This window comes from Onychomys torridus, chromosome 1, assembly GCF_903995425.1.
Source record: "Onychomys torridus chromosome 1, mOncTor1.1, whole genome shotgun sequence".
In the NCBI taxonomy this organism is placed as follows: Eukaryota; Metazoa; Chordata; class Mammalia; order Rodentia; family Cricetidae; genus Onychomys; species Onychomys torridus.
The window spans coordinates 9,436,327-9,497,274 of record NC_050443.1 but is presented as its reverse complement, the minus strand read 5'-3'; the positions used below and the strand labels follow the sequence as shown (position 1 = coordinate 9,497,274).

The window sequence follows — 60,948 nt, the reverse complement described above, 5'->3', positions numbered from 1 at the left end:
ACTTTTCATACCATCGACGCAGGATTCCCCGCGAGAACTCGATACACCCAAGTACAGCTTCATAAATGACCACGTGGACATCCCCGCGGAGCCAAAACTCCCGCCACTTTTTTTCCCCTCTCCGCGATTGAGCGGCGTCTCCCTCACGTGACCCGCGGCAGCGAGCGGGCCTGGGAGCCCCGGGAACCCACGTGGTTCCTCGGAACGCACGGAGGCGGCCACTGCGCACACTGCGCAGACGCGGCTCTCTGCGCAGGCGCAGACGCAGGCGCGGCCCCGGCGCACGGCTCGGCTGGCGGTTGGCGAGAGCGGGAGCGGGCGAGCTGAAAGCCGGCGCCATGGTGGAGAAGGAAGAGGCCGGCGGCGGCGGCGGCGGCGGCATCAGCGAGGAGGAGGCGGCGCAGTATGACCGGCAGATCCGCCTGTGGGGACTGGAGGCCCAGAAGCGGTGAGGGGCGCGGCCGGCCCGAGCCGGCCTGTGGGTCCTGGGGGAGCGGGTGGGGCCTGTTGGGAAAGCCGCGTGGTGATTGATGCCCCTGGGTTCCCTAGCGACCCGGAAAGGACGCAAGGAGGATGTTTCGGGGAAGTGTGGGGGTGCCGACGTCCCCCGGGTGAGGGGGCGGGTGTCCTCGGAGGAGGCGGGGAAGAGGGAGGATTCGAACTGGAGGAGGCTCCGCCGGTGTCGGCCACGGGTGATGGTGGAGTTGAGGGCGTGAGAGAGGCGGGCTGAGCTCATTAGCTTCCATTCAGTGGGAACCTGTGTCGGACGCCCCGGGGACCCGGCAAGCCCCGCCGGCTCCTCTGGGGAGGATTTGGGAGCGAGTCCTGACAAAGGGACGCCTGGAGAGGCTCGGGGTGGCCGGATTTATTGAGCACCCTGTCATGGTCCCCCCTAGCCCAGGCTGCCCTGGAACTCAGAGCCGCCTGCCTGCCTCTGCCTCCCGAGTGAGTGCTGGGATTAGAGGCGTGTGCCTCTTTCCCTCTTTCAAATGGTTGTTGTTGTTATTATTGTTGTTATTATTATTTTTGCTGGGCGTGATTTTGCACATCTTTAATTCCGGCACTCTGGAAACTGAGGCTGGTGGTTCTCTGTGAGTTCGAGGCCAGGCTGGGCTCTCTTTCCGGGACAGCCAGAGCTACACCGTGAGACCCGTCTCAAAACAAACTAACTTGCAGAGATCCTCTTACTTACCTTCCCAAGTGCTAGGGGTTACGTGCATTCGTCACCACACCTTAGCTCCTTAAGCATTTTTTGGGGAAGAGTTTTAGAATTTGATGTATTTGTCTATGTGTTCCATGGTGTAGATGTGGATGCCAAAGGATAACTTTGTGCAGTCGGTTCTGTTTCACTTTTATGTGGATTCTGAGGTTTGAATTCAGGTTGCCAGGTTTCCCCAGGCCTTCAAGACAAGCACTTGACTTGGTGAGGCATCATGCTTGGGCTACCTGAACATTTTTCATTGAAGCTTATGTTCTGATGGGGACTGAGGACAATATTCATAAATAATAAGGTTTCGAAATTGTGGGAGCCCGTTTTCAGGTTCCTCGTGGCTTTACCCAGCAGGTCCAGATAGAGGATGATTAGGGCCATGGGCCTGAGTGCAGGTATCTGAAATGGTCTGCACTTGGCTGTGCTGTGGGGACGTCTTTTGCTCCACCCCCTGGCGTCTCTATAAATACCCTGGGGAAGAGACAGTCAGGGCTGGTTGGAATAGGTTCCAGGCCCTCTCGAGGCTATCCTTTATTTTCTGTTTATCTCCGTAATATAAATCCTAATATCTAATATTTCCTGCTGCTCACACTCAAGAAAACTCTGGGGAACTGTGGGGTTGGTGGGTAAACGCACCACACAAAATAATAAGGCTCCAAAGTAGTGGCACACACCCCAAATCCCAGCACCTAGGAGGCTGAGGATGGAGGAGTGGGCTCAAGGCTAGCCTGCAGTACATAATGAGTTTGATGCCATTCTGAGCCATAGTGACACCTTACCCCAAAAAATCAAAAATACTGCCAGGCATGGTGGGTGGTCCAAGCCTTCAATCATGTCAGAGGCAGGCCAGGGCTACATAAATACACTCCAGTCAAACTAGAAAACTATGCATTGATGAGGTGGCTCACACTTGTAACCCCACTGCTCAGGAGGTTGAGGAGGGAGGTAGATGCCATATAAACTAGATGTGTGGGTAAATGCCTCTCATTTTAGCACTCAGTAGGTAGATGCAAAAAGATCAGAAGTTCAAGACCAGTCTTGGCATGGTGGCGCACACCTTTCTTCCCAGTGAGTTCGAGGCCAGCTGATCTACATTGTGAGTGCCAGGCCAGCCAGGGCTACATAGTGAGACCCTCACTTTAAAAACAAGGGCGTGTGTTGGGAGCTAGAGAGGTAGATGATGGGTTAAGAGCACTGGCGACTCTTGCAGTAGCCCTTGATGTGGTTCCTTCCATCCACATGATGATTCACAACCAGATGCAACTAATTCCAGGGACTCTGACATCCTCTTCTGGTCTCTGTGGGAACTGCACACATGTGTTCCACGTGCATACACTCAGATGTTAACACACAGACGTGTAAAATCTCTGAAGAAAAAAGGAATGACTCTACTTGATGAGATTGAAGTAAATGAGGTCGCATAACAACAACTACACACTCAGTGATGGTGAGGGCGGCGGTGGCGCATGCCTTTAACCCCAGCACTCGAGAGGCGGATCTCTGTGAATTTGAGGCCAGCCTGGTCTACAAAGCAAGTTCCAGGACAGCCAGGGCTACACAGTGAAACCCTATCTCAAAAAAAACAAACAAACAAATAAAAAGACCAACTACACTCAGAAGACATTAGTAAATTCTCTACATTATTAGATAAGTCTGAGTAACCAGCAACAAAAGAAGGGAAATATTTAGAGTATTGAACCATTGACATCCCCGAGAGGTTTTAAGAACAGTAACAGTTTCAGTGCTAGGGGTGGAATCACATGCTAGGCTTTTGTGTTTCATCTGGGGTATAAACACCCCAGCCTCCAGCCTATCCCAGCAAATTGTTTATTTTTCTCCTTTGAGACAGGGTTTCTTTCTAGCCCAGGCTGGCATGGAACTTGGAAAAGTTCTCCTGCCCATTGTTAGGAGTGCTGGTTCACGGGTTCAGTGGGCGTACTTACAATCCTAGTGCTTCCAAGGGTGGCTATAGGGGGCCAGGAGTCCAAGGTCAGCCTGGGACTATCTCATGATATGAAGCATGAGACTATCTCAAAAACAAAACAAGTAATTTCTAGTTTATTAAGCTTTTCCTCTCTGAGGATTTTAGTAATGTAGCACAGTTATGAAGCATAGAGCTTTATGTCTTGTCACTGAAGTTTGATCTGAATTTAGTCTTCAGGCAAGTCACTTAAGCATAGTGTTTCAGGCTTCCTCATGGGTAGATGAAGCAACCTGTGTTAGCTGGGCGTGTAGCTTAGTTGATAGAGTGCTTGCTTAGCATATACAAAGCTCAGGTTCCCTCTCTAGCACTGCATAAAAAAGGGCTCAGTAGCTCATGTCCATAATCTCAATCTCATCTACCCTTCCTAAAAAAAGAAAAACACTCCACAAAGATTAGAAAGTCATTATGGGCTTCTAGGAAAGTAGCACTTTGTCTGATACCTGATGAATGGGTCATTTGTTTAAACTTGGAGGGGGACAAATAGGGTCCTTTGATGCCAGGGTCCTTTGTTGGAAGTAGCCTTAGTTCCTGTGAAGGGAAGCTGGTTTGGCTTTAGCAGGTCAGCAGGGGAAAGAGTGTGGAATGAACTGAAGTGAGAGAATCCACAGGACTGAGTTTCCAGTAAGGAGCTCACAGAGAGACCATTCAAATCTTTGAACAGTGTGTTAAGATGTAGTTCACATTGTAAGAGCTCTGTTTGGGCTGATCAGTGGTTGCAGAAGGGGCCGAGCATATGAAGCCCTGAGTTCTACCCCCAGTAGGGCAAAGAAAACATGTCTTTGAAATGTGGGCAGTAGATTGTAAGGGAAAAATGTATTTCAACAGTGTCTCATGTAACCCAGCTTGGTCTTCCATTCAGTTTGATCACTGTGAACTTGTGATTACAAGTGTGAGCCACGTGCTGGAGATGGAATCCAGTGTTTGTGCACACTAGACAAGTACTCTGCCAACTGAGCTATAGCCACAGCTCCCTTGTTTTGGTGGTGCACGCCTTTTAGTCCTAGCACAGAAGGCAGAGGCAGGTGGATCTCTCTGAGTTCCAGGACAGACAGGGCTACACAGAAACTCTGTCTAAAAATCCAAAGAAAGAGAGAAAAAAAGAAACAGGATCTTGGGCTGTTGAGATGGTTCAGTTAAGAGCACTTACTATGTCAGGAGCCTGAAATTCAGTTCTTGGTACCCATATGGCAGCTCACAACTTCCTGCAACTCCACTTCCAGGGGATCCAGCTTTCTGTGGTTCCTGCACACATGTGGTACACAAGAAAAAAACAAAAAATCACCCAAGGGGAGGAAAATGACATGCAAGCAAATACAGCAAAATAATTAATAAATCTTTTTATTTTTAGAGAAAGAAACAGGTCTTGCTTTGTTCTTCCTGGGTTCAAGTAATTACTTGAACCCAGCTTTCTTACTCCTGGGTCCTGTTCAATTTTGTGGGTGAGAACTGATGATTGCATAGGTCAGGGTTAGTTTGGGCAGGTGGAAGAAGGTACACTTCTGTGTATGATGTGCATATTTTTCCAACTCAATTTTGCCTTGAACAAACTCATTGGCCACAGTATTGCCACTGAAAGCTTGTATATAATTTTTATGCTCACGTACTTCTGTAGGGTTGATTCCTAGATAGAGAATTGCTACTTCAGAGATTATGAATAATAGCTACTTCATTAAGTGCTGACTGTATGCCAGGTAGTGTTTTAAGCCCTTTTCATGTAATTGAGCTATAAGTAAGCTGTAGTCTCTGGGGCCCTGGCGTGTGTGGTTAAGATTAAAAATATGATATTCATTTTTGATTGCTGTTGAATAAAGTGAACAATTCCAGACCACTTGTTCTGAAGAGCTATGTTGTAATGGTTGCGGGGTGGGGAGCAGGAGAAGCCCTTCAGTTACCCGAGACTGGTCAGAACTCTTTTTTTCTTTTTGTAAATATGTACACACAACAGCCTCTTTTTAGTGTTTTCAGTTCTCTGTGTGTTTTGAGACTGGGTCTCACACTCTGTCCCATTACAGGTATGAGCCATCTCTCCCAGCTAGCTACACTCAGTACTTTTGATCCTCCTGCCTCAGCCTCCTGAGCAGCTGGGATGACAAGCCTGCTCTATTAGACCTGTTGGAGACCTTTAATGTTGCTGCTGAAAGGAAAGTTCTGGAGAGGTCATTTTCCCTTGAGTGTACCATGGTGGGAAAGCCCCGGGACTGGCTCAGCAGGTGAAGGCATTGGCTGCACAACTTGACAGCATGGTTTCAGTCTCTGGGACCCACGTGGTGGAAGGACAGAAGGGACTCCTGAGTTTCATGTGGTCTCCACATATGGGCATGGCACACATGCACACAAAATAATGGCAGTTTGAAAAGGAAGGCCTGTGTGCTAATACTCTTCTCAGTCCACCATGGCGAGAGAGCGAGGCAGCGGGCCGTGACACCCAGCTGACGGTGGCTCTGCAGCTAGTCAGGAACGAAGGGTGAGCAATCTCTGTCCCCGCCTTTTTCTTTCCTTTCCTTCCTTCCTCCCCCCCCCCCCCCCTTTCTGTCTTCTTTCAACAGGGTTTCTCTGTTGTAGCTTTGGAGCCTATCCTGGAACTCACAGAGATCCAGCTGCCTCTGCCTCTCCAGTGCTGGGACTAAAGACGTGCACCACCGCTGCCTGCCCACCCACCCCCTCCTTTTTAAACTTATTATTTTGTTTGTTGTTTTGAGACAGGGTCTAGGAATTAGCTAGGTAGGCCCAGGCTAATCTTGAACTCACAGAGATCCTACTTACTGCTGCCTCCAGAGTGCTGGGAATTTTATTAGCAGGGTTTGTTTTTTTTGGAGCTAAGGATCGAACCCAGGGCCTTGAGCTTGCTAGGCAAGCGCTCTACCACTGAGCTAAATCCCCAACCCGGGAATTTTATTTATTATTGAATGTCTGTGGGAGGTTACATATCTTGGCATGTATGTGTGGAGGTTAGAGGGCAACTTTGTGGACTTGGTTCTCTTCTCACTTTTTGGGGCTTCTGAGAATAGCACTCAGGTCCTCAGGCTTACATCCTCAGGCAGAAAGCACTTTTGCTTGTAGAACCAGAGCCTCTGTCTTTTTTAATTGAATGGGGATCTACTCCATTGATGGTGTCGCAGTCAGGGTAGGTCTGCCATCTTCTATTGAACTTCTCTTTTTTTTTTTTTTTTTTTTTTTGAGACAGGGTTTCTTTTGTGTAGTCCTGGCTGTTGTAGAACTATTTCTGTAAACCAGGCTGGCCTCAACACACAGAGATCCACTTGCCTCTGCCTCTTGAGTGCTCGGATTAAAGGTGTATGCCACCATCATTGCCCGTCCCATCGGACCTTCCTGTAAATGTCATGGGCCAGGCTGTGGTGGTGCACGCCTTTAATCCCAGCACTCAGGAGGCAGAGCCAGGCAGATCTCTGAGTTTGAGGCCAGCCTGGTCTACAAAGTTAAATCAGGACAGACTCCAAAGCTACACAGAGAAACCCTGTCTCGAGAAAAAACAAACAAACAAACAACCTGTCTTAGAATATACCCAGAGCTGTGTGTACATGGTGATTCTAAATCTAAGTTGTCAGTGAATATTAACTACCATGGGCACTGAGGAAATAGCACTGGGGTGAGGGAGCTTGAGTAGGCTAGTGAGGAAGAGGTTGTGTGTTTAAGGGAGTGTAAAATGTGATTTTGAAGTCTGGAGATGGAAAGCTGAGGGCATGTTTGGGGTAAGTAATCTGATAATAGGAGATAAAACTAGTAAAGTAGTGTGTAGATAAGTTCTGAACAACCTAAATGTGAGCTGTAGATTTTATCAGCTGGCAGTGAACTCAGTTGCTTGCCATCCTTGTGTGCATGAAACCCTGGGTTTGATCCTAGTACCACATATGCTGAGCAAGAAGGTGCACACTTATTACTGTGCTAGAGATAGAGGCAGGAGGGTCAGAGTTCAAGGCTGTCCTCTGCTACATAGTTTTAGGGCAACCTCGGATGAATGAGACCAAGTCTCAGTTCTTTCTGAGAGTGGGTGCTGAAAATACAGATTGAAGTTATGGCTAGCCAGGCTTGTATAATGAAGGTGGTGGGGGTTGAAGAGTTCAGTAAGTCTGTATTAACACCTGTGGAACATTTGTTACATGCCAGGTATTGCTCTAGAATCTAGATGATGCTTTTGTTTATGATCCTGACAAGCTTGAAACTCAGTTTGATGACCAAGATGGCTTTACATATGCAGTTATGTGCCTGCATTTATCTGCCCTCTTTTTTTGAGATAGGATTTCTCTGTTTAGCCCTGACTGTCTTGGAACTCACTCTGTAGACTGGACTGGGCCTCGAACTCACATAGATTTGCCTGCCTCTTGAGTGTAGTTAGTAAACAATAAGTGCTTGTTTGGAAACCATGGGGGAAAGGAGAGAGCCAATCTACTTCTAAAAGTTTACTGTGATCTCACTCGCACATGTACACACCACACAAACTTCATTCATTCATTCATTTTTGGCAGGGTCTTACTATGTAGCTCTGGCTGTACTAGAACTTGCTATGTAGACCAGACTGACCTCAAACTCACAGAGATCCACCTGCCTCTGCCTCCTCAGTGCTGGAATTAAAGCTAAGTACCACCAAGCCTGCCTAAATGATAACTTAGAGTTTCCTTTTGAGAGTATTCCTTTTCTACTACATAGTCATAATGTTGACTGTCATATGAGCTAGTGTGGTGTGCATCATCATGTCTTGCTGATTCTTTTTTTGTTAGAAAGACTCTCAAAGCTCAGGCTGACCTCAAGCAAAGGATAACCTTAAGTTCCAAGTACCTGGGATTATAGGGTGCTCCCCCACCATGTCCAGCTTTGGTTTTGTTTGTAGCTTTAGAATTATATAGTGCCATAATCCAGGCTGGCCTCACACTCCCAGTCCTTCTGCCTTAGACTCTAGAGTGTTGGGACTGTAGGGATGTACCCCAGCACCTGATGGCTGCTGCACTTTTTAAAGGCTCCTGAATGTAATTCTGTGTAAGCAAGCACTGGTGACCATCAGAGTAATTTGGGAAAGGGCCTGGTGTTGTCCAGGTGCTGGCACTTGGACAGAGCTGGTCTACATTGGGGTTGCTAGAAGCCTTGAATCGCCACATCCCCAGTGTGGCTGTGATGGACTGCACTACCTGGTCCTTAGGGCCTTGTCCAACAGTGCAGAAGCAAGGTCTGAATTGCCCTCTCAGACTTGATAAATTCTGACTTTAGATACTTGTGGATAAAGACTTTCAGGATACTATGAAACAATCCTGCCTCTCACAACTGGGTTACCTTTTTTTTTTTTTCCTTTTCTTTTTTTGTCTCATTTTCTTTCTCTTGACAGAGATCAAAACAGTTCCCCTACCCGATGTTTTTGTTACGCTCAGGTTGGCCTCAAATTTACTGTGTAGCCAGGCATGACTCTGAACCCACCCCCTTACCCTGTTTCCACCTTCCCAGTGCTGGAATCACAGGTGTGCACTGACACCTTCTCATTCTTAAACACACTTTCGTGCTGTCATGTGTTTTGCTTGTGTGCTCCAGATTAAATAATGTTCCTCTTGCCAAGCTGGGGTTATACTTCATTCTTGCCTACTTCTATACTTGCCTTCTGTGCAAGAGCCCCTGAGTTCAGTCCCCAGTTCATAGTAAATATACTTGCCCTTTTCAGTACTTCTTTGGTTATCATACTAGTCTGAGAGGGTACGCATATATAACTACCCCAATCTTCTGTTAACTGTGACATTATCTTCTCACCACATGCCTTAGAATTGAGTCCAGAACCCTTCTAGTGCCCACCAAGCCCTCAGACCATGCCCCTCATTCTCATACCTGGCATGTGTCCCTTGTGCACTGCTTTGCAGCCTCTGTTCTTCTATATCTGAAACATGTTGAGCCAAGCATCTTTTTCCTGAGCTTGTGTGTTCACAGGTTTAGTTTTCTATAGTTGAAATGGTTTCTTTTCAACTATCTGTATGTTGATTGTCTATTTCCTTTTGATTAAAAAGCACCTCCTCCAGGTTTCTTTTTGTTGAGACAAGGTCTCTGTTTAGTTTTGTTTTGTTTTTGCTTTTCCAGAGCTGAAGACTGAACCCAGGGCCTTGAGCTTGCTAGGCAAGCGCTCTACCACTGAGCTAAATCCCCAACCCCGAGACAAGGTCTCTGTTATTGAATCTGGACTTGAGCTTCTGGAGATCCTTCCTACCTCAGCTGCTTGATCTGAAAGGTTTTCATCATTATCACTGTTCTGTTTAAAATTTGAATCTTCCTTTGTCCTTTTAAAAATTGTATTTCCTTGTGGTTCTTGGGATTCATGTAGGAGCTCATGAAAGGCCAAATTCTACCACCCCAGCCCCATAAGACTTCACGTCTCATGCTTGAAGAGCTACCTTATAAACTACTGTTTGCACACTCTAGAGAAGGTGCATGTTATGGTAGGTGCTCAGTAAAGAAGTAATGTTCTAGGCTGGGCAGTGGTGGTGCACACCTTTAATCCCAGCACTCGGGAGACAGAGGCAGGTGGATCTTTGAGTTCAAGGCCAGCTGGTCTACAGAGCAAGTTCCAGGACAGGCTCCAAAGCTATGTAGAGAAACCCTGGGGGGGGGGGGGGAGTAATGTTCTGTGCAGGATTGTTTGGAACCCATTTTCTAGATGTGAAGGTTCAGTGGTGCTTCGGTGCCTATAGTGAAAATAAACTTTTTTTTATTGTCCTGTGATTGAACACATCCCACTGTTTGGAGTCATCAAGTTAACATAGCCTGTGTCTACAGGCTTCGAGCTTCCCGGGTGCTGATTGTTGGCATGAAAGGACTTGGGGCTGAAATTGCCAAGAATCTTATCCTGGCAGGAGTGAAAGGACTGACCATGCTGGATCACGAACAGGTATGTATCTATCCCTCTGCTTGCCCCGTCTTCCCTCAAGATGCAGTGCTGTGAGTGCTGCACTGTAAATCCAGGTTCAGTGGCACTGTGCTGGGAGACTAAAGCCTCGAGCTTATGTATGGCCTTCACTCCTGAGCTGCTGATTCAGAAGTTCTGGGGTGGTTCAAGAATGGGTACATTTAAAAGATGTCTCAGCTGGGTGGTGGCGGCCCATGTCTTTAATGCCAGCACTCAGAAGGCAAGGCCCGGAAAGGCACAAAGCTACACAGAGAACCCTGTCTCAAACCTCTCCCCCCCCCAAAAAAAAGATGTCTCAGTTTAAACTCAGGAAATTGAGGCAGGGTTGTAAGTTCAAGCTTGGTGTTTGCTACATAAGTGCAACTCTCAAAAAAAAAAAAAAAAAGGACATAATCTTAGTGTAGATGGTTCACTACTTTGAAAAATACTGAATCAGAGAGAAGGTGTACAGACTGCTTACACTGAGGAGCACAGTGAGCATCCAGTATTAACTGAGCAGAGCAGGGTGTGGAGATACTACAGCAGCACCTGGTTCTGGTGCAGCTGTCTCCAGCCTGTCTTTCCTTCAGGATGGAGGCGCTTCTTTACACATCTTCATGCTTCAGTGACATGTAGGTTTTCTAACAGTTTTTGTTTCTTTGCTTGCTTCTTGGTCTTTTGAGGCAGGGACTCACTGTGTAGTTCAGGCTGCCTTGGAACTTTCAGTGTAGCCTCAGAGATACATGAGACTGTGTCAAAAATCTAGAACTTTCTACTGCAATATAAAAGGAACATGGACTTCACTTAGTGTTAGAGCCACAACTTCTTTTGTTTGTTTGTTTGTTTTGAGGCACCTTCTCTCTATGTAGACCAGCCTGCCTCTGCCTCCTGAGTGCTGAGATTAAAGGCATGCTTCACCATGCCAGGCAGCTACAACTCTTTTTAAGACTAGCTCTCAACTATGTAAGGGCTGGCTTGGAACTTTGTATGTAGACCAGGTTGACTTCAAACTTAAAGTGGTCAGCCTGCCTTTGCCTCCATAGTGCTGAGATTAAAGAAATGCACCATTGCGCCTGGCATTTTTATTGTTACTAAGGTAGGATTTCAGTGAGCCAAAGCTGACCTCAAACTTCAGCTGAAGGTGACCTTGAACTTCTGATCTTGCCTCCATTTCTCCAGTACTATTATTACAGGCATGAGCCACCCTACTCTATTTGTGAAGCATTGGCAGTCAAACCCAGAGCTTTATGCTTGCTAGGCAAATACTATGCCAACTGGGCTATATCCCCAACTAATAATTGATTTTAAAGTTAAACCTAAGGGGAGAGTGGCATGGTGGTACATATTTGTAATCCCAGCACTTGAAGAAGCATCAGGAGGATCGCTGCAGGTTTGAAGTCATCCTTGGCTACATATCAAAACTCTCAGATGACAAGCATTTAAAAGTGAAAGAAGGGCTGGAGAGATGGCTCAGAGGTTAAGAGCACTGACTGCTTTTCCAGAGGTCCTGAGTTCAATTCCCAGCAACCACGTGGTGGCTTACAAACATCTGTAATGAGATCTGGCGGCCTCTTCTGTATACATAACAAATAAATAAATAAATAAGAAAGGAAGGAAGGAAGGAAGAAAACCTAAGGAAATACATTTCTGTGAGCAGGCAATCAGGACAGAGGACATGTCTGAGACTACAGTGCCCTCTACAGGCAGGAGCACATACAGAGGATTAGTACACCTGCCCAGACACTTTGTACCAGGCAGCTCTGGGTATCGAAAATATAAATGGGATTTCCCAAACCATCATCTGGCTGTGGGACTCCAGTGGGTCCATCCTATTCCAGGAGTTGAGTGATGTGGTTCTGATGCCATGTCAGAAGAATACCAAGGGCTGTCCAGTGTTGGGAGACACAGGTGGATTTTCTTCCCCTACTTGGAGGACCACAGTGCCTTCTCTTTTCTTAAAGTAGTGGTCCTCGACCCCAGCTACATTGTAGAAATCCTGCACAGTGATAATATAAAAGCACTCCAGGGTTAGAGTTAGGCATGGTTTCTAATGGACTTCCTGTAGTCTAGTGCTGGTCAGCTTAACTAGCTCAACTTCCATCAGATAAATTTAACAGTCCATATATACACCATGCTTTTCCTCCTGTAATTTCCCTAAGAACACCCCTGGGAGGCAGTGGTGCAAAATGATTTAGAAGACTGGAATCGTGTGGACTTGGCTATTGGGTCAGTGAATTGTTCTATGGAATTTTGCCTACTAAAGTGAATAGCCCTGATATAGACTCTTACACAGCTGTATCTCAGAGGGCCTTATGGAGACTAGAATGGCAGAACATTATGTGGTAGGTGTTATCTGTTGAATGATAAGCATCTATAACACATATTTCTGAACATGTAGATAATAACAGTGGTTGAACCAAGATTGGAATTGAGGATTTGAATCTAACCTGAATGGTCCAGAACCCTTGTTCTTTTTTAATTTTTTTATTTTATTTTTATTTTTATCTTTTTTGAATGCCGAATGCCGTTTATTGAAGGAGGGAGGAGGTCCTAAATATAGGCTTACAGCACAGTGGGAGAACCCCAGAAGGCAGAATTTCCCTTCTGATGTTTTACGATCTTGCATCTAAACTGTTAATGCCCAATATACAGGATACACAGACAAGGAACTTACCTTAAGCATTCAGGAGGGTGGAATCTCGAAGGGAATTAGCATAGGGAGGATGTCAAGGTCAGCAAGCAAGGCAACAGTTACCCAAAAAGGGGGGGGGACGACGACACCACACGACAGAGACCTACAGGTCCCCCCTTTTACTAAAAAATGAGCTTCAGACTTAGGTTGCATAGGACGCCAGCAGGTCACCGTCATGGAGACACCTGTCCAGGCCACACGGGCGCTCTGTCTTAAGGACTCTTGGTTTTTTGTTTTGTTTTTTGTTTTTTGAGCTGAGGATCAAACCTGGGGCCTGGCTAGGCAAGCGCACTACCCCTGAGCTAAATCTCCAATCCAGGACCCTTGTTCTTAATCATAGATTTCAGCCTTGCAGTAGGGAGTGATCCCTGAAGAACAGGATGTGGTAACTTAAAAACATGACACTGGTAGAGGGTTGGTCTGAAAAATGGGTCCATTTTCTTTCTTTCTTTTTTTTTTTTTTTTTCTCTCGAGACAGCGTTTCTCTGTATAGCTTTGCGCCTTTCCTGGAGCTGGCTTTGGAGACCAGGCTGGCCTTGAACTCACAGAGATCTGTTAGCAATTAAAAATCTGAACAAATTTAAGCCAGGTATTGTGGCACATGCCTTTAATCCTAGAACTAGGGAGGCAGAGGCAGGCAGATCTCTGTGAGTTCAAGGCCAGCCTGGTCCACAAAGTGAGTTCCAGGACAGCCAGGACTGTTACACAGAGAAACCCTGTCTTGGAAAAAAAAAAACAAAAACAAAAAAACCCACCCACACACACAAAATCAACAAATTTAAGTAAAGGAGACATTAGACTTCAGAGAGAGTTTCTCTTGTAAACACAAGAGGGTGCTATTTAACCATCAATAGCCAGTTTTGAAGTTCCTCAGAAGGAAGAAGAGCAGGAGTCTGTCTTAGAATTTCTATTGCTGTGTAAACACTGACCAAAAGCAACTTGGGAAGAAAACACTGTATTTCAGCTTGCAACTCTCAGGTCAGACCCCATGACTGAGGGAAGTCAGTGCAGGAACTCCGAGGCAGAAACTGAGACATGAAACAGCTCATAGGGAACACTGCTTACTGGCTTGCTCAGCTTACTTTTTGATACAATCTAGGACCACCTGCCCAGTAAGCTGGGCCCTTCTACATCAATCATTAATCAAGAAAATGCCCCCACAGACTTGGCTGTAAGCATTCTGATAAAGGCATTTTCTCATTTTGAAGTTCCTCTTCCCAAATAATTCTAGCTTGGGTCAAATTGACAAAAAACAAAGCAAAAACTAAACTAGCATCACTATTGAACTATATAACTTTTCTAATTTGTCTCTAATATGGTGTTAATATTAATACTACAACATAAAACATCCCAACTTGTAAAAGTCCCATGGTAGTTAAAAATTCAAACACTTGCTGGGCGGTGGTGGCGCACGCCTGTAATCCCAGCACTCTGGAGGCAGAGGCAGGCGGATCTCTGAGTTCGAGGCTAGCCTGGTCTACAGAGCAAGTTCCAGGACAGGCTTCAAAGCTACAGAGAAACCCTGTCTCGAAAAAAAAAATTTATTATTATTTATTTATTAATTATGTACATAGCATGTATGACTGCAGGCCAGAAGAGGGCACCAGATCTCATTACAGATGGTTGTGAGCCACCATGTGGTTGCTGGGAATTGAACTCAGGACCTCTGGAAGAGCAGTCAGTGCTCTTAACCTCTGAGCCATCTCTCCAGCGCTCCCCCCCCCAAAAAAAAATTTCAAACACTTTGAAAGTTTAGTTTCTTTAAACTTGGAAAAAAATAAAATAAAAAATTAAATGCTTCCCTGCTCTAAGAGGGAAAAACCTGAGTACAGTTAGAACAAAGTCAAAATCCAATAACAGTGTAAAGCTCAGCGCCAGACTTGTTTGACTCAAGATCTGGGCTTCAAAGATCTTGAGGTGCTCCATTCCATAGCTACTACAGTCCTCGTTCCTGTCATCTCTATGGCAGCTGGGCTGCACCTTCACCCTGTCATCTCTATGGCAGCTGGGCTGCACCTTCACCACAAGCCCCTCCTCTGACCCTGTTGTACCTCAGCTGCTCTGCTCTCTGTGACTCCTTCATGTCTTCAAAAGCAGTACCTCTGGGGGACTCTTATACATTGTCGAGTTTGGCTGCTAGCACAGGTGTGGTCTTGGCCACTTCCTGACCACAGCTTCTCTGTGTGCTGACCCCAAACAAATACTTCCTAGATTTTGCCTCAGTGATGCTGGCTGATCTCTGTTTTTGTTTTGTTTCGAGACAGGGTTTCTCTGTGTAGCCCTGGCTGTCCTGGAACTAAGCAGACCAGGCGGGCTTCGAACTCAGAAGTCTGTCTGCTTCTGCCTCTGGAGCACCAGTATTAAGGGCATGCATGGCTGTGTGCCTCCCCCCCACCCTCCTCAGTTTCTTGAGACAGGGTTTCTCTGGGTAACAGCCCTGGCTGTCCTGGGCTTTTATAGATCAGGCTTGCCTTGATCTCACAGAGATCCACCTGCCTCTGCCTCCTCAGTGCTAAAATTAAAGGTGTGCATCAGCATACCCAACTTAGACAGATTTCTGTAGGAACAATAATAGTAGTTGGTTGTGGGCATTTTAGCATCCTTACAGGCTCGGTGTCTTTGAGGTTTATATTCCAGAGACTCAAGAATTAAGGAGAAGATTTTTTTTCTTAGGTATCTCCAGAAGACCCGGGTGCTCAGTTCTTGATTCGTACCGGGTCTGTGGGCCAAAATAGGGCTGAGGCCTCTTTGGAACGTGCCCAGAATCTCAACCCCATGGTGGATGTAAAGGTGGACACTGAAGATATAGAGAAGAAGCCAGAGGCATTCTTCACTCAGTTTGATGCGGTGAGTCTCTTAGTGTACACCTGCTGGAAGAATCAGCAAGTTCAAGTAGTAGTGGAAGCCCATGGTGGGCTCACACCTGTAACTCCAGTGCTTGTGAACAGAGGCAGGAAGGAGGATTGCTCCAAGCTGGAGGCCAGCCATGACTACATAGCAAAATTAACTGTAGGTGTGCTAGAATTTCCTCTCATGTACATTTATAGATTTCTGTTCTTTAGGCTTGATACATTAAATATGCTTCTGTGTAGATCCAGTCTGTTGGACCTATTGTGGTTGTTTGTGAGAGGTGCCTGCTGTCTACTGGCTGCTTCTCTGGACTTCTGTTCCTCCAGACTAGATTTCAGCATTAGTATTTTATCTTCCTTCAGAATCTTTGCTCATGTGTTCTACTGAAAACTGAAGTCGTTGATTAGTTTTGTTGCCAACTGCACTTACTTGTTAGAAATATCAAGCTGCAGCTTGTGTTTTGTGTTAAGAAAGAGCATACCTAGCCAAATTTGGTGGTACATGCCCATAATCCCAATATTTGTCAGATAGAATAGATGAAGACTGACTTTGAGGCCAGCCTGGACTACATGAGACTGTCTTTTGCGGGGCAGGTTCTGAGCAGGATTTCTCTATGCAGTCCTGATTGTCCTACAGCTTGCTCTGTAGACCAGGCTGGTCTTGAACACAGAGATCCACCTGCCTCTGCCTCCCAAGTGCTGGGATTAAAGGTGTGCGACACCATGCCTGGCTGACTTTGTCTTAAAAAAGTAAAGATAACCAGCAACCAACATCTATCTAATCTTGGTGTGTCTGTGTCCTTTTTAACACCACATCACTTTGGCCATGAACTTGACAGTAACTACAATAAAAAGCCAAATGAGGCATAGCCAACCTCATCTCCTCTCAGTGCCAAGGCTATGCAGAGGTGAAAGGAAAAGCTAAATTCTATGTCAGTTCATGTGACTTTTCCTGTTTGTTTTTGAGACAAGCTCTCTAACAAAGCCCTGGCTATCCTGGAACTCACTCTGTAGACCAGGCTGGCCTCACAGAGATCTTTCTGTCTCTGCCTCCGGTGTGCCGAGATTACAGTCTGCGTCACCACATCTGATCACACACATAATTAATAAATTAAATAGCCAGTTGTGTTTGTGTGTACCTTTAGTCCTGGTGCTTGGGAAGTAGAGACAGGCCTGGTCTACAAGAATGAGTTCCAGGCCAGTAAGGCTACATTGAGAGAACTTTGTTATAAAAAATAACCTAAATGAAATAATTTTTTAAAAAAAAGATTACATGTATGTTGGGGAGGTTTTCCACAAACATGACCTTTACGGCTGTTAAAAAACTGGTTTTACTTGCCGCCAGAATTTTCTTGATTTTAACAGATTAGCTAATAGTTTAGATTACTAGATAATAGTTTAGATTACCTTGATATTACTGTCTTTGTGAGAACTGTGAAGTATAGTTTATGTGTTCTTGGATTAAGGGAACAGATTCTCGAGTGGTTTACTTTCTAGCTAAATCCTCTTAGTTGTCAAAAGTGGCCATCATATCATTTACACTTTCTACACCCTGAAACGAGCAACTTCTCTTTTGTCTTATAATTATAGCACCCAAAGAACCTGTTGTACCTGTTGAAACTGGTCTTAAGCTTGCCAGAGAGACAGTTAATTTAAGATTTATGTAGACAGCAGGGCAGTGATTCATAGTTTTCAGCTCTTAACAGTCAGTTCCTGTTTCTCTGCAGGTGTGCCTGACTTGCTGTTCCAGGGATGTCATTGTTAAAGTTGACCAGATCTGTCACAGAAACAGCATCAAGTTTTTCACAGGAGATGTCTTTGGGTACCATGGGTACACCTTTGCAAATCTTGGAGAGCATGAGTTTGTAGAGTAAGTGCTGGGAGAAGAGGGTAGTAGAGTAGTATTTCCACAGTTGGAATAGTATTTATGGAAGAAAATGAATTGCCCTAATGAAATAGCTTACTTTGCTATAATACTTAGAACATTCTGAAATAAGCGATTAGCAAATTACTAAGTAGAGTACTTTGTGGATTCACATTTTTGGTTTTTTTGTTGTTGTTGTTTTGGTTTTTTTCCAAGACAGGGTTTCTCTGGCTGTCTTGGAACTCACTCTGTAGATCAGGCTGGCTTCCAACTCAGAGATCCACCTAACTCTGCTTCCTGAGTGCTAAGATCAAAGGTGTGCACTACCACGCCTATCTCACGGGTTCAGAATTTTAGGATATGTGGACCCCACACTTAAACGATGATGTCATCTGAAGCCCAAAGCAGTGAGAGTTCTGGACAAAGAACATATGAGAATCCCAGCCTCATGAAATTAAGGCTGCAATCCACATGCTGTCCTTGGAAGGCAAGCTTGGTTTAAAAACACTTGTTCCCTAGTTTGTGCTTGCATGTGGAGAGATGGTGGAGAGAGTACCTGCTGGTTAAATGGGGGGCTCTTTGGGCACATTCAGCCTGCCTTGGAAAAGCTCCAAGGAGGAGCCTACTGTGGTGGGGCAGACAGACAGACCTTATCCCTCATTTTGAACATGAAGCTGAAGAGCTTAATTCTCACATGACAAGACCTTCAGTGGTTTTTATTTACAGCCTTTAAGTGAATGATAGCAGACGATAGAGTATTACAAAACTATATAAACTGGGTATTTATTTGGCCACTATTTACATTCTCTCTCGCTGACAGACACAGAGCATCTGAAGCCTACCTTGCCAGGGAGCAGTACAGAGAGGCCTAGGCCTGATTGAGCAGAGCTTCCTACTAAGCAGTGCTCTCATTGTTCAGCCTCACCAGCAAGTCATTGGTATTTTTATGGCCCACAAGTTTGTTGCCTGTGAAATGAACGGTAGTAGCACAGGCCTTCAGTTCCGGCACTTGGGAGGCAGAGACAGATGATCTCTGAGTTCAAGGCTAGCCTGGTCTACAGAGTGAGTTCCAGGACTACACGGAGAAACTCAGTCTCGAGGTGGTGGGGGTGATGGGGACACGGATGGGGACTTTCAAAGGGGTAAACATTTTCCCCCCATTTTCTCCCCTAGTCACACAAAAGCTTTAGAAAGATCTGGTTCTAGGAGTATTATACAATGAACAGTTATAACAAAAGCAGGCTTAATTATTCGAGCATATTCGAGATTCTCATAGCAGAAGGAGGAATTAGGTTTGGCTCTTTATTTTGTTTGTTTTTGTTGTGGGTTTTTTGTTTGTTTGTTTTGGGGGGGGGTTGAGACAAACTTTCTCTGTGTAGCCCTGCTGTCTTGGAATTCACTCTGTAGATCAGGCTGGCTTTGAACTCACAGAGATCCACCTGCCTCTGCCTCCCAAGTGCTGGGGTTAAAGGTGTGTGCCACCATACTTGAGCAGGTTTGGTTCTTTAGGTCATGATGCCTCGAGAATGTTTGCAAAACAGTCTCTTTGGTTTATGGGAGTTTGTTTATGCTAGGGAGTTTGTGTACACCCTTCTTTCCCCCTAATCACATCAGGGACAGCTATTCCCAGAGTGCTTGACTGACTTACCAGGTTTTTAGTGGCTGAGGTGAGATTTGAATCCATGCCTCATTGACCCCAAAGCTGTTTTGCACTTTTTTTTTCCTAGATAGGGTTTCTCTGTTTATCCCTGGCTGTCCTGGAACTCACTCTGTAGACCAGGCTGGCCTTGAACTCAGCTTTTTTGCCCTTGCACATACATATCCTGTGAGCTGATAGCATTTTTAAAATTCGTTTTCCAGTCATGTGACTTATGGTTCAAACTTGATTTCCTTCCCTTGTCACTGTCTTAGAGAGAAAACCAAAGTTGCCAAAGTTGGTCAAGGAGTAGAAGATGGACCTGATACCAAGAGAGCAAAACTTGATTCATCTGAGACAACCATGGTCAAAAAGGTAAAGAACTGAGGTCAGACCCTCTGGGGCACAAATGAGGTAAACCTTGAGGGGAGGCCCAAGACTGGACTCCGCCCATCTAGTGGGGTATAGCTGGTGCTCTTTCCAAGGAAAATGGGTTTATATTCCAAATGAGATTTTTCTAGAAAGTTAGAAATCTCTTATAATTCTGGCAGCCTATTCACATTGCTTTAGGTACTGTTCTGGTGTAGCACCATGGTGGCCAGACATAGCAAGCTTGTTTAACTTATTTAGCATAGACGACATCAGTTTTGACCTCTGGTGTCTGGAGCAGAAGTCATTATGTTTTCCCTCCTTTGACACCCACTCCCTCCCAATCATTTTCTTTTTTTAGATTGGTGTACAGGTCCTAACTTGGTAGGAGCCAGTTTAACTTGAATTTTTTCTCCCTTTTCATTCCCTGGTAACTGTATTTGTACATAATGTGCGCTAGTGTGTCTGGCCTATACCTGGTGTTCATGTTTAAAGTCTTGCTCAGTCTTTTTTTTTTTTTTTAGCCTTTATATGTTTGGGTGTTCTACTTTTTGTTTTGTTTTATTTTTGTTTTTTGAGACAGGGTTTCTCTGTGTAGCTTTGTGCCTTTCTTGGACCTCACTCTGTAGACCAGGTTGGCCTCGAACTCACAAAGATCCACCTGCCTCTGCCTCCCAAGTGCTGGGATTAAAGGCATGCACCACCACCGCCCTGCGGGTGTTGTGTGTGTGTGTGTGTGTGTGCGCGCGCGCAAGAGAGTAGTGAGAGTGTGTGGGTGCCATGTGTGACAGTACCCTCAGAGACTAGAAGTCAGACCCCCTTTGGACTGGAATTACAGAGAGTTGTGAGCCACCATGTGACCTGGGGAGGTGCTCAGTCAATAGTGTTTGCTATATAAGCTTGATGACCAAGTTTGTCCCCAGATCTCGGGAGGTGGCGGGGAAAGCTGAGCATGGCATCTCATTAAACCCAGTGCTGGGATGTTGGAGACAAGAGGATTCCTGGGGCTTGCTGGCCAGTCAGTGTAGTGAGTTCTAGGTTCAGTGATAGATCCTGTCTCATAAAGATAAGAGTGGGGCTGGAGCTCACCCTTGTTGGGACCTGGGTTTAATTAACCCTGTGGTACATAAACCCAGCACGGCAGTTCATCCCTGTAATCCCAACATTTAGGAGATAGAGACTAGGGATCAGAAATTCAAAGCCATTTGCCCCAGTTCCATGTTAGCCTGGGCTACATCATGCGACTTTTTTCCAAACAAACAGAAAGGTCTTCTTTGATATGTGTGTAGTGATCACTGGTGCTGTGTGTGCCTTGTCACTGTCCCCTATCCTCCCCTCCCAGGATTGGGTATAGAACCTAGGGGTTTACACATGCTGGGTTAGCAAGTACTCTACAGCTGAGTCTCAGGGCCACTGTGTACTTTTTTTTGGTTTTCTGAGACAGGGTTTCTCTGTGTAGCTTTGCGCCTTTTCCTGGAACTCACTTGGTAGCCCAGGCTGGCCTCAAACTCAGAGATCCGCCTGCCTCTGCCTCCCGAGTGCTGGGAATAAAGGCGTGAGCCACACCGCCCGGTTTACACTGTGTACTTTTTAATGAAGTTTACATTAGGGGTTTAGGCAGTATTTGGATCTGATGCAGTGTTTAATCTCATTTTGGAGAAAACAGGAAAGGGATCAGAAGGCAATGGTGTCTCCAGCCGGTGTTAGAAAAGGGAATCTTGTACTGGAGAAAACAATTTAAAGTGCCTGGTGTTGATTTGTTAAACTGAAATGATGGGACCAAGCTCATATTTAACTTGTAGATGCAAATGTTGAAAGGGAACCAGCTGATTGGAGTGTCCAGTTAAAGTTGCATTGGGGGTTGAGGGCCCATAGAATTCAGGATCCTCAGAAGTGGGACTAAGGCCTCCGGCAAGACGGAGCTGTGCATTTTCTTTCCCTTACTTTTTGTGTTTGTGTTTTAGCTTTATCTGTGAGCCTGATGCAGAGGAATTATTAAGCTCTAATTTTAGTGTCTATTCACAGGACTGTAATTACCCAGAGTGAACATTAGAGTTTGGGCCAAACCTGGGGTCCTTTCTTTTTGAGGCCCAGTCAGTCTTTCTCTGCATGTCTGCCTGAGTTTGGTGGGGAGAGACATTGTTAACAAATGGAGGGGCACAAAAGGAGCTTTGTGGGCGGCTCTGTCAGTTTATAAATCACACCCTCTTACAAGTGTGACACTTGGCCCTGGTGTGAAGGGGTTTTATGGCTTAAGGGCCTTCTCTGATTGAGGCCTGCTTTTTGCATTCAAATGGAAAAAGCCCTTGCTTTGTTAGCCATTCACAGCTGGAAGTTTCTCTGGAGTCATTTCTGATAGTGCCCTCTAGGGTGGATGTGGAAGCCTCTTTTGAGCCACTTTATCTCACTATGAGGAGAATGTGGGGAGTCCAGGCCAGTACTTGGCAGCCTTGGTGTGCCATTCCTGAGGGCTCTGCCGGCACTCTGCCTTTTGTGCAGTGTCTTCCTTGTGCAGGGGGCAGAAATTGAAGATATCAAAATATTCCCCAGCTGACATTGTTAGTCAGCTGTTACAATGGGACTGTTCAGCTGGGATTCCGATCCTGAGCCCTTGAGGGTGCAGGGCATGCAGCACATTCCTTCTGACAATCCCCTGGATTCCAGACCTTGTCTTTGTGTGTCTCACCAATAACACAGTGCAAGCGCAGGGTGTGGCAGCGTTTGGGCCTGTGGCTTCGCCACCTGGTAGTAACAGCTTCTCCGTTTGGGCAGAGAGGGCCTTGGGATTTTTTTTTTTTTTTTGAGACAGGTTCTCATTGTGCAGTCCTGGCTGACCTGGAACTCAGAATGTTGACCATGCTCACCCAGATCTTTCTGCCTGTCTCTGAGTGCTGGCCTTAAAGGTGAATCCCACCAGGCCAGGCTACCCCAGGATTTTGAAGTTTATTCCATTTTAGTTCCTCCACTCAGATTTTAAGATTTCCTAAATTGTACAGAATAACTAGTTGGGCTCTACCCAGAGATTGCAGGATGGGGTGGGGGGAAGCAGCTACTTCCTGTTTCCTGTGAAAGGTGTCTGTCAGAGTCCCTCTCTCCTCCCACTTGTCCTAGGTTCAATCAAATGTTGTAAAACCACTTTGGGGTTCAAGGTACATGGTGTGCTCCTAAATTAGAAACTTCAAAAAACAAAGAGGAAAAACATAGCTTGTGGTTTTCACACATCTAGGAAGCTCAGGCCTTTCTAGCACACATGTGCCTGTGATAAATAGGGCAGTAGGAAAGGAAGGCCTGACTAGAGGCAGTTGGCAATCAGGAGTTTGTTAGCATCTTTTTTGATATTTTGGTTTTTAAAATACATTGGTTTACTTTGTGTGCATGCATGTCTGTGTCCTCTTAAGTTCCTTTACCACTGAGCTACAGCCCTAATCCTCCCTTTAGATTTTGGTCTCTGGACTGATTGAGATGGCAGTGCAGTGGGTAAAGGGACTTGTCACCAAACCAGATGACCTAAGTTGGATCTCCAGGACACACATGGTAGAAGGAGAATATCAACTCCTACAAATTGGCCTCTGACTTCCATGTGCACACACAATAAATAAACAAATGAACAAATAAATTAGATTTTAGTCCCTAAGGGCAGGGAAGTTTTTGTTTATTGCCATATTCCTATGCCAGTGCTTAGCACAGTCGTAGTCAAGAAATACAGATCGGTGTAGTGTCACTTCTATAGCAGAAAATGACTACCCTGAAGGAGGTCTTTGTCATTTTAAACCTAGATTATGGAATGGACTGTGTTCAATACTTTAGTTTTTTGTACTTTATCAGAGAACAGAATTCCAAAGATAAGGAATTTGCCCAAAAACACTTAGAAGTGACTCACTGAATTGTCAAGCAGTAACCTCCAGGCCAGTGAGGGGTATGGCCCTTCGAGGTGTCAAGATCTTCTTGGTCAGAGCAAAGATTCTCAATCTGTGGGGGGCTGAATGACCCTTTCACAGGGGTCACCTAAGACCATCAGAAAACACAGATATTTACATTAGGATTCATAGCAGTGGCCAAATTACGGTAGTGAAGTAGCAGTGAAAATTTTTATGGTTGAGTGGTCATGGTGCAAACCTTTAATCCCAGCACATGGAGGCAGAGACAGGTGGATCTCTGAGTTTAAGGCCAGCCTGGTCTACAGAGCCAGTTTCTCTAGGATGGCCAAGGCCACATAGAGACACCATGTCTTAAAAAACAAAAACAGAACAAAAAAAAGAAAGAAAGAAAATCGTTTTATGGTTGGGGTCACCACAACATGAGAAACTGTATTAAAGGGTTGCAGCATTAGGAAGGTTGAGAACCACTGGTATAGAGGCATGCAATATACTGGTATCTGCAGAGTTTGGTGGGATACTGGTACCAGATTTTCTAAGGAGGACAGTTAGCTGAGATGGGGCATGGTGTCTTACCTTGTGGGGAAAAATTTCTTAGTTCCAATGAACACAGAAAGGCTTAGCCCTCATCATCTTAGCAATCATGGAAGGTGGGGTCTGTCCGGTTGTTGATCCCTCCCCTCCATTTCTTTTTCCTTCCTCTCTCCCAGTGAATCACAAAGGATATCCCAGCTGGATTTGAACTCAGTCTGTAGCCCAAAGAGGCCTTGTCCTTTCAGCCTTTCTGCTTCAGAATTCTGAGCATAGAGGGTGCACCATTGTAACTGTTGCCACTGCATCCGACACACGTGTAAATATGTATGTTACTGTGTATTTATTATGAAATAATACAGATAGATGCCACATCCTTGTAGATTATCAGTCATAATAGAACAACCACTGTCTTCTTTAGACACATTCTCAGTGTTAGCATACTGATCTGTCGCCCTTTTCTGTATTCTTGACTTTATTCTACTACTAAACAGGTGACTCTGAGGTTGCTAGGGAGTGTGAATGGATTAAAAAGTCACCTGAAGGGGGCAGGTTCCCATTCCTCCTTACTTGCCTTTGAATTTAATCATATGTTTGTAGATATAAAGAACTCAGCTTTGGGGCTGAGAGATGGCTCAACATTTAAGAGTACATGTAGCTCTTACAGAGGGCCCCAGTTCCAGAGGATCCATCAGGCATGCATGTGGTGCACAACATTCATACATCTGAAGTAAATAAGTAAATGGTTTGTTTTTAAAGTTACTCTTTAAAAAAAAAGAAGAAAGCAACTTTCTATACAGGAGTTTAAGTGTGAACTAAAACTGTTAGTTAGCACTATATATACTACCAAGTTAAAGTAGCAAACATCTCTGATATGGCTGAGCCTTTCTCTCTCAGTGTAAGTAATCTTCACGTCTCTTCACTGTTTTCAAACTAGTTTCATGTGTGCTGTCACCTGCTTTGTAAGAGCGACATTATGTTGGTGAGGCCATCTATTTTTGTGTCTTTGTGGAGCTTTGCTGTCCTTTATGGTAGTTACTAGCCACATACGGCTATATAATATTAAATACAGCATAGAAACGGACGCTGTATTTAGTGCTGAATAAGCACCTGGAGCTGCTGGCATGGGAGTTACACAGCATGTATACATGACCTGCCACGTCAGAACAAGTCCTCTTGGACAGCACTGAAGGGCTTCTGTTGTGTGAATACATTAATGTTTATGTACTGTTGATGGCATTCAGGAATGCAAACTTTTCCTGTTAGAAATTACTGCGGTAAGCATTCTATTTGTGTATGTGAGACTGTATATAATCTACTTGGGCAATTGTGTTATTTTCTGTAGGGTAAAATTAGGGTAAAGGCATCTTAAACATTCTCATATTCTGTTAATTACTCTTGAATATTTTTACCAATTTACATTCCATGGCCAGTAGCATGTAACAGTAACACTTGACAGATAACCTCAGGCTTTGTTTCAACCATGCTGTTGAGTGAAAATTATCCAGCTTGTAGTTGTCATTTGTTAGAATACTTTTGTCTTTTCAGACAGGGTCTTACTATATAGCCCAGGCTGACCTTGAGGTTGGCGAATATTCTGCCTTCTACCTCCCATGTACTGGGATTATACATAGGCCCCACCATGGTGGGTTTTTTGTTTTGTTTTGCTTTTAATTTTTCCAACAGACAGTGGTGGCAACGCCTTTAATCCCAGAGGCAGGTGGCTATTCCAATTTCAGGACATCCTAGTCCTCAGTGAGCTCTATGACAGCCAGGGCTACCCTGTCTTAAAGCCTTCGTTTTATATGTGTTTGGGTGTTATGCCTGCATGACTATAACTGTACCACATGCATGCAGTTTTTATGGAGGCCAGAAGAGGGGTCCGATTCCCTGGGACCGGATTTGTGAACTGTGGATGGTGAGAATCAAACCCCAGTCTGATATAAGAGCATTCAGTGCTCTTTGCTGCTGAGCCAACTCTATCTCATTTCTCACCTACTTCTAATCAGTTTTAAATCTGCATGAGTGGGTACTCCACATTTGTACCATCCATGCTTATTCACATATGAGTTATACATATGTGCAGTTACAAGTTGCACATAGAGGCCACCTAAGGTTAACATCAGGTTGTCTTGATTGCTGTGTTCAAATCATGTAATGAGGTAGAATGTCTTGCTTGAACCCAGAGCTCACCAATTTAGCTAGTCTATCTAGCCAGGCACTATAAGCCTACAAGATGCCTAACCAGTAACCGGCTATATTTATTTCTCTATCTATTGCCAATGAGTTCACACCAATACCTCTCAGCACAATGTTCATTCCAGTTCCTTACTGTTCTCTGTGTTAATTCTCTTCTAATAGGCAAGCGTGGCTTCCCAGATTCCAATATTTGCTTGTGTCAGCCACTGGATGGAACCAGTGTCCTGTTACTATTTCTATGGGGATGGCCTTCTTATACTGTCTGCTTAGACTTTTCACCCAGGACAGCCATCTCCTGCATTCTTGCTTAGAAATTCCTTTCCCAGAAAATGTCTTGGTGTGAGGGTGGAAAGGTTCAGTTTTTGGACTGTATTACTCAAGGAAAAGTAAGTGATATTTGGGTTTTTAAAAAATGTTTGTTTTAGCTGGGTGGTAGTGGCCTTTAATCTCAGCACTGGGGAGGCAGAGGCAGATGGATCTCTGAGTTTGAGGACAGCCTTGTCTACAGAGTGAGTTCCAGGACAGCCAGGGTTACACAGAGAACCCCTGTCTCAGGGCGGGGTGGGGTGGGGAGTGGGGATCCAGTTTATTTTATTTTACTTATTTACTTATTTATCTATTGGTTTTTCGAGACAGGGTTTCTCGGTAGCTTTGGAGCCTATCCTAGACTAGCTCTGTAGACCAGGCTGGCCTCAAACTCACAGAGATCCACCTGCCTCTGCCTCCCGAGTGCTGGGATTACAGGTGTGTGCCACCACCGCCCAGCTTTATTTTTAATTATATGTGTGTTTTTATGCCTGTGTAGGTGCAGGCCAGAGACTTCAGATCTCTTGGAATGAGAATTATAGAACTACAGGAACTGGACATGGGTATTAGGAATTGAAGTTAGTTCCCCTGCAAAGAACAGTATATGCAATTATCTGCTATGCTATCTCTCAAGCCCATATAGGCTCTTTCTTGTTTTTTTCTAGTCAGAGTTTCTCTGTGTAACAGCCCTGGCTATCCTAAAACTCACTTTGCACACTAGGTTGGCCTTGAACTCAAGAGATCCTCAGTGCTGGGAATAAAGACGATTGCCTCCACCACCTGGCTAAATTTTAGTTTTCTTGATCATAATTATAAAGAATGCTTTTTTTTTTCCTTAATTTTTAAGATTGAGTCTTGCTGTGTAGTAGCTCAAGCTGTCTAGCCTCAAACTTGCCATTCTCTTGCTCAGTCCCCAGGGTCCTGGAATTAAGTCCTGTATACCACCTCATCCAGGTTGTGTCTGGTTCTTTGGAGGCTGAAACAGGATCTCTGCAAGTTTGAGGCCAGCCTGCTCTACATAGTTTCAGCCTGAGCTACATAGTGAGACCCAAGGTCTTAGGAAATTGGCTTTGTCATCTTCCCACATGTCCCTACTTCTGTCACTATAGTATGCAGGAAGTATTTCCTGAGTTTTAGTGGGGACTGGCTTCATAGACTTTGAATATTGAAATTTGTCTGAGCTGGAAAAAAAGAGCTTCAGCTCTGATTCAAACCAGTATGCTTGTTCCTGAGCACTCTGCCTTTTCCCACAGAAAGTGCTTTTCTGCCCTGTAAAAGAGGCGCTGGAAGTGGATTGGAGTGGAGAGAAAGCCAAAGCCGCCTTGAAGCGCACATCCCCGGACTACTTTCTGCTGCAAGGTGAGGCCTGCAGATGGAGCCACGCCAGGCAGGCTCCGGCTTTGACTTCTGCACCGTTGCCCAGTACTGAAGCTGTGTGGGTTTGTGTTTCAACCCAGAGAGGGATGCAGCCTCACTGAGCCATCTCTCAGTGTATCCTTTCTAGTATTCACGGATTTGTTGCCAAAATACTGATTATCTTTTCAGTATTGTTTCTGTCTGACAATTTCAGTTTATTTTTCATTTTTTATTTTAGTATATATCGTTATTGAGACAGTTTCACTATAGAGCTTTGTCCTAGAACTGGCTGTGTAGACCAGGCTGGCCTTGAACTCACAGAGATCCACCTGCCTCTGCCTCCTGAATACTGGGATTACAGGTGTACACCACCATGCCAGGCTCCATTCCCAACCCCCATTCCCCTACCTAGATAAGGTCTCTCTGTATAACAGCCTTGGCTGCCCTGGAACTTAGAGGTCTGCTTGCCTCTGCCTCCAGGTGAGCACCACCACTCCCGCCCTCAATCTTTTTTTTTTTAAGTTTATGTATATGAGTGTTTTGTTGGTGAGTATGTGTATGTGCTTTGTGCCTAAGTACAATGTCTGTGTCTGGTATCCAGAGTGCAGAAGAGGGTGTTAGACTCCCTGGAGCTATAGTTAGGGGTGATTGTGAGCCATATTGTCAGTGCTAGGAACCAAACCTAAGTCCTCTGCAAGAGCAGCAGGTGTTACAACCGCTGAGCCATTTCTCTAACCCCATCGAGGTTCAGTTTTTAAAATACTATTTACAGAATAATTGCTGGGACATGGTGGCATTTGCCTATAATCCTAGCACTTGGGATTCAGATACAGGAGGATCGTATAACTCATCCTGGGTTACCTAGTGAGTTCACTAACAGCCTCAGCTACGTGAAATGTTGCTCAAAATCGGGAAAAGGACAGAGGGTAGGGAATTTCAGGGGCTGAACTATTTTAAAATCCTGAGTGTCCATCATATAGAAATATTTAAGTGGGTTAAGTAGGAATGAGTGTTAGGCATGTGAGAAATGCCTCCCTAAGGACTGTGGGACCTTGTGTGGAAGAAGTGCAGCTGTACTATGAGCAGCACCTGCCCCTGGGCCAGGGTTCTCTGCAAGCCCTGTGTCTGGCACAGGAAGTGGTAGCTACTAGTTTGCAGCATTTGTGGGTGTGGTGAAACCCTTTCTAACAATCGCTTATGAAGAAGCCCCAGAGTCTGACCTGGGCTGTTTGTGGTTCTGGTTCTGGTGGTGAGTGATGTCACTAAACACCCCCACAAGTAGCTCCCACGGCAGAAATTGAGCCATTGGAAATGCCAGTGCAAGCTCTAGCCTCACCCGTAGTCCTAGCTCTGGGGAAGCTGAGACAGGAGAATTGTAACAAGGTCAAAGCTAGCCTCGGAAACGGGGAAACTGTCTCAAAAAGGATAAGAACTAAGGATGTCATGTCTGAGAATGCAACTTCGAGGGGGGAGGTTCCATCTGTCTCAGCATCACAGCACTCTCCTGAGGTGCAGAGATGGTTGTTAGTCTGATTTTCATTTTTATCAGTCATTTAAGGCAAGGGTCCTGGAACTCACTATGTTAACCAGACTGGCTTTGAACTCACAGAGATCCACCTGCCTCTGCCTACCGAGTGCTGGGATTAATGACTTGTAGTTCTTGAGACCAGGTGTTTGGAATAAAAACTGACCTGACTTTCCTGGCCTGTTCTGCCATTTTTCCGACATGAGTAATTCTTACATTCCCAGGTCCTTACAAGTCAGTACAAGTTATGAAAGGGGTGGGGAGATGTACCTCAGTGTTGAGCGCTTGCCTAACATACACAAGGTTTTCATGTTCAAACCCTAACACCAAAGAGAAAGGAAGCTTTTGGTAGAGAGCAAAGAAGAAAAGTAACAGTGTGGGACTATCTTCTTCAAACCCACCACCTCACTACCTTTTGTGAAGCAGTTCACCCTCAGCTTCTGGAGACTTTAGAACCATTATGCAGAGTGCACAGCTGAACCCTACTGAGCGAGATAAGGCCAGTGATCTTAGAAGCTGGCTGTTGGTCACCAAAGCCTGCTCCTTTCCCGGTTGCAGTAGTGTCAGCTATTTCATTGCTGGTCTAAACCATGGGTAACCAAATGTGGGGCTCACCTAAAATCCCAGCTCTCAGGAAGCAGAGGCCAGAAGATTGCTGTGACTTCAAGGCCAGTTGTGCCTTCAGGAAAAAAATAAAACATAATACAAAAACCCAACAGATTGGGCAGAAAATTGATCCTAATAATGAGACTCTATGACTAGCTGGAAGATCTGTATTAATTAATAGAACTGTGTATGTAATTTTTTTGTATTTATGATACCGAATAGTCAACTCAATATTTTATGTTAGATAAGCTCTTTGTTTTGTTATTACTGGTATTTTGAGACAGATTCTTAGTAAAACCACTGGTGGCACTGGACAGCAATCCCAGTTTCTTAGGAGGCTGACACAGAAAGATGGCAGATTCAAGGCCTCTGTACTGTAGCATGATCTCAAGGTCCACCTAGACAACTTAATGAAACCCTGTCTCAAAACAAGAGATAAAAAAGGACTAGAGGGTGCACCCCATTGGTTAGAGTGTCTGCCTCGCCTGTGCAACTGGCCCTAGGATCCATAAGCAGCATCAAAAAGAAACTAACACACTGGTCAGGTGGCAGTGCCCCCTTTGATCCCAGTACTTGGGAGGCAGAGGCAGGCATATCTCTGAGTTCAAGGCCAGCCTGGTCTACAGATTGAATTCCAGGACAACCAGGAGTGTTACACAGAGAAACCCTGTCTCAAAAAAAGAATGAAAGAAAGAAAGAAACTAACACAGTTATAGTTAAACCATCTCTCTCAAAGCAAAACATACATGACCTAATAAATCATACATCAGTAGACTTGTTTGAAGTATAGAAATGTACAAAGATAAATACACAAATGAACTCCTATTTCATTAGATTATTTAGGATTCAAATTTAAGAGACTGGTCAGTTAATTTCTTCCTGTCATCTCATAGCTGAGTAAACAAACTCCCCAAAAGGCAAATTGCCTCCCCCAGCCTGCCTCAAGGCAGGGTTTCTCTGTATCCTTGGCTGTCCTGGAATTTGATCTGTAGGCCATGCTAGCCTCGAACTTAGAGATCCTTCTGCCTCTGCCTCATGAGTGCTGGGATTAAAGGTGTGTGGTCCTACCACTCAGCAGCAAATTGACTCCTTTACTCAAGATTCCAACCACAGTTAATGGCAAGGATGCTTAGCATAAAGCCAATAATATACACATGAAAGCTGCTATGCTGCCCTGAAAAATGGAATGAGATTAATATACATGAGACTCTTGTGGTTGGGGGCTGGAGACGTGGCTCAGCAGTTAGGAGCACCGACTACTCTTAGAGAAGGCTGGGGTTTGGTTCCTAGCACCCGTATAGTGACTCATAACCATCTATAGCTCCAGGTCCAGGCTATCCAACCCTCTTCTGATCTCCATGGGCACCAAGCACACATGTAGCACACGGCTGTTTGCAGGCAAAATACTCAAACACAAAATCTGATTTTTTTTCATTACTTAAAGGAAAAAGAGTTGTGATTATTAGTAACTGAGCAAGAAATTGAAAAGATATAGTTGTAAGAATAAGGCATTGAAGCCTGGCGTTGGTGGCGCACGCCTGTAATCCCAGCACTTGGGAGGCAGAGGCAAGCGGATCTTTGTGAGTTCAAGGCCAGCCTGGTCTACTGAGTGAGATCCAGGAAAGGGGCAAAGCTACACAGAGAAACCCTGTCTCGAAAAACAAAACAAAACAAACAAACAAACAAATAAATAAATAAATAAGAATATGGTATTGAGCTGAGGCCAGGGCTCAGTGGTAGAACACCTTCACATGCATGAAGCTTCAAGTTAGACCCCTAGAACTGCCAAAAGAAAAGGAAGTATTATATACAGTCCAGCAGAGAGCAGACCAGGCCTTTGTCCCCTCTGTATCTGGATGCTCCATACAGTTCTAATTGTAGCACCTCTAGAAAAGCAGGGGGCTTGACAGATGGCTGGAATTAACAGTACTTGCTTCTCTTCCAGAGGGCCCATATCTGGCAGCTCATAGCTGCCTGTAACTCCAGTTCCAGGGGGATCCAACACCCTATTCTGTCTGGCTTCCATAGGCATTGCATTCACACAGCCACGTGCACAAAGCGGGTAGAGTGGCTCAGCGGATAATATCTCTTGAGACAGACCCGAGTTTAATCCCTAGAATCCACACAATGATGGAAGAAGAAAACCAGTTTTACAGAGATAGCCTCCAGCTTCTGTACATACACACGCCCCACACAATAGTAATAAATGAAAAAGAAAAGAAAATCCGGACCATGCAGATGTAGCATACAGTGGCTATTAGGACTTGTCATGTGTGCCAAGGAAAGCAAGGTCCAGGAAGAGGGTATGTGGGATGTCCAGAGAAAGATGAGTACTCCCATGTGTTGTGAAGAACCAGGGCCTGAGAGAAGTAGGAAGCTTGGGGTTTTATACCTAAGCTGTTTAGTATGTATGCGCAATTTGGTATTTTTGTTTGAGTTTTTCAGTTATGTGCGTCAGTAAGTGCATGTTGAGTGTGGGGGCCCTCAGAGGCCAGAAGAGAGTGTGGAATCCACTGGAGCTGGAGTTAACAGATAGTATTTGAGGCCTCCCGTGAGTGCTGGAATTAACCCCCTGGAAGAGCAGTACTTGTAGTTTGGTCTGGTTGGCCTTGAACTCTGGGTCCTCCTCCTTCCACCACACCCAGCTAATTTGCTATTTTTATAGGATAGCTTAAATGATAATGAAGGATCTTTGGACCTATGAGTGGCCTTGTTCTTCTCCTGTTGGCTGGATGACATACCATCATCTATGCCCAGCTGATCTGGGAAGATATATAAGTAGTTTTCAGTTTTTCTAGATCTGAGAATGTGACCCATATGAGCTCGTGATGACTTTATGTCACCTGATAGTGCCCAGTGAGGACAGACATGCTTGACTGTGATGCATCCCTGAGAAAAAAAGAACTTGACCTCATTTCCCCCATGCCTAGTGGAAAACGTTGGGTGCTAGCTAGATAAATGACTATTTTTGTATGAGTGACTGGTTACTGCTTGTCTGCTCATTTCTTTCACTTCAGAATGAGAACTGTTCACGTGCTGGTTTCCCTGCAGTATCCTCTGGCTGTCTGCTCCCTGGGTACTGGCAAGACTTCTTTTCTTTTCTTTATGCTCCTCTGCCCTTACTGGGTGTTGATAGTAGGGCCAGCCTTATGTGTATAAGTATTCTCCCACACAGCTCTAGTCTTTGAAAAAAAAAAAAAATTCTAGAAGCTGGAAAGATGGCTTAGCAGTTAAAAGCACTGGCTGCTCTTGCAGAGGACCTGGCTTTGATTTCCAGCATCCACATGACAGTCCACAGCTGTCTGTTACTCCAGTTTCAGGGGATCTGATGCTCTTCTGGTCTCTGAGGGCTAGGCATACCCATGCTACAGACATACATGTAGTCAGGACACTCAAACACACACAACACAATTTTTTTGGGGGGCGTTTCGAGACAGGGTTTCTCTGTGTAGTTTTGGTGCCTGTCCTGGATCTCGCTCTGTAGCCCAGGCTGGCCTTGAACTCACAGAGATCCATCTGGCTCTGCCTCCTGAGTGCTGGGCGTGGGCCACACCGCCCGGCACAAAACAATTAAAATTTTTAAAAAATTAATTTTGAGACACTAGGTTATCTTAAGATATCCCTGAAGGCTAGGTGGTGATGGCGTACACCTTTAATCCCAGCACTTGGGAGGCAGAGCCAGGCAAGCCTGGTCTACAAAGTGAGATCCAGGACAGGCTCCAAAGCTACAGAGAAACCCTGTGGGGGTAGGGGGGAGATATCCCTGAGGTTATGGTCCTCCTGCCTCAGTCTCTCAGGTAGCTGGGGTAATAATGCCAATAATGTCTTGGGTGTTCTTGGCTGGGTGCTTACAGAGAGAGTTTCATTCTGCTCTGCTATCCATGTGTGTGTGTCTGTCTGTCTGTCTGTGTCTGTCTCTGTGATGTCTGTGTCTGTGCTCGTGCACTTGTCATGTTTGGGAACTGGGTGTTTTTCCAGTTTGTCTAATACAATAGTGGTCAGACTGAATGCTTCCTGCTGCGTTTTTTCCACTATCTTGAGAGCTGTCCTCCTCTCCATCTGTGAGCAGAAAGAACCCATCTTTTTATTATTCTCCCATGGTATGTTGCAAAACATTAAGTGTGAGCTGGTTTCCTGTGGCAAAAAGTTGACTTTGATTTGTTCTTTTTGAGGTTACTGTGAGTTTATCATAACAGGAGTGCTAAAAATAGCAGCTCTAATATGGAAACTGTTCACTTACCAACATGGACAGTAACCCGCAGGCTTAGCCGAAAGCAGGAAGGAATGGACCACATCTCATGATTGGTTACTATCCTAGGGTCCTACTGTCCTCACTCTGTGTCTGTTCTAATGAGCTATGGAAAAATACTTAGCATATACTCCAGCCTCAGAACTGAAGGCAAAATAATCCAAGATCAAATATTTGGGACGCATCTGGTATTTGCAAGATCTATAGCTGAGAATCAGAGGAGGAAAAATCAATCTCCTTAGCAGTGGCTTCACACACTAACACCTCGTGAGGAAAGCCCTAATGTATGTAGGCCGTAGAACAAACTGCTCTGTCGGGTTAGTGTTCAGTATGACCAAATAACTGCAGCGATCAAGAGCAGACTGTTAAGAGCGTCCCAGGAACTGGGAGTGTAGGCACCTCTCCAGGTACATACAGTCTTGAACAGGTTTTGCTAAGAGGTAAAGAGAAAGATTGTACACAGCAGTTGGAGGCCAGGGCAGGGTGTAAATGACCATGGCTCCCATTGGATAGGGTATCAGAACCAACCGGAGACTCTTCAGAAAGTGCAAATCAACTAATTATGTCTCCTCCTGCTGGCTTAGAATAACAGGGTGACTTGCTTCCTGACGTCTTTGTAAAGTTCTCAAGTGAGACCCCTACAGTAGGGAAAGAAGCCCTACCTCAAACCAAAGCCTCAGTCACCTGTCTTAATCTAAACATGTCCTAGGGACTTATTTTGTAACTAACAATATTATGCTGAAACAGGAACAAAAGGGAGCTCCTGGAAACCTTGAATGCAGTGGGTTTATTGTTCGTTGAGACAGGATCTCAACCAGGGTAAACCACTGTGGCTTCAAAGTTGACTGTGTAGCCAAAGCTGGCATTGAAATTCTCATCTTCCTGCATCTCCCCACTAGGTACTGGGGTTATAGTCCTAGGATATAACGAAACAGGCACGTCTGGTTTTAATGCAGTGTTTTTATGTGGGTTAATCTGAGGAAAACTGAATATTAGTAGTGAGGTATGACTTTATTTGTCAGTGTTAATGATTCTGGAAGCTACTTATATGTGTTCAAGAGTAAGCAAGTAGGTAACCAGTGTGCATGAGGACAGCCAGGTTTTCTTTCTAGCAGAACATTGTGTATATGAAAGGCAGGATAGTGTAAAAGGAACCCTGGGAGAGTAGGTGGGATTGGAGGTTTATCATCTGCAGATCTGGAAGTGGACCAATGTGTGCATGTATTCTCCCTTTTGAACTAAGGATCGAACCCAGGGCCTTGTGCTTGCTAGGCAAGCGCTCTACCACTGAGCTAAATCCCCAACCCCGCATGTATTCATTGTACTTCTGCAGGTGTGTTTCTTAGATCTGTGTGGAAAAGGCTTAAATGCAAAGGCACCTTGGAAGCACTGACCTTGCTCACTTAGAGCACAGTAGTTGTTATCTTTTCCCACTAAGTAGAACCAAGGCTTCTCCAAGAAATGGATGGTTCCAGAGTTGGCATAGGAAAACTACAGGTGAGCTTGTAACATCCTGCTGTGACAGAAAGTATGAAAGTGCTTAAGAATAGTGGGACCTGTCAAAAGAACAGGACTAGTAACCAGGACATGTAGGAGGAGTGATAGGCATTTAAAAACCTGGAGGGGGGTGGTCAGATGGCTCAGTGGATAGTTGCACTTCCTTTCCAGTTAATTATGAGGTCCTCAGTTCAAATCCTAGCATGCACAGGCGCGCATACACACACTAACTTAAAAAGAAAAAACCTTGAGCTGGGCAGAGTGTTGTGCTTCTACTACTATCTACTACTACTACCGGAGAGACGGAGGCATGAAGATCACTTGCATTCTTTTCTTTTCTTTCTTTCTTTCTTTTTTTTTTTTTTTTTTTTTTTTTAGATTTATTTATTTATTATGTATACAGTGTTCTGTCTGCATGTATCCCTGCAGGCCAGAAGAGGGCACCAGATCTCATTACAGATGGTTGTGAGCCACCATGTGGTTGCTGGGAATTGAACTCGGGACCTCTGGAAGAGCAGTCAGTGCTCTTAACCTCTGAGCCATCTCTCCAGTGCATTCTTTTCTTTTTTAAAGTCAGGCATTGCCATAAGAGCAAATCTAGCCTAGGATGTAGTGCAAGAACTTGACTCAAAAGAGAGAGAGAGGGAGAGAGGGAAGTAGAGAGGGAGGGAGGGAGAAAGAGAGAGAGAGAAAAGAAAAGAGAAAGAAAGCAGAGAGGGAAGACTGGAGTGATTAGCAATTAACTATGTGTAACTCTAGCTTCAGGTGATCCAACACTTCTGGTCTCTGAGGGCACCTGCACTCACAAGCACATACAGCCGCTGCGTGCGCGCGCGCGCACACACACATAAATACATAATTAAAATTTAAAAACCTTTAAAAATCGGAGTAAGAACCCTAAAAACCTAAGTCAGCACATAGAAAGGTGCCAGTGCTGAACCCAGGATGTCATGGTAGGTCCCTAGAAAAGTGTTTGTTTCAGTGGGTACTCTGCCACCCCATCCCCTGTCCCATGACCCTGACTGTACTAGATAAGTCACTGTGCTGTATCTCCAGCCTTGTTCAACAGTGCATTGCTACCTCTCCTGAGCAGAAGATGGGAGTCTTACGATGAGATTCCTGCTTACATTCATCTCTGGGAAAGAGAGTTGTGTTTCTTTTCTAAAATAACAGAGCAAAGCTTGTGTGATGTGTTGAGAGTGGGGGTTGTCCAGTAAGGCACTTTCTCTATGAAAGACTTCTATTTCTACCAAATACTGGTGTTCGGAGACCACAGCGAGCACACGCCCTCTCAGCAACACCTGCTGGTGACTGCAGGAAGACCCGACGTCATCAAAATCTGGGTGGGGCCTTCGGGGATCCAAAGAGGAGAAGCTGGGCAGTATAGAGTAGAGTGCAGACGGTGGATAGGGTGAGTCACCTCCTTCCTCTCCTGAGTATGGGCAAATTCAAGAGAAGCACAAGGAACTGGACGTGATGGCTCACAGGCTAAAATGGCTTGCTACCCTTGCACAGGACCAGAGTTCAATTTGAAGTGCCCATATGTCTCACAACCATCTGTATGTAATTCCAGCTTCAGGGGAATCTTACTCCCTCTTGGGTACCTGCACTCACATGTACAGATGTACATGTAAAATAATTTTCATGAAAAAAATTTTTTAAGATACATTGCTGTAAGCTGGGCAGGGTGGCACATATCTTTAATCCTAGCACTTGAGAGGCAGAGGCAGGCGGATTTCTGTGAGTCTATAGAGCAAGTTCCAGGGCAGCCAGGGCTACACAGAGAAGCCCTGTCTGGGAAAAAACAATAACAACAACAACAAAATATATATTGCTGTTGTTTGACATATATATATGTGCATTATGAATTCATGCCTGCTGTTCTTGGAGGCCAGAAGGGGAATAGGGGCTTCTGGAACTAGGTTGAAAGGATGGTATAGCCCAACATGGGTGCTAGGAATCATACCCAGGATTTTCTCCAAGAACAGCAACTGCTCAACCCGGTATTGGTGGTGGCACAAGCCTTTAATCTCAGCACTGGGGAGGCAGAGGCCAGCCTGATTTACATAGTGAGTTCCAGTACAGCCAGGGCTATTACACAGAAAAATCCTGTCCAAAAAACACTGAGCCTTCTCTCCAGCCCCAAATGACAAAAAACATTTTTTTAATCTTAAGAGGGAGAAAAATTTCATGCATACTCAATCTGTTGAAAACCAGTATACTCTGGATTGTGCTTGAGTTCTGTTCTAACCCATTTACTACATTCTCTTCTCTTTGGAGACAGAGTATCTCTTTTTTTTTTTTCTTTTTCTTTTTCTTTTTTTTTTTTTTTTTTGAGCTGAGGATCGAACCCAGGGCCTTGTGCTTGCTAGGCAAGCGCTCTACCACTGAGCTAAATCCCCAACCCAAGTATCTCTATATACCCATTGCTATCCTAGAACTGGTTATGTAGACCAGGCTAGCCAAGAATACATAGTAAGACCTTGTCTCCAAATAAATGGGCATTGGCAGCCCCTTCACACAGCTGGTAAGCAGCAACATGAACTACATGGACAAAGCTGGAGCTTATCCTAGGTGAATCTCCTTCTCACACTTACTCCCAGAGGGCTGGGCTGGCCACCTCATTGCCACCACATCAGCCCATCTAGGTATTCAGACATTTCTTCGATCCCCATTTTATCCCACAAAGAGTCCCCACTACCCAGTTCTAGACTCTCTACCACTAAGCCATGTCCCTAGCTCTATAATTCACCTTTTCTTCAGAAAACAGTTATAACTGTATGTACTTATTCACATCCCACAATCTGCTGGCCATCCTCTCTTTCTGCTCCCTTTTCTCCTGGAACTCTGCACCTCTGTCCTACTTAAACATCTTTTCTCCCCAGGAGGAGTCTGCAAACCCATGTTGTAATTGTTCGTGTTCTTGTCCTTCTCACTTCATACTTGTCCTCGTGCTCAGCTTCCCATTTCCCTTTCCTTGTGTTTGAGTTAGATTTCCTTCCTCTGATCCGACAGTACCTGCTAGACAAGAGCTGGCTCAGTGAAGCTTCCTCCCCTCTTGCTTGTCTAGCACTGGTCTGATACAGTGCTGCTTGCTAAATGGGGGCTGGTTGAGGTCTCTTGGCACTTGTCCCACATTTGGAGATTTTGACCAATTCTTACTCTGTTGCTGCATTAGTTTATTCTAGGCCCTTGTGAAGCCATCTAGAAGAGGTGATTTGCATAGTAGACTCTTGGCCATTTTCCCACTGTGCCACAGCCAGGAAATGTATCTAAACCTCGAAGTGCAGGACTGCCCTTTTGAAGGATTGCTGCTGCTATTGGCCTGACTGCCTACACTCGGGCACCATCAAATGGCTAGGAACTTAGGGCTGTGCTGGGCACTGACCATGGGGAAGGTGATGTCGTTCTAAGGCAGCTGCTTGTTCTTGGTTTTAAACTTAGCCAACCAAGTCTGGGGCTTCCAGCTACTTTCTTCCCATAGAAAGTACTTGAAGTTGGTGCTGGAGAGACCTCAGCACTCGAGAGCACCAGCTGCTCTTCTGAGAACTTGGGTTTGATTCCCAACACCCACTTGGTGGCTCACAAACTCCTGTGATTCCAGTCCCAGGGGATCTGACACCTGACCTCAGTGAGTACCAGGCATGTACAGACATTGTGCACTTGTATACATACATTGCACACATGTCCATGCAGGCAAAACACCCATAGGTATTAAACTAAGACAGTTAGGTTTTTAAAAAGAAAAAAAAAAGTACTTAAGTGTGTTTGGATTTGAAAGATGCTTGGTCTACACTTTGCTGTATTCTAGTTTGTGGCTTCCTGCCATGAGCAACTCTTGGTTTTCATGGATCCTGCTTTCTCCTTTCACAATGAGAAGGACCATGGTAATCTGTCACTCCCAGTTGTCATGTTAGAAATCATTCTATTCTCTTTGGTTTCTAAAAAATAATATTTTAGTAACATTTTATTTTAATTCCTGAGAGGAAACTGCTGCTTGTTTTCTTTAGTTTGAAGTCATGTTACTTAGATCCCACCTGCTGTGGGATGGATCCTCTTTAGAAAAAATTTCTTATTTTAAAACTCATAACCTTTGCCAGACAGGCCATAGGCAGGCAGCACTATCTGAGCATGGTGCTCCCCAGTGGGGGTTTGGTGCCCAGCAATGACAAGAACTCCCAAGGAACAGCTAGCCACGGGAGACACCTGTGGTAATGGGGTAACAACTGACTGCTGTTGATTTGCTGTTGTCGTGACCACAGATGTTTAAAAATAATTTGTAGGCAAAAGCAGTGGTGATGTTTGTGTCTGTGCAGCACTTTGTCATCAGTGGTAGACTTTAGAGACCACAGTCATTGAGAAAAGAGGAAGGCATTACCATCCAGGGAAGGTGGTCATCCTCCAGCAGTCTCAGGTGAGAAGGCTTAGTGCAGAGAACAGGTCCAGAGCCACAGGTCCCAAGGCTGGGCAGTTCATGAAGGCTGAGTCATGGCGTACCCTAGTAGTTCCTGGGCATGCCTCACCACTGCCCACACAAGGGCAGATCATACTCCATTCTCACACAGGAAGTCTGAGTCTGAATGGCTGGGTGCTGTCATAGTTAAACTGAGCAAAGCTTGTGTCCCCAGTACCTGTTTAAGCATCACCTCAAAAGCACCGTGAGACTGTTTAGTGACCCTGATTGTGAGACTCTGCATGCTGCCAATGGAAGGAACCATTTTTTTATCTGAACTTCAGGAACTCTGGGACCTTGTATTACACCACTTTCAAAGATGGGAAAACTGAGACCTACCACAATCAGATACAATAATGAGCCACATTGTCAGCCACTTGCCTTGTTTTTTCTTTGCAGATCATGTCCCCTGCCCCCACTTCCAGCATCTGCCTGGGAGCTGTTGACCAGGCCCAGGCCCAGCTGCAGTCGTTGTTAGAGCCTCACATCTTTTCTCTGGCTGTCAGACAGTAGTCACGGGAATGTCCTGTGCCATCTTCCCTCTCAAGTGTGGTTGGCAGAGAGCAGCAGATGCCCAGATTCAAGGCCACGTGCCACTCAAGTGCTGGGCTGGAGAAAAGACTCTCTTTCCCTGCTCCTTGTGACCAGGCAAACTGGGCTGAGTGCAGAGGCCTGTCATAGTAGTTGTGTGACTGTTGTGCACTGGCTGGGCTGGACACAGCCCATGGGCTCACACTGTTCGCCTTTGTGTTTGCCTCTGTTTTGTTTGGTTTGGTTTCCCTTCATTAATTATGATCTTTTTATGCTGGTTAGAATGTCCCCATTAAAGGTAAGAGTCACTCAGGAATCATTTATAGACAGAAAAATAGTCTCTGGCAGAGACTGGAATTTGAATGGGAGTGTCATAGATTTTAATTCAATTGTTGATAGAAATGTGACTAAAAATTTAGCTTGAAGATTTTAGTAGCTGCAGGATACTCTCTGTTCTGTTCATAGTTAGCTTCCTATTACTGAGATTAGTCCCAGGTTTACTGTGGTATAAATAATGTGGTGGTGAACATTTATGCATGACCAGTCAAGGGTTATGACATGGCCTTGTGTGAAGAATCTTTTTGAATGTCTTGTGTACCCCTGACTAGCCTAGGCCTCTAGCTTGTGATGCTCCTAGAGCTTCTATTGTAGGTACTTATTAGCATGTTTTGTGTGATTCACTGAGTGCTCCTTCCTCTGCTGAGCACTAGATGAGATGTAGGTCCTCTGCCTTTTGCTTGAGTAATCTCAGTGTAATTTGATAGGCAAAAAAGGGCATCTTATTTTGAGTCATTTCTGAGAATTGGTCTTCTCCTTAACCCATCAACAGCTTTCATGTGGCTGTCTGGAAGTTTTTCAAAAGCAAGTGAGAGACTGACAGTGAGAGGCAGTGGCTTTCTCTCTTTTGAGCTGATTCATCATAAGGGCATTGATGAAGTTTTATTGGAGGGATGAAAGGGTGAAGAGCTAGCTTTCTGTCATTATAACAAATAACTTGAGGCAGTGAACTATTTAGAGAAAAAGATCCTAGTATGGTGGAACTGGGGAGGTATAGGCAGGAGGATAACTACAAGTTCTGGGCCAGTGTGGCCTGCATAGTCAGTTTGTGGCCATCAGGGCTGCATAATGTGATCATCTCAAAAAAAAAAAAAAAAGTTTGTGTGGGAGGGTCCAGTCTCTTGGAACTGACTGAGGATACCACCATGGATGTGCATAGCTGAGCAAAACCTTTCACAGATGTCATAGCCAGGAAGCAAAGAAAGAGGAGATTTGGATTGCATAATCCCTATCAGGTATACCTTCAACAGCATACTGGCCTCCCAGTCGTGCAAGCTTGGAACCAAGGCTTTATGGTGTGAACTCTTAGGAAAGCTGTGGCAGGACTCGGAGCTCACGCAGGGCAGCTGAGCATCTTCAGGAAGACCACTGTGGCTCTGGCATCAAGCAGGGGCTAGTAAGTGTGTCGTTTATCGATTGTAGGGTAGAGACCTGGGCTCAGAGTGTTAGTGGAATAAGTATACATATGCATGGACTGATGCTGCTGAGACTGGACCTGGGGTCACTAGGAAAACACTGGGCACTGATCTGAGTAGATGAAGAGAGGCCACCAGCTCATAGTCGCCTTGGGGACCCCTGTCCTCTGCCACAAGCTGTGTCCTACTGCCTCTGAGCTTCAAGTACATTGGCCTCCAAGAGATGTGCTTTTGGATTATTTGAGGCAGGGTCTCCTGTAGTCCAGGCTGGCATTAACTATTATGTAGTGAAAGATGACCTTGGACTTGCAATGGTTCTGCCTTCACCTCCTAAATGATGGGGTTATAGGCCAATGCCACTCAAAGGGCTGCTTGTTTCTTTGTTTTTGAGATTGACTGAAGATGGTTTTGAAGTTCTGCCTCTATCTCCAGAGTTCTGGGATTACAGGCATGCACTTTCACAGATAGATTTGTTTGTTTGATTTTATGGGTGGGTTTTGTGCCTGTGTGTTGGTTTGTGCACCATGTATGGACAGTGTCCTTGGAGGCTAGAAGAGGATATCATATTCCCCTGGAACTGGAGGTTGTGAGTCCTGGATCCTCTGGAAGAGCATCAGTGCCCTTAACCACTTGAGCCATCTCTCCAGCCCCTTAGGTTGTTTTTTGTTGGTTTGTTTCAAGACAAAGTTACTCTGTGTAGTCTTGGCTGTCCTGGAACTTACTCTGTAGACCAGGCTGGCCTCTACCTCCCGAGTGCTGGGATTAAAGGTGTGCGCTGCTACCATCCAGCTAATACCATCTAAAGGAAAAAGAAAGAGAAACTGAGGTGAAGAGTGAAACAGAAAAAAGAGAGGAAATGGGCTAAGTCTGCTTGTAACACAATTAAATAAGCAGCCAGAGCCAGTGCTGGCTGCTCTGAGGGCATGTGAGTTAGGACACCACGCCGGGTGGGGGATGACAGAACTGGCAGGTGTGTCTTTGTGGTGTGTCACACTGAACCACACACTATCCTTGGGGCTTAAATACCTTGACTAAGTGTTCTTGAGAGTCCAGTTTTCCAAAGGAGACTGTAGCCATGTGGCTGTTTATTGGTATTCTGTGCTACTTCCAACCTGCCAGCTCTCTGGGCCTGTGTAGCCCTGACTGTCTGGAACACACTATGTAGACCTGGCTGGCCTCGAACTCAAGAGATTTCCACCTCTGCCTCCCTGAGTGGTGGGATTAAAGGCATGTGCCACCACTGCCTGGCAGAAACTTATTTTCAAAGTTTGTCTTTTTCATCACGTGGACTAGTCCTAAACTTAAGCAGAGACATCGATTTATCTTCATCAGTAGATGTCATCATCCTTCTATACTTGGGCAACCTGAGTAAAATAGTTCAGATGAAGTTAATCAAGTTTAGAACTCTGATTTGTAGTGTTTTTAGGTTCCCCGATGAGTCATCTTTTGGCAAAGCAGTTCTCCATCCCAGTGTTTGATCTGAACGAATTACAGCCCAAACTGGTGAGGAGGTGGTTTCAGAAATGCAGAGTCAACAGCCGTGCTCGTGTGTGGCTGGCTGTTTAAGAGCTGCAGAAAGCAGAACAAAGAGCAGAATGTAATAAGAACTTGTCAGGGGCTGGGGTCAGTCCTGAGGCCGCTGCCTTTCTGGAACATGAATTTCTTCCCGCCCCCTTCACCTCTGCTAATGAGTGCTGACATTCGAAAAAGAGAAAAAAAAAGACAGCTTCTGTTTGCTTTACTGCAAATAAGTGGCCCTGCTGTTGGCCGCCTTCCCGGTGGCCCTTAGAGTACCTCAGATGTGGTCAGTGAGGTATGTGCACGGTGCCAGCCTGCCGGCCTCATCCAGGCACTCTGCACCCGGAATGGCCAGGCCACTGCCTTCTGTCTTTGCTCTTCCTCTTGGTCCCACCTGGTTTCCTTCTGAGGCAAAGCTGATGTTACTCTCTGAAGACAGATGGACAAGGGGTTCTGCTTCCTCTGCTCATCCTCTGATCTAATAACTTGCAGTGAATGTTACCTTTGTGAGCATTCAAGACCATCTGGGAAATGCGTCTTGCAAAAATGTAGTCCAGTGTGGCAAAGGACCAGACCATGTGGCACCTTTGGTGCCAAATTCCTGCATGGTTCTGCCACTTTTGGATCCCAGAAGCAGACCTACATTTACACTCCTGTTCCTTTTCCCTTAGCAGTTAACTGAGTCATCTCTCACTGGATGTTTCTTCCTCTGAAAGTAGATAGGTGATGGTTCTCACCATCCTCTCAGGTTACTCTTGTGAAGATACTGATACATGTAGCCTGTTGAGCATGGCTCCTTACACATAGCAGGGTCTATCACTGTTTGGACTTTGTTCAACACTGTGGTGTTGGTGCCCTGTCTTCTCAGGAGTCACCAACAATGTGCAAGGGCCTACCAGAGAAATTGCTGTGGCTAGACTGGTGTCTGAGTTTCTCTGTTTTCGTGGGACATTGGGGAAGAGGCTTTCTGCGTAACAGAGTGTATCTGCCACTCCAGCCAGTCCCCAGATGCCAAATCAGGTGCCTTCATTGCATGCACATTTGGTGTGTGGTTAGAAGCCGAGCTCATGTGGCAGTGCATGGTGGCTGGCCTCTAGCTTGTCAAGTGCTCAGTACTAAGGGGTTCAGTGATGCCCTTGGAGAGGCTGACATACCAGACCACAAACAATACCCTGAGTGAGCAATAATTCCAACACATAAGAGTTGCCAGAGAAATGGAGACCCTTCGGCAGAGACACCCCGGAGATCATAGTCTTTTTCTTCTAACTGCTCGGACTTTGGTGGAGGCCCATTGCCCCTGTGAATTTTCTGTTAATGAATGCTGCCTCAACCATAAGCTTTCCAGATGCAGAAATCAAGACCCACCCACTCGTTTACTTTCATACCTAGGTCTGCCAGGCACCAAGTAAGTGCCTCTGGGGCTGGTCAAATAAAGAATCTGTGCTGCTTGGAAACTGAGACTCGGTCTTAGGTGCTCATTCGCCAAGCTGTTTGTCAGTCTTACAGTAGTAGGATGTGCTTTAAAAAAGAAAATCAAAAAACCTGGGGCTAAGCCGGATGGTTGTGGCGCACGCCTTTAATCCCAGCACTCAGGAGGCAGAGCCAGGTGAGTCTACAAAGCAAGATCCAGGACAGATACAAAATGACAGAGAAACCCTGTCTCGAAAAACAAAAAAAATCCCCTGAAGCTAGAGAGATGCCTCAGGGGTTAAGAGTACTTGCTGCTCTTCCAGAGGATCAGAGTTAGTTTCCCAGCACCCAGTTCAGGCGACTGAGCCATCTGTAACTCCAGGGGATCAGACACCTCTAGCTTCCACAGGAACCTGCAGTCACGTGAACATACCCACATGCACATACACGCACTTATACATAATTAAAAATCATAATTTAAAAAAGAAAAAGGAATAGTTGTTTAGTTGGGTCAAGTTCAAAATGCTTGTATTTTTAAGAGCCTGGAGCAACTTGAGATGGCTCGGCTTTCCAGTCTCCTTAATCTTCAGGAAGAGCTTCTGCCCTGTGGGGCTAAGACTTAAATGAGTGTATTTAGCTAACAGTAAAGTGTCTGTCCAGGTAAGTGCTGTGCAGAGCACCGGGGGCTGAGGCTGTGAAGCTGGTTGACGTGTCTCTCCCTCCATTCTGAAATACCCTGTGGTCACTCTGCCTTGAAGAAGTACACAGGTGACAGACAGTGGGCCAGTACAGCAGCCACAGAACGTGCTTGTATTGGTACTGCTTCATTTGGACTAAGTTCTCCGTACACAGCCTGGTGCCGAGACATGGTTGGAGCCTTTCCCTGCTTCCTTGGTTCCTGGAGATTGACGTAGTTTTTCTTGTGTTAAGGGAGATTTGTTTGCAGTAACTTGCCTGTCTGGTGAGTGAGTATTTGGCTATCCTTTCTGGCTGAAGCAGCCCTTTGAACTGATGCCTAGAATGCAGGCCTCCCACCCCAACCTCTCCTCCAGGTCGTAGTAAGGGGCGGGCCTTCTGCTGGCCTCTTCTGCCCACACACATTTTACTTGTTTCCTCCTCAGGAAAGCCTTGCCTGACTTTGACCTGGGTCAGATCCCATTGTACTTTCTGAGCACTTGTCACAGAAAGTGTAGTTGTTGGACTGCTGTAGTTGCCTTTCTGACTGCATTTGTAGGATGTACAGAAAGTGTATTACCTGTCACTTGGCCCACATTGGATTAATGTGTTATTTCCTATAGGTGAATATTATAAAAAAGACATTTTGGGTCTTCCTTCTATTGAGGTTTTGAAGTGAGATCAGAGCATTCATTATAAGATTGGCTCTCTAACCTCCATTTCCCTTCCCAGTGCTGCTGAAATTCCGCACAGATAAAGGGAGAGACCCCAGTTCTGAGAGCTACAGCGAGGACGCAGAACTGTTGCTGCAGATACGAAATGATGTGCTTGATTCACTGGGCGTCAGTCCTGACCTGCTTCCCGATGACTTTGTCAGGTTGGTATCTGAACAGACAGCTGGTTTTGGTGTTTGTCTTTATAGAGACCCAAAGCCTCAAAGGGGACTCCTGTGCCACATTTGCTATCTGCATAAACCACCTGCCAGTGCTATAACCAACACTACAAGAGAAATGAAGACTTGTAGGTTTGGTTTTCATGTGGTTTGAAATTGAAGGTGCAATGTGGTCTGTTAGCATGTTCTGGGCCTTTCTGTCTCACCTCTGTCCTGTGTGAGGGGTTCATGGGTGCGTCATTTCCTCACCTGTCACAGGGTGGAGAACCCCAGCATGTTGGAGCACTACAGCTTTTCCCTGCTTGCTGGCCTTGTGTTCAATGCTGTACTGTGTCTCCTTGGGTCGTACACTGTCCAGATTCAGCTACAGGGTAAATGAATAAGGAGCAAGTTGCTGGATCTAAAGGTGTGACTGGTCACTTGGTAGATATTGGGGTAGTTTTTTGTCATCCAGCGGCAGGTATAGATCGGTAGAGATTTCAGAGCCAGTCCTCGGGCTCTGGAAAGCTCTAGCCTTGGCAGTCTCCTGCTCTCACACAGTCAGGCTTGGGATGTGCACAAGTAGCCCTGAGTTCCTTCCATGCAGCTCTGCCATCTTGGGCACACTTGAGCTGACCCTCCTCTGCACATCCCCACTCAACCCCTGAGCCTCCAAGCTGTAACCCTAGGAATTTCGAGCACGGTTTATTTGCTGCAATTTCTGAGCAGCTTTCTGCAGCAGGACAGCTGCTCAGTGAGCTCATGATCTGCCTTAGTCCTCAAAGCAATGCAGTTTGTAGGTAAGGGGTAGAAGTTCAGGGAAGCACAGTGACTAGTCCCCTGCACGGAGGTCTTTCTGTGCAGCTATGTTTGTTAGCCCATACTGCTTCCAGGTTCCTTCCCACAGTACAGTTGGTCAGAGAGTCCCTTCTTCCTAGTGCCTTCTCTCTTTCTGGGCTCCTCATACCCAGTCTAGCCAGCATCACCCATGTAGGAGCACCATTGGTCTTTAAATCCCTGTGTAGCTGTGAACTGAAAGGCTGTCCTCCACAGCCAGGAAAGCAGTCTCCGAGGTACTTTGGCAAGAGTGACACACAAGAGCAGGGCTGGCAGTACTGCACGCTTGGCACCCTGCTCCTGCTGTGGGAAGGACGAGAACACGAGGAGCAGGCATTGCTTACTCTGTTCTTCAGAGCCTGAGGAGCACTCAGTCCCACCAAGCTTCTCCAGCAGACCCACCCAGGCAGTCAGTGGCAAGTTTGATGCTGGCCTGTGAACGAACAGCTAATTGACTAATTTGAGCATTTACGGTGATGAACTGACTGTTTATATCTCACCAGGCAACAGAATTAAAGGCCCTGCTTCCCAGAAGGGACAGGCTGCTATACATGGCCTAATGAGCTACTGGCTGGCCCTTCTCTTCCTGCCTACCCTCTGTAGAAACCGCACCCCCTGTCTAGGTTCCATGTGTTCAGCTGCTTCTCCTATTGCCTTCTAAGTAAGAGGTGCTGGGAGGCCTCTTGAAGCCTGTCTGCTGGCAGGCTGGGGATAGGAGAGGGCTGTGATCGAGGAAATGTCTCCCACTCCAAGCTGAGCTACCCCTTACAAACTGCCTGATAGTGCTGCTGAGCAGGGACAGCTATGCTCGTGTGCCTCTCCTTATCTGGCCTGTGCCATTCATGGTCTTGTTTGGAGTGCTGTCTCCTCAAAGAGCCTTCCTTATTGCTTTTCTGATGAGGAAAGATGGTCTGTTTCAGCTGCTGCTAACATCTTTTGGTCTGGGCTCACAGATAATTTTTTTTTCTATTGTTTAAATATTGTAATAGATATTCTTCAATTCCCTCTTTATAGTATATCATATGGCTTATTTATGTTACTAACTAGATCTCTGTTACTTGTACATCCACTTGTTACTTGTACATACTTGTTGTTACCCTGCTTGGATGTGTAGCTATTAATTTAACCATCACTTACTTTATTGGGGTGTGTTTATAGTGTTAGCACTTCATAAACAAATGTTCATAACTTTATGTACAAAATAATTTATATTGTATTTTTTAAAAATAGACATACAAACCTGTCAGTTGGGGCTGGGGCTGTAGCTTAGTGGTACAGCATGTGCTTAGTGTGTGTGAGTCCTTTAAGTCAGTCTCCAGCACCAAAAAGAAAAAGCAAAAAAATAAATCCAAAAGAACAAAAACAAAAATCCCAGGAAGTTCACAAAGGATGGCATGGGCAGTTAAGAGGTTGAAACGGTCTCTCTAGAGCCCTGGTTAGCCTTGAACTCGAGGCAATGCTCTTCCCTCTGCCTTGAAAGTTGATGGGAGGACAGGTAATGTGCCACTCCATGCTGTGGCGCGCACACATTATTAAATAGAGATGTAGATGAGTAAGTCAGAAATAATTTTTTCTGATTTGGCCATTTTAGCAATTTGTTTTAGGTGTGTTAGTGTGTGATGATGGGAGAATAGGATACATGTGCCATGGTGTGTCTGGAGGTCAGAGTACCTATGGGGTCTGTTCTATTTCCACCTTTACATGGGTTCCAGGGAGTGAACTCAAAGTCACCAGTCTGTGCCTTTACTCACTGAGCCATCTCCCTGAGCCTCATTCTAGCCTTTGTTTTGTTTAGTGGGTTGTTTTTTTTTTTAATTTACTTATACTTCATGTGTATGAGTGTTTGCCTGCATGTATATCTGCACTATGTGTGTGCAGGAGCACACAGGCCAGAGGAGGGTGTCAGATCCTCTGGAACTGGGCATAACAGGTGGTTATGAGCTATCGTGTAGTGCTGGGAATAGAACCCAGGTCCTCTGGAAGAACAGTAGTGCTCTTAACCCCATTTTAACCATTTTTGGTTATGTATTCCTTGGCATTAATTCTGTTCTCACTGTTGCACAACCACCATCATCTACCTAGTCTATTCCGCCCGTTCCTGGGGCCTCCAGTGTACTCTGTCCTAAATCTCTCATGTAAGTACAATTGTGTAGTATTTGACTTAGGCATCAGACATCTCAGCACATACCTGTCCTCCCATCAACTTTCAAGGCAGAGGGAAGAGCATTGCCTCGAGTTCAAGGCTAACCAGGGCTCTAGAGAGACCATTTCAACCTCTTAACTGCCCATGCCATCCTTTGTGAACTTCCTGGGATTTTTGTTTTTGTTCTTTTGGATTTATTTTTTTGCTTTTTCTTTTTGGTGCTGGAGACTGACTTAAAGGACTCAAACACACTAAGCACATGCTGTACCACTAAGCTACAGCCCCAGCCCCAGCCCCAACTGACAGGTTTGTATGTCTATGGGTAGGTGCCCCATACATGGGCTTTCATATGGATGTGAAGACCAAAGGTTGAATTGAGGTATCTTCCTCAGTCATTCTCCATCTTGTGTTTCTAAGACAGAGTCTCTCACCGAACCTGGAGGTTGCTGACTGGTTAAACTAGCTGGCCAGAAAGCCCTAGGTATCATCTTGTCTCCATCATGCCTAGCTTTCACATGGGTTCTGGGTTCAGGTCTTAGTGTCTGTATACTCTCTAGTAGACCTGACTGTTGAAGAATTCACAGAGATCCACCTGCCTCTGCCTCTGCCTCTGCCTCTGCCTCTCAGTGCTGAGGCTAAAGACATGGGCCACCACAGCCTAAAACAGTACTTTTGAGGAGGGGAAAAACAAAATACTGTAGAGTGTATCAGACAGAATGTAGGTGTGTGAGTAGATTTTGTTTGTTTAACAAGCTGGCTGTGGTAGCATGTCCTGTAATGTCAGGTGCTCAGGAGGCAAAGGCAGGAAGATCACAAGTTCAAGGCCAGTTTGGACAGTTTAGTAAGCTCTCATCTCAGAAGGTAAGAAGAGAGCAAAGGGTGTATCTCTGGCAGAGCACCTGCCTGGCATGCACCAGACCCTGGATTAGTCCCCAGCACCGTAAGAATGAACAAAAAGACTGGGCGTGGGAGTGCTGCTCACTTCCCTCACTTTCAGTTCCTAGTATTCCTGAGACTAAAGTGGGAGCATTCTGAGGGTTGGGGCCAGCTTGAGCTACCTAATATTGTTTTTGGTTTTGTTTTGTGATAAAAGGAGCATTGTTACCACATTTAGTCATGTGTGCCTGGGGTTTACTGTGCCATATGGCATGGGTCTCTTTAATATGCAGCAGACCCTTTGGATGGTTTGTGCATGGTTCCTTGATGGCAGTTTAAACACTTATCATTGACTTACCAGATCATGAAATGGGTGGTGGTAGTTGAGTTTACATTATATGTGTGTGGGTGGTATGCCTTTAAAATTGTCTAGAAGGCATGTGTACCCATGTAAAAGGGTCAGGTGGCCTGCGGCCCCAGTTTGCTCCTCTGACTGACCCCTCTGTGCTCTGGGCTGGGAACTAGCTGGGCAGCTTCCTTTGGGAGCCTATAGCTAAATGTGTTTGAACCCCGGGATGGTGATTTGGAGGGTCAGCTGACAGTCTCCTCTGAGATTGTCCTCTGAGTACTCAAGCCAAGCCCAGAAGGAAGGAACTGCTTTCTAAGGAGGGTCATGAAGACTTGTTTCCCATCTTCTGCATGTTAACACAGCCTGCTTGCCCATGGTTCTGGGAATAGCATACAGAGAGAGGAACACACTGCCTGTGTGCTGAGAGGAGAATTGCGGGAATGTGCTGGGGCACTCACACATCTGGTATTTGTAGGGCCTTATTTTTAGGAAGCACAGAGATATTCTTTCCTTCAACTTTGAAAAAAAAAAATCATGTGAAGTGCTTTCCAAAGTTAAAGGTCTTTCCCACCCATTTAAGGAGCCCCTGGGGTCAGATTTAATTTTCACGCCTGGATGCCAGTTCTAGCACTCCCCTCTGGCTAGGACTTTTATCCAGGATAAACCCCCCCCCCCCCCATGCCCTGGTGCTATGTTTTACTGTCTGTCTTCTAGGTACTGCATCTCTGAGATGGCCCCAGTATGTGCCGTGGTTGGAGGGATCTTGGCACAGGAAATTGTGAAGGTAAAGTCATCATGGAACTCACTGTTGACCCCAGCGCCCTGACTACGTACTATAGAGCCAAGGGCTGGTGGCTGGCTCAGACCTGGCTCATCTCTTACCCTGGCTTTCTACCCAGCCTGTCCATGGGCCGGCCAGCCGGCCAGCCAGCCAGCCAATGGCCTCAGTTCTTCCCATAGTTGCTACTTTCTCTGCAGTGCCAGCTGTATGAGCAGATCAAGATCCTAGTTAAAGAGGGAAACAGAGAGATGCCAACGCCTGTGCTCCTAACCTAAACCCATCAGTGTGTCAGGGCACCCCGCTTATTCCGAATGCTGTGGATATCTATAGCCAAGGTGTAAGTTCAGTGTCTGTGGGGCCTATGCTCTGCCAGCAGCTACGTGAGGTTCTACAGTGACCTGTGACTTAATGTTATGGACAGTTAATGTACTCTTTCTAGAGTGGTTGGGTTGCTAAAATGTTGGCAGACTTTGAAATGGATTTGATTCCCTTTGGAGACTTTGCTATCTGCCCAACTTTGTTATATTTGTCTTATGCAGGGAACAGCGGTGAAGGGTGTGCCAGCACACCCAAGGCCCCTGGGTCAGTCCCTAGAAACTTTGTTGTTTCAGATGGTCTCAGTCTGTAACCCATGCTGACCTTGAACTCTCAGTCCTTGTGCCTCAGCCTCCTGAGTGCTGGGATTGTAAGCATGAGCCACCACGGCGACTCTCTGTGTAGAGTCTCTGGGAGCTGCTCGTCCTTGCTGGTTGTGGACAGAGGTGTGCTGGCTGCCTGACTTCCCCACCTCTCTGCGAGTAAATTCAGACCAAGGGGGACACTGGCTCTTTTCACTCCCACTGCCTGGCTCTCTGGACTAAACTTACTTGCCCAAGTCTCACCTGCTTCTGCACTCTAGACTCAGCTGTAGAAGCAAGAGCCCAGCATCTCGAGATGCTGTCCTGCAGATGGCGCCCTAACAACACCCGTCCAGAGACTGCATGGCAGTTTGTCCTGGGGGTGTGCAGAGTGGAGGTTGGGGCAGGTGGCCTGGAGCCATTGTTGGTGATGGCTTCTGCGCACCCCTGTCCTGATGCTGCCCCCTCCTTCCCTCCTGCCGGCCGGCCGGCACAGCTGTTGCTCAGCATCTCGTTTCTGTTTACCCCAGACAGTCAGCGCACTCCACATTCTTGGTTGCTGGGTGTGTTTGGAATCTCGTACCCCATCTTGCTCGGGAAGCACTTTACCTTTTGCCCCTTGTTCACCCTGTGCCCTGTCCCTTCATCCCCTCCACTCCCTCTGCTTACAACATTTTGGCCAGCTGGCAGGAGGGCCTGCATCTGAGGCCCTCTCTCTGGGAACCTATAAAAAGTACACAGGAGGAGTTAGAGGACAAGTGTGAAAGTCTGCTTTCGCTTCCTTCCTTCCTTCCTTGCACCCTTCTAGTTGCCACTGTCCTGGCAGGCTTTAGGCTTCGGTCATCCCTGTCCCGTGACTTTGCGCACGTAGTGGTAGAGGCAGTACCAAAAGCAGCAGCCAGCACGCAAACCTGTGTCAGAGTGAGTCATGTCAGCTCCAGCCGGCATCTGCAGCTCCAGCTGCTCGGGCTGAACCACAGGAGACCAAGGCCAGCCTAGACATGGGTCACTCTGCTTTGGGGTCAGTGCTCTTGGAGTGTTCTGTCTCTGGCATCCTCAGACAGTACTTCTTCCTCCACCCACCCCCAGTGGTAACAACATCTTCTGAGAATGTGCCCTGAGGAGGGCACAAGAAAGAGGTGGTAGATATGTTTCTAGACATGCTAGTGACTCCTGGGAACAATGGCATGCCGCCTTGGTTGAGGAACACAGCCCTGAATCGTCTATGTATGATTCAGTTTGTCTGTTTAAGGCAGGGTCTCACTGTGTCTGGCTGCACTGTGTAGACCTCGCTGGCCTTGGACTCACAGATCTGAGTGTTGAAGTTGAAGCCTGTGCCATCACCCTGGCTATTGAATCGCCTTTTATGATGCATGAAAACACATGTGGAGGGCTGGAGAGATGGCTCAGAGGTTCAGAGCACTGCTTGCTCTTCCAAAGGTCCTGAGATCAATTCCCATCAACCACAGGGTGGCTCACAACCATCTGTAATGAAGTCTGGTGCCCTCTTCTGGCCTGCAGGGATATGTGCAGACAGGATACTATACATAATAAATAAATAAATCTTTTTAAAAGAAGAAAGAAAACACATGTGGAGGTCACAGGACAACTTGCAGGAGTTAGTTCTCTCTATGCCATGGGGGGTTCAGGGATTGAACATAAGTTCAACATAAGTGTCAGGCTTAGCAGAAACTTTTACCCAGAGTCCTCTTGGCCCTTATTTTGTAACTTTTATTTCATTTTTCCCAGTCCACTTTTAGAAGGCCTGTCAATTTGTTGTCCTCTCTTAATACTTAATGTTACATCTCTTAATATTGAAGCTGAGCCCTCTTGTCTTTCCCCAGGCCCTGTCTCAGCGGGACCCTCCTCACAACAACTTCTTCTTTTTCGATGGCATGAAGGGGAGTGGAATTGTGGAGTGCCTGGGTCCCAAGTGAGGCTGAGGTATGGCGGCGCAGAGGTGTGTGCGTGCCTGCTCCAAGCCCACCTGTCACCTGCCGGCTTCCCAAGAAGGCATGTCTGAATGACAAAGATTTTCCTAAAGCAAGTAGGCCAGACTTTGTCCTGCTTCTGTCCTAGCAGGTGTCAAGGACCTGCTGGTTCTGGAATGCGACTGTCCCATAGCACCCCCTCTGGCACTGCTCATTCACGCTGTCACTGGAGGCTGGCAGTTCCTGGCAAGAGTAGCATGCTTCATCATGCTTCATGGTATCGGAGCTTCTTGCAACCTTTTGGACTTTGTATAACAGAATGGGGCGGGCTTCAGCAGAGCTATGAGGCCCAGAGCCTTTGACCAAGGCCCAGTGGAAACGGACTTGTGCCAAACCCGAAGGACTGAGGGCAGCCCTCGGTTACTGAGCTTTCACCAGGCTTGAGGCCTGGGCTTTGGGAAGGGAGAGGCTGTCACCTACCTATCTTATAAGTTAAACCTTAGTGGAACTGTTCATTTCTTGTCTTTTAGGTGTGAGCCTATGAGCCTAACCTTTAATGGCTGAGCCATCTCTCAGCCAAACAAAATTTTTATTTCTAAAAAGGCAGATTCAGTGCCAGGGGCCATGTAATCCTAGAAATTGGTATACAGGGCCAGGAGGATTGTCTTAAGTTTCAAGGCCAAGTTGCTCTACATAATGTACCAAGAACCTGTCTCAAAATATAATAAAAGGTGTGTTCCAGAGTTAGAGGTGGCTGCCTCCCCCAGTCCCTGTCTTGGGCACCCAGGTCCTCCAGTGGCAGGGCTGGGTTGGTTTGGTCTTCTCGAGGTGGGACAACTTGTCTTCTCTAGTTCATAGATTCCCTTGGTTGTTTGTGAGGACTGATAATAAAGTAATAATAATTCTCTCAAGCTTGCCTGTCTCATCTGTTTTAGAAACTTGTGGTTGGCTGGTCTCCCCTTTTCCCCAAACCTGAAGAATCTCACATTTCAGATCCTTTCTGTCTCCAGTGACACCACCTTTGTTTCTTCGTCGTTGTCCTTTTGATAATGCAGCACCTGGGCTGCACAGGCAGGACACACAGATGCCTCTATTTCTGCCTGTGTGTTGAGGGTTCCAGCTGTGTGCTGTCCACCGAGTGAGTGATCCTGAGAGTCTGGACGCCTAACCTGTGCTTAACAGTGGCACGTGGCGCACACTCTTGGGAGCTGAGATAGGAAGATCACAAGTTCAAGGCCAGCCTCTGCTGTGCAGCAAGTTCAGGAAGCGGTGAGCAGAGTCCTACGGCTCATAAGATTGCACTACCATCAGTTCCAATTCTTAGCCCTTTGTGTTCTGGTTGGTGCCACACAGTTCCCACCCCGTTCCCCCAAACCTGTGCCAGGTGCAGCGGGACCCATTGTGAAGGGAGGACCCCCTTCCTGGGCACCATTAGTATAGACAAGATGCTGGGCTGGGGCCATCAGTCCTGATGTGAATTTTATGGGCTACAACAGACAACTGACACCTTTGCGGGTGCAGGTTACAGCCTTGGTTGTAAGGAGGAGCATATACCTTGAACTTAGTGAAACAAACTTTCTAGCTTGTGCCTCTAGATAACAGACTGGCTCACCCAAGAGGAGAGAATCTGAAGCTGCTAGCCCCAGGCAAGAAATGTCACTAAGCTTTCAAATTCCATGTACATAACTCCAGATTACATTATAAAAGTGGATATCCTTAAGTTTCTAGAAAGGTTCTCAGTACAGTGGTGGCCTCTAGACCCTCTGGAAGGTGCACAACTCTCCTGCAGAAGATCTGATCATGGGAAGGCATGGGGGTGGGATGAGATGGGGTGAGCTGCTTAGAGCCACACAGTGCCTCTACTTCTACCTCCCCTTTTCAAAGAGTGCTGGAGAACAAGCTACACAAAAAAGACACCCACAGGGCTAGACATGGTAGTATGTGCCTGTACTGCCAGAACCCAGGAAGTGGAAACAGGAGGATCATGAGTTCCAAAGTAACCAAAAATAATAAAGCAAAAACTAACACCTGTGTGTTCAGACTTAGCTGTCTACTTAAAAAAATAAATAAACTTTTAATGCATTTTACTTAGTATCGGCTTTAAGTGTATAGATAGGCACACATGTCATAGTGCTCATTCTGAGGTCAGACAACAGATTGATAATGCAGCTAAGCGGTGGTGGCTCACACCTTCAGTCCCAGCACTCAGGAGGCAGAGGTAGGTGGATTTCTGTGAGTTCGAGGTCAGCCTGATCTACATAGTTCCATGGCAGCCGGGGCTGCACAGTGAGACAAACCTAAAACTGATGCTTTTGTAATTGTTTGGGGAGATAGTTATGTTAGGTGTAATTATGACTTGGTTATTGTTTTCATTTGGAAATTAAACATGATAGAAGGAGATAGAATTGTGTGTCAAGTTGACAAGGAATGGACTTGTCTTGGCTATTCTTGCTTGCCAACTTGACTACACCTGGAATTAACTAAAACCCAAGCAAATGGATATACCTATGAGGTTTTCTACGTAAGTCATTTGAAGTGGAAAGGCCCACCTTTGTCTGGGCCACCCCTTCTAGTGGCAATGGTGGGTCGATTCTTCCTGTGAGTCCTGGGAATCAGATCATCAGGATTGGCAGCAAGTGTTCGTTGGAAGCTCCACTTGGCTTCACTACCATATTCCAAATCCTGCCCTTCTCAGAAAACCTGCCAATCCGCGCCTCCTCCCCTACAGCTGCTGGTGACCAGGGATTTAAACTGCCCCCCAGAGAACAGCCACATGGTTTTCCCAGTCTCCTCCCCGTCCCATCTCTGGGGGGCCAGAAAAGGCCACCCAGGAGTGTTTTGCCAATAAACTTGATCTTTTATTTTTAATTCAGCTTGACTTGGTTTGCTGCATTGGCAGAGAGACTTAATATTGGGGTACAGAAACCTTTCATCTTGGTGCATTGGCCAGGAAGAGCTGAATTTTTCCTATCAGTCCCCAGCCACGCAGTGAGAAACCACTCCTCTCCTTACCCCTCCTCTCTGCCAGACTGGATCTTTGACTTGGTAAGTTGCTCGTTCCAAGTCATTGCCTCTAGAGATTCAGGGCCTCTCCTGTTTTGGGGTACCCTGCCAGGACATGGCCGTGCCAGGGACAACCCCAACCTGTACCACCTTTTTTTTGAAGATGTTCTGCACAAAGGCACATCCCAGACCCACCTAGGCCCAAAGTCTGTAGCATTGGACTCAGTGCTTTACACTTGGATTCCAGCACAGGCTTGTGAAATGGGCAGTTGTGGGTGGGTCTAAGTCTGATCCCCCAAACACCCTTGTGTCTTACAAAGTCTATTCAAATTGGGGTTATCAGATAACATGTCCAGAACACCTTATTTCCTTATGTTCTAAAGCATGGTCACAATATGCTCTTGATAACCAGTCAAGATGGCCACCAGAGGCAACTTCTGAATTTATCATCCTCCATGTCTTGAAAATTTCTGTCAGCGTGGAGACAAGTGGTTGGAACGGTTTTTGGGTTCTGCACTCCCACCCTTCTGTAGCCAGTGTGTCCCACAGCCCAGGTCTTGTTGGCTAGGGTCACGGAGCCTCTAGGAACTGGGACCCTGAACATTCCACCCTGACCATGTCACCAAAGACACCGGCCCCTCCCTCACTCCCCCTCCACCGTCTCATCCCTCTCCTGCACTGCCACATGCCCCATTTGGTGGCCAACATTCTTCTCTCTATCCACCTCTCCCTCTTATTCCCCCTCCTGGACAAAGATTAAGGACCAACTTCCTCCTCTCCCCCTGCCTCCCACTACCCCTCCTCTTTCCATATCCATCCCCACCCCCCTCATCCTCACCATCCTTCAATGCTTCATAACCTACACCCTGGTTCCCATCCACACATTGGCCTACCCGCCCCCAATCCTGTCCAGCGTCTTCTCATACCTAGTCTCCTGCCCTCCTCTGCCCACTGTGAGAGGTGACCTGAACTGAGAGAATTGTTTGAGTCCCTTCTCCCTTCAGGATCTCTCACAGATAGAGAAGTGGTTGGGGTCCTTCCCTGCTAATCCTTCTGTTTATATCAAGGAGTTTCATTATCTTTCCCAAGCCTATGATCTGACCTGGCATGACGTCTATGTCCTCTAGGCCTCCACCCTCACTCCCAAGGAGCTATGTCTTCAGACAGCAGCAAGACAATATGCAGACCAAACCCTACCTAGTGGACAGTATGGTCCCTGTGGGTAATGTGGCGGTGCCAGCTACAGGACCTTAACAGGACTCTCGGCCAGATCACAGCAGCTGCCAGAGGAGAGTCCTCATGGTCCACTGTCTCCTTCAGGGCATGGAAATGTTCTCAGACAAAGTAGGTAGATTTGATGAGCTCCGAGCTGAGCTGACCAAAATCCAGCCATTTTTCTAAATCAGTTTGTTACAAGAGATCATGGTTCGGTGTACTTGCCTTCACCCAGCCTCCCCAGAGGGAGCCACGGTCCTGACCACCCATTTCATTTCTCAGTCAGTGCCAGATATTAGAAAGAAATTAAAAATGGCTAAGGAGGGTCCCCAAACCCTTATACAGGAATTGGTGAAGATGGCTTTTAAGGCATTTTGTTTGTTTTTCAAGACAGGGTTTCTCTGTGTAACTGCCCTGGCTGTCCTGGAACTCACTCTGTAGACCAGGCTGGCCTTGAACTCACAGATCCGCCTGCCTCTGCCTCCCCAGTGCTGGGATTAAAGGCATATGCCATGATGCCCAGCTGGCTTTTAAGGTTTTTAATGCCTGAGAGGAGGCAGCTGAGTCGATAGGCTCGGCTGCAACAGAAGGCTGTGCACCAAGCTCACCCTGGCAGCTGCCCTGAGCCACAAGGGGGACGAGGGAAGTCCATGAGGCTCCCGTCCTGCCGGAGCTCAGCCCAAGTCAACACTCCACCAGAGGCCTGCTTCAAATTCACCAGGAAAGTCATTGGTCTTGGTGCTGTCCCAACCCTCGGCAGCTGATGAGGCCATGCCCCACCTGCTGGCAGCCCGGTCACTGGAAATCGGGATGCCCCCCCACACGGGCTCTTCCTCATGCTGTGCCATGGATGTCAAGCCTCACTATGGCATCTGAGAATCTTGCAGCCTTTGAGCTCCTCAGCCTGACGCAGGACTACCGCCATGCAAAGTTGGAGACTCGCATCACCCTTGCCAAGCCTAGGGTAACTCTCCAGGTAGCAGTTAAGTCCATCACCTTCCTGGTGTACAACAGGAGCTGCCTATTCTGTTTTAACCTCTCATTTGGGTCCCACAGTTCCCTCACCAATTTCTGTCACAGGGGTGGACGTGTCCTGACACTTCCCTGCATTCTTGCAGGGGATTCTTTTCACACTCTTCCAGTCAGACACATTTGCCCTATACCTCTACTTGGCCATGATATCCCCAGCCTCTTTGGGGCCACACTCACCTTGGCCCTCACACACTCTCCTCTTACAGGTCCCTACCCCAGACTGTCCTGTCCCTACGCCCCGAATCTAGTAGATCCTTTAGTATGGGTTATCTCCAGCCTGGTGGTTGCTACTCATCACCAGCTAATCCTAGCTCACCTTAAGGACCCCTCTTCCTTCCCTTACAGACCCCAGTTCTCCTATTTCTGAAACCCATTACTGAGGACTCAAGCCCATTATTACTTGCCTTTTATCTCAGGGACTTTTAATTCCTATCGACTCACCCTGCAACACCCCCATTCTTCCTGTGCATAAGTCCTCCAGGGCTCACGGTTTAGTTCAAGACCTCTGCCTCATTAATGAAGCAGTTATTCCAACATGCCCAGTGGTTAACAACCTCTACACCCTTATTTCTAACATTCCTCCTACAACTTTCCATCTTACCATCTTACCGTTGTGGACCTAAAAAGACACTTTTTTTTTTTAACTTTCCTTCTACACCCTGACTCATGCTTCCTCTTTGCCTTTACCTGGGAATACCCTGACACCCGGTCCTCCACACAGCTCACATGGGACTGTACTCCCTGGGGGTTTCTGGGATAGCCCTCATTTGTGGTGATACTTGTAATCTAAGAAATAAAGCTTGCTTGAAGATCAGAGGACAGAGTCAGCCACAGAGTCAAGCATAGAGGTCAGGCAGTGGTGACACACACCTTTAACCCCAGTATTTGGGAAGCACACACGCCATTAATCCCAGCACTAGGAAGGTTGAGACAGGAAGTGAACTGGCTGGGCGGAGAAAGGCCTTTCAGCTGAGGACTCAGGTGTTCAGTCTGAGAATTCATGGAAACAGGATTGGCTGAGGAGTTGGCGAGGTGAGAAGTGGCTGTGGCTTCTTTCCTCTGATCTTTCAGCATTTACCCCAATACCTGGCTCTGGGTTTTTCCTATTAGATCATTTATGATTCTTGCAACACTCATTTCTTTGGGCAAGCCTTGGCCTGGGATCTTCCCACCTTTGACTCCAGTCCTACCTTACTCCTCCAGTATATAGCCGACCTCCTCCTCCTCGGCAGACCCTCCCTGCCTCTGTTCCAGTGGGCCACCGTAGCTCCTGAACTACCTCGGCTCCCTGGGATATCATGTTTCCTCATCTAAGGCTCAGCTATGCTCTCCCACTGTGGTGTATTTGAGTGTTCAACTCAGCCGGGGATCTAAGACTCTCACCTCTGACAAAGTCCCAGTCCTGCAGGATTTACAGCCCCTGACCATGGTAGACCAGATTTTCTCATTTTGGAACCTGATTGGATTCTAACATCTCTGGATCCCTAACTTTGCCATTACAGCCAAGCCCCTGTACCAGGAAGCCAGAGAGATACCCAACAGGACCCTTGCCGACCTGGCCACTAATGGCTCCCACCCCTAGCTCTTCCAGACCCCACCGGACCTTATCATTTCT

The 60,948-nt window shown here is 46.2% G+C and overlaps 1 protein-coding gene across 3 annotated transcripts; it reads left to right on the top strand.

Moving 5' to 3' along the window:
* The first annotated feature begins 245 nt into the window (after positions 1–245).
* Sae1 (SUMO1 activating enzyme subunit 1) lies at positions 246–54,994 on the top strand. Of its 3 annotated transcripts, none has more exons than XM_036198433.1 (9): positions 246–448; positions 9,957–10,068; positions 15,431–15,604; positions 17,334–17,476; positions 19,382–19,481; positions 27,640–27,745; positions 46,411–46,555; positions 51,469–51,538; positions 53,997–54,994. In XM_036198433.1, exons 1-9 carry the CDS (start codon positions 339–341, stop codon positions 54,087–54,089), a joined length of 1,053 nt encoding a protein of 350 aa, XP_036054326.1. In that variant the 5' UTR covers positions 246–338; the 3' UTR covers positions 54,090–54,994. The 3 variants fall into 3 exon arrangements, with proteins under 3 accessions (XP_036054326.1, XP_036054328.1, XP_036054327.1); XM_036198434.1 differs by lacking the exon at positions 246–448 and adding an exon at positions 9,308–9,411; XM_036198435.1 differs by lacking the exons at positions 46,411–46,555; positions 53,997–54,994 and having other exon boundaries at positions 51,469–51,536.
* The last annotated feature ends 5,954 nt before the right edge of the window (positions 54,995–60,948 follow it).

Coding starts and splice junctions, on each gene's coding strand:
- Sae1 (XM_036198433.1), top strand. CDS start 339: ATGGTGGAGAAGGAAGAGGCCGGCGGCGGCGGCGGCGGCGGCATCAGC. Junction 10,069..15,430: donor CCATGCTGGATCACGAACAG/GTATGTATCTAT, acceptor TTTTTTTCTTAG/GTATCTCCAGAAGACCCGGG. Junction 19,482..27,639: donor AGACAACCATGGTCAAAAAG/GTAAAGAACTGA, acceptor CTTTTCCCACAG/AAAGTGCTTTTCTGCCCTGT.